This window comes from Microtus ochrogaster, unplaced genomic scaffold (assembly GCF_000317375.1).
Source record: "Microtus ochrogaster isolate Prairie Vole_2 unplaced genomic scaffold, MicOch1.0 UNK31, whole genome shotgun sequence".
Lineage (NCBI taxonomy): Eukaryota > Metazoa > Chordata > Mammalia > Rodentia > Cricetidae > Microtus > Microtus ochrogaster.
The window spans coordinates 3,983,996-4,045,767 of record NW_004949129.1 but is presented as its reverse complement, the minus strand read 5'-3'; the positions used below and the strand labels follow the sequence as shown (position 1 = coordinate 4,045,767).

Genomic DNA, 61,772 nt, shown 5'->3' with positions numbered 1-61,772 from the left:
TCTTTCTCCTCTCTCTCTCTCTCTCTCTCTCTCTCTCTCTCTCTCTCTCTCTCTCTCTCTCTCCTTCTCTCCTTTTCTGCTCTTTTTTTTTTCCCCAGAAGCCAGATCTAGGGCTGAATCTCCTCCCCCGTTTGCTAAGAAGAGCTGAACCTTTTTCTTTCCCTTTCTTATTCTTTTAATTTTTCTTCCTTTCATTAATTTTTTAAAAAGTCCTGGAAGGTGGCCTATCCTCTCTCCTGGGGTTTCTCCAGCTATTGTTAACCTTCCCGGCTCTCCCAGGATTGTGCCTGGAAAGGTGGTGTTCTGGAGGGAGGCTTGCCTCCCTTCTCTAGCGAGACTCTGAGGGGGAAGCCGGGAACCACTGTTTCCCTCCCACCCTTCCGAGGAGCCATATGGAGTCTGAATTTTTCCAACATGGAGGCAGGGGAAATAGACATGTTTGACTGGGTAGAGATGTTCCCCACCCCCTCTTCTGGATCCCAGCTCTCAGATCCCCGCGGTCCCTTCCCTTACTGTCCCGTCAGCCGGGCCTCTGCGCCTTCCAGGCAGGAGCCCTGTTGGGCAAAGTCCCGGAGCAGAGTTGCCAAGGCGCCTTTTAATTCGGTTACCTCCAGAGCCAAACTTGCCGCCGCCGGGCTCGGCCCGGGCCGGGCCCGGTGTGCTTGGAACCTGCCGCAGCCAACCAGTTCGGCGTCCCGATCGTTTCTTCTCGCTTCCTTGAGCCTGAGTAGGAGGCTGGTAGCTTCTCTCCAACCACCGAGGCAGCAAGGGCCAGACAGCCAGCCTGCCGCGGCAGCTGGAGGCTCTCGGAATCCACAAACCTTCCTGGCCCTGTCTCACCGGTGGCCAGCGGAGTCTCCATTCTTTTCTATCACTCACGTCTCTGGCTCCTTCGCTTCCCACACTTGCCTGGCCTCTGTCCTAAAATGGTTTGGGGCTTATTGCTGGGGGAGCGACCGAAATTTCAGCCCCAGGCGCCTAGTCAAATTGCTAGGTTTTTATTTATTATTATTATTATTATTACTACTATGACCATCATCATTATTGCTGTAACAATCACTTAGACTAAATAAAGCCAGGGCCCAGCCAGCAAACCCCCTCCAACGTTTTTATTTCATTCTCTTTTCTATCTATTAATAACAAACTCAACGGATGCCGGTTAATTAATTCTCCCTTTCAGCCAGGGCTGCTCCGAAGCTAATTTTGGTTAAATCATCAGAGGCTAATGGTAATAATAATAAAGGGATTGGGTCAGCCTGGTCAATTGAACTCCAGTCCTCCCTGGAAGGACCTGCTGCTTAGCAGACCCATGTGTATTTCCAGAATCAGAAATTTCTCGGAAACCAATGGGAACTCAGGGCAGCATTAGCTCCCTTTTAAGTATGAATCTGCCATTAAGAGCAGCGTTGTGTAGGGAGGGACTCACTCTTCCTGCATTTCTCTCATTTATTTTTACTGATTTACCTTGGAGTTGACCAGCTGAGCTGAATGATATTTTAAGTTTTTCCAAAAGCACACAGCACAGAAAGGCTCAGTCTGAAGGGTTAAGGGACGTACCACCCACTGAGGGCTGGAGAAGATACAGAGAGGAAAGATACAGGCAGAAATCTGGGAAGAAATACAAAATCCCCTGACGAGCTTAAGCTTTATTTTTCCGGTGCACTTTTGAAAGGCTGTATTAAAATAGCGACAGTAATGTTATTATTATTTTTTGATGTTGGGAGCCTCAGTAAACAGCCCCCCTTTCAAACCCAGAGAAGAACAGTGTTCAAATTGTTTTGTGGGTCTTTTTCATCCTGAATAATTTCCCCCATCTCAGTAGAAAATTTCAGCAGTTGCGCAATCTTTCCTTTTTACTTTTTTTTTTTCCCTGAGAAAGAAAAGAAAACAGACTATTATGGAAAGGTTGGGGGAGAACCAAGCCAAATGGTCGTAGCACCAACCGGTCTTGCCTGGGAAATCTAAACAATCCTGGTCCATTTGGAGGCTCCACAGGGGCCGCTGGCTGCTAGATCCCTGGCTTGCCTGAGCCAAGACTGGAGGTGATGGTACCTGCAGATGGGACATGGATGGATGAAGCCTGGTTCCATGGCTCTGGGGGTTAAAAATCTTCAGGAATTTTCTACCTTAGGCTGTTATGATCTTCCTGGAGGAAAGGGTCCCAGATGAACTTGCTTTTCAGTCTGGCTTGGATCCAAGATCTGCAAGTTCCTTCCAGGCTAGACTTTGCTTAGGTGGAAGGATCTGGAGGGAGGGAGAGAGGGAGGGAGGGAGAGGAGACAGAGAAGTCTCTACACTGGACCGTGGGCCTCCAAGATGCTTTCATTTTGGAGTCTAATAGTGCCCCTCTCTGGCAGTGCCCTACTCCAGAGTTGGGAGGAGGTGAGCAGATATTGTAGGAGAGGCCAGGGCTGGCACACAAGCAGGAGAGAAGGAAGCAATGGTCCAAGAAGCAACGATACTCTATTCCCAAGCATCCCCCCAATGGAGTACAATTCTGATTTTTTTTTTTTAAAAATCGAAATGAAAGTCGGTGTTTTGTTTTGTTTCCTTTAAAATTAAAGTTGAAGCAAGAAGCATCCATGTCAGGTCAGATACTTGGTCCCAGCGTCTGCTGCAGAAAGACTGGCGAGGAGAGAAGAAAAAAAAAACCCTATTGATGTCAGTTCCCTTTTTAGTTCCTAAGATGGATTCGAGGCCCAGTCCTCTTCTCCCCCTGTGTCTCTTCTCTCGCCCCGCAGGTCAGCCGCTTGGAACAGACCCGGGAGGAGGGGGGCAGAAAGGGGAGGGGGGTCCGGCGTGTCACGTGACCCCCAGGGGTGCCAATGTCCGGTCGTGAGGGTATCAGGCCCTTGCAAGTTGCCACCCACTGCCCGGGCCTCGCCCAGCGATGCAGAAAGCCACCTACTACGACAACACAGCAGCTGCGCTCTTCGGAGGCTACTCCTCGTACCCTGGCAGCAATGGTTTCGGCTACGACGGGCCTCCCCAGCCCCCCTTCCAGGCCGCTACGCACCTGGAGGGTGACTACCAGCGCTCAGCGTGTTCCCTGCAGTCCCTGGGCAATGCCGCCCCACATGCCAAGAGCAAGGAGCTCAACGGCAGCTGCATGAGGCCCGGCCTGGCCCCAGAGCCCCTGCCCGCCCCGCCGGGCTCACCCCCACCCAGCTCAGCACCTACCAGTACCACTAGCAACAGCAATAACGGGGGAGGGCCCCCCAAAAGCGGCCCCCCCAAGTGCGGTCCCGGCTCCAACTCCACCCTCACCAAACAGATATTCCCTTGGATGAAAGAGTCGAGGCAAACGTCCAAGCTGAAAAACAGCTCCCCCGGCACAGGTACCAGCTCTCTGCCTTCATCGTCAGCTTTTGTCCAGTTCAGGAATGTCACTGTTATTCTAGCACCGACCCCTAGGCGCCCACAAGGCGCCTGGGAACAATATTAGGTGCTGCCTGGTGGTCCCCCCTCCTCCCGTACCTCCTCTCACCACCTGATGACCTCTGACCCTGCCAACACCCAGTCCCTCCAGCCATCCTCCTCTTGGGTTTCCAAGAATTTCCAGGAGGTGGGAAGGTTGGCCTCAGAGCCCTTCCCAAGGCCGCATCGCCTGGAGGGCACAGAGTCATCAAGGACAGATTATTATTAAGTATGATTGCTGTGGGTATTAATCACCATCGCTCAGGCGGCTTGGGGTCCTGGCCTTCAGCCACTGCAGTCTTTAGTGCCACACTTCCAGGGCCTGCTCACCAGTGTCCAGTCCTCACAAGGTGTTCTCAGTCACCCATCCTGTAAAGAGGACGGACAGAAGGGGATCATCTCAGACTTGTATTTGGATATATACAGGGGAGGGGTGCGCACACGCAAAAATCTAACCCTAAATAAATGGCCACGCAGCTCTGTCTGTGTGACATGATCAAATTTTCATAAGCTGGGGCAGTGAAAGGAGAACAGGTCTCTTAATAAATGCCACTATTATAGAGTGTCCGCTAATGCGACGGGAGGTGGGAGGGGGGTGTTGAGGAGGAGGCGGGGACGGGAAGGGGAGGGTGGCGGGGCCTTCGGAGTCCAGACCTGGATTTATTAAGAAACGATGCATTCAATTTCTGCGTGTTCAGTAATTATCTTTTATTTCATTTTCTCCCCTTCCCGCCCCTCCCCCTCGGGTCCAGCAGAAGGTTGTGGTGGCGGCGGCGGCGGCGGTGGCAGCGGCGGCGGTAGCAGCGGCGGGGGCGGCAGTGGCGGCGGGGGAGGGGACAAGAGCCCCCCGGGGTCAGCGGCGTCCAAGCGGGCGCGGACGGCGTACACAAGCGCGCAGCTGGTTGAGCTGGAGAAAGAGTTCCACTTCAACCGCTATTTGTGCCGGCCGCGCCGCGTGGAGATGGCCAATCTGCTGAATCTCAGCGAGCGCCAGATCAAGATCTGGTTCCAGAACCGCCGCATGAAATACAAGAAAGACCAGAAGGCCAAAGGGCTGGCCTCTTCGTCCGGGGGTCCCTCTCCGGCCGGCAGCCCCCCGCAACCCATGCAGTCCACGGCCGGCTTCATGAACGCCTTACATTCTATGACTCCCAGCTATGACAGCCCGTCCCCACCAGCCTTCGGTAAAGGCCACCAGAATGCCTACGCGCTGCCCTCCAACTACCAGCCCCCTCTCAAGGGTTGCGGTGCCCCACAGAAGTACCCCCCGACCCCGGCGCCCGAGTACGAGCCCCACGTCCTCCAAGCCAACGGGGGCGCCTACGGGACGCCCACCATGCAGGGCAGCCCGGTGTATGTGGGCGGGGGTGGCTACGCGGATCCGTTGCCGCCCCCTGCCGGCCCCTCCCTCTATGGCCTCAATCACCTTTCCCACCACCCCTCGGGGAACCTGGACTACAACGGGACGCCCCCTATGGCCCCCAGCCAGCATCACGGACCCTGTGATCCTCACCCCACCTACACAGACCTCTCCTCTCACCACGCGCCTCAGGGTAGAATTCAAGAAGCACCCAAATTGACACACCTGTGATGTGAGGGGCAGGTGGGGGGGGATCAAGGGCCAGAGAGGTTGTGGAGCTGGTTGTGGGGGCGGTTTGGAGGCCTGTGTGTGTTGGGGTTGTTGCAGGTTTCCAGAGACAAGGCAGGCCTTGGGCGCCTCCCCCCCTTCCCTTGGCCTGAGGCTGTTTTTAAGGCCTCCAAGCCTGGTTCCATCTGCCAGCCCACACCCTTGGAAAGGAATCCACAGCAGGTTGGAGGCGACCACATCTATCCCAGGGCTCCAGCACTACCAAGTTGGAATTTCAGATTGGAGAGGGAGTCGGGTAGAGGGAACCCGGATAGAAAAGCAGGGCAGAGAAGCACATTCAAAATTGATGACTTGGCGTTCATCAACCAACCGACTTACCTTCCATCTCTGTGAGCAATTCCCCCAAATCTTGACTTACTTTTTTTTTGGTCTTCCCTTTCATTCTCCTTATGAAAAATAAGAAAACACATTTCAATCTAAGGGCACAAAATGTTTTCCTCCCACTCCCCCAAGCCTCAATTTGCCCCCATCTATTCGAGGCTTCCTGCCATGCCCACCATGCCTAGCCCCACGATTTTCTGCTCTAAGGACATTCATATCTATACCCCCACCCCTACTGATTACAAGTTCCAGAGGGCTCAGGGATGGTGAGAGATCCTGAAAGTTAGAGCTGCCTATAATATAAATATATATATATTTTTTTTCTTTTAAGAAAAAGTTAAGAGACTAAGGCAGGCAAGTTGTCAGGACTGGAGGTTTGCCACTCTGCTTCTTCTCAGCTCCCACCCCATCCCACTCTCTCCCTGGAAAGCAATCCACTCGAAGCTCTCCACTTTCCTTTTTCTTCTGTTACTCTCTTGACTTAACGTGAAAACAGGGTATATTTGAACAAACTGTTTGTCCTAGGCAGGGGCTGCAGCTGGGCCTGTGGACCTTGCTCCAGTTCCTGACAGGGCACTCTCTTGTTGCACTTGGAGTTTACATTTTAATGGATATAAAAAAAAAAAAAAACAACTGTGAGAGATGTCTGGGCCTGCAGAAGTTCAGCTTCCCTCAAAAAGCGTGTGTTCTAGTGAACATTTTCATATATATTTATTGGTTATAGCCTGTTGAAATATTTTCTTTTTTTGTATTATTTATCCCCCTACATTATGTATTTATATGAGGAACAAAAAAGGAAAAAAATGTACTTTTTTAGTATTTACTTGTTATAAAGGATGTTGTGTTTCCTGTCATGTAAAACCAGCTATTTTAGTTTTTATTATATTCTAGACGAGAGCTGTAGATTTATGTTAAACTTGTACTATTGAGCAATTGTAATTAGTTCTAAAAGGCATGAACTCAGCTCCTAATGGTCACTGTACAGTCCTGAATTTGTAGAGTTAGAGTTAATTCTCTCTTGGAACTTTCTTTATTCTTCTGTAGTTACTTTTTTCCCCCCTTAGTTAAAAGGGTTGTCTGTCAAAACAATTCTTGAATAAACTTTCTGTTATCAATTTTATATTGTCCTGGTGGTCCAATTTAGATCACAAAAGAGAAAAGGTTCCAATTGCCAATATCCCCTAAGAGGGAGGGCATTTTTGTCCACTACTCCGGCCCCTGTCTCCTCTCCAGCTTTTTCTCCTGGTTTAAATTCTGGGTTTTTGACATTCCTAGCAGTCTAGACTATTCTGCCAAGTTCTTCAGCTAAGGTTTAAGTAACAAGTTGGGGGAGGGAAGGGAATCTTGGGCTGTCTGCTAGCCTCTTTGCCTCTCTATTTTTGTTTTCGGCCTTTCTTTTCCCTTAGACCATCACCTCGATGCACCCCTCTGCCCACAGCAAACCAAAGCAAAATCTAGCTTATTGCTGCTTCTTCCAGGCAACCTAAACTTCAGGGTTCTCTTCCGGAGCTACAGGGAGGCTGTCACGTGACCAGAAGCCCAACCACCATTGGGTCTAAAATGAAAACAAAGGAAAATGATTAATCTGGGGGAAAAAAACAACAACAAACCGAGGCCTAGACTTCTCAGGTCAAGCCTTAGAACTAAGGTGAAATTAAATCATTAAATGAAGCCCGGGGCAGAGGAAGAGGAGGCCGGTTTGATTTCTCCTGCCAGGGAAAGAGGGAGGAGCGAGGGAAGCTGTTGAAACCAAGCTTAAATAAAATGGTCCCCAGGCTGATGTGAGGCTCTGTTTCCACGATCCTTGGGAAAACTTCATTTCTTAGTCCTGGTTCCATAAAAGTTTTATCACATTGGAGCGAGGCTAGAGAGGGTCTGTCAGAGATGAAATGTCACCACCGCATCGCAGTCTCCGATAAAGAGCGAGGAGACAGGGAGGCTGAAATATGGGACTAATTCGCTGAAAGAGAGGCGACGGCTGCTTGCTGAAGAGTTGCATAATTCTAATTGTGAGCCTTGCGCCCGCATCGCTTAATTGGGAGCATATATTTGGTGATACTGGTGATATGGGGAGGAGGTGAGAGGCGGTCCAGACCCTCCGCCTTAAAGCCAGGGCTGGTTTTCATTTTTATGTGGCTTCCTGGCAGTCCAAGGTTAGTAATTACAGTCTTTATGCAACAATAAATAACAATAAAAAACAACCTGAACAATACACCCCCTCCCCACCAAGCAGATTTAAAAAAAAAAAACTGGACGTGGCTCATCCAGGCAGCAAGCAATTTAGCATTGGGTCAGGCTATAAATTAAAGGCAGAGGAGCGTGCAAAGTTTGATTGGGATCAAATGACGCTCAAGGGTCTGTCTTTCCTTTCCTTTTTCTCGTCCCTGAGTAACTTTTTCTGAATGATGTAACTACCTGAAGGGTCCTGTTTGGCTCTGAGGGTGGAGGGAGAGGTGGATTGCTTATTTATCTAGCTGGAGAGGACAGGATTAAGAGAGACTTTAGCTAGCTAGATAAAAAGCAGTGCTTTGGCTTGAAGCTGGGGCTATAAACAAAACTAGAACCTTCCCTTCTGTCTTCAAGACTCCAGGTACTTAGCAAAAGCTGTTAAGAACTGGCTAAAAATCTGCGCTGCAAGATTCCTAGAGGAGGGGCGGGAGGGGGGGCAGGGAGGATGTCTCTGGGAAGCAGGGTTCTCTTGCCACTCCTTTCCACCCCCTTTAACACCCAAGTTTTCTGCTCTTGACTAATCTGGCCATAAAATCTGTCATCAATGGTTAGAGAGCTATATTTTCTACAGGACAGTCTGGGCCCTGATTGCCTTAGAAGAACTCTGGATACTGCAGCCAACTGGTTTGTTACAAAACTTGTAGAGGTGTCCAAGGGCACAGCCAGGGAGAAAACCCTTCCCAGGCCCCACAGCACAACTTGCAGACAGCTGCTATCTGGCTTTCCCCCTGCTAACCACCGCCCAAATGGAATGCATATTACATATAATATATATTATATACATGTAGCTTTTTTTTAAGCGGTTACACACCACCCTCTCTGACCCTCTGGCCCAGTTAAGAGCAGTTCCTCAAGAGCCTGCCCCTGCCTCTTTCTGTCCTCGCTGTGGCTGCATCCAGGTCCTCCACCACCCCCCCCCTTCTAGTCAGACTACACTTTTTATTTTCTTTCCTTTCTTTTTTCTATAAATACTCACCACCACCCACGCGGACGTTACACTGACAGAAAGTTTTTAGTTCCAGTTTTCCGCTGAGTTGCCATTTCTCTGCTAGCCAGCCTTCTCCTTTAGGCTGGGCGGCAGAGAGAGAAGGGGGGAGGGGAGGCCAGAGCCGTGGGAGTTCTCCGGGGCAAACTTTCCACCCAAGTTAGCGCCTTCCCTCTGTCCCCATTTCCCATCTGTTTCCTGGCCCTCCCAGAATTACCTTTCTTTTTTGCTACCCCCTCCCTCAGGCCTTTTTTTAAGGGACGTGGAATTTAGGCTGTTCCCTCTGCTTTCCCAAAGAGCCAAATTCTTTGATGCAATCGGAGGGAGCTGTCAGGGGGCTAAGATTGATCGCCTCATCTCCTCCTGGTCCCTCTGACCCACTTATTTAAAAATCGTCCCCCAGATCGACTTTTCATTTTCAGCTTTGAGGCCTAGTTTCCCACCAAATTGCTTGAGGCTCTGAGTTTTGTGTCTCCTCCCTCTGGTAAATCGCAACATTCTAAAGTTGAGCCTCTCATAGTCTCTTCACAATAGAATATATTAGTTTTTCCCCCTCTGGGGGCCATAAACAGACTATAATCTCAGTGGTGGTCGTTATTTCTTCTCCTTCCATTTTTTAGGATTTTTTAAAAAAAAAAACAGGGATTAAAAAAATTGCATAAAAGCATATGTGAGAGGGGAAAGTCCCTTTGTCCTGAGGGACAGTGCCTCCCCCATGCATTGACTTTAGCTTTGAAAGTTGGAAGTGGATGGTTACCTTGGCGCCCTGGATATAGACATGGATACGACCTGAGGGCTATGAATGTATCTGCCATCTTTGGCCTTCTTAGACCCTCCTATTGTCAGTGCTGGGGTGTCACAGAGCGTGAGTGTAGAAGACCCCGCCAGGAAGGCAGGTGGACATCAGGAATGGCCTGTAAATGCTGGGCAGAGAATAGGATCCAGGGCGCATAGCTGTGGAGGAAGACCAGAGACCCAAAGTGCTCCTGGTGTTTCCCTGTGTTGTGCCAGCGTGTTCATTTCTTAAGTTCGAACCGCCGCTTCTTGTGGGCGGGTGGGTGGGACGCTGCCGCTGGTGGGTACCGCTGCCTTTCATCTGTCTCCCTTCTGATTTTCACTTTAATACTGACCTTTCCCCCAAAGAGTGGAAGCCTTCTTCTACCCCCACTTCCTCCCAAATGGGCTTTTCTCTTTTAGGGGGTGTGAGGGACGGTGGGTGGGAGGACACTGCTGGCCACATAAAGAAAGCATATTAATTGGCTCAATTAAAATCCTTAGACAAGAAGGCCATTTCTCCCTTCAATGTGCTTGTTTGCGCAGGCTCCCACCTCCACACAGTCTCTGACGGCGAGGAAGCGGGTCTTCTGGCTTTTCTGGGAAAGAAGAGCAATTGGGGAGAGTGTGGGGTGCTGGAGTTGGGATGGGGGTACAGGAGGAAGGTTTATGGTATCCAGGTCGTAGTCCTCTGGAGTTTTTGAATCAATTAAAGCAAATAATGCCTGTGTTTTCCACCAGGCCCAGACGAGCGATTGGCGGAGACCGGTCCCGTGACCATGAATTCCCTGCAATTTCGTCGGAGTCCTGGGTTTAATAGAGAGAGTCCCCATACGCTTGTATTTATCAGCAATATACAATTATAAAGGCCTAAATTTGAAAAAAAGAGCGAGAAATTCCCCTCCCCCGCGAAATCGCTTCAGTGCATAAACCTGGGGGGGGGCGGGAGAGGGGGTCCCTTCCGATCCTGCCTCCTGACGCCCCCCCCAGCAGGCCCCCTCCCCCACCATTGAAAAGCCATGAATTTTGAATTTGAGAGGGAGATTGGGTTTATAAACAGCCAGCCATCGCTCGCCGAGTGTCTGACTTCCTTCCCCGCTGTCTTGGAGACATTTCAAACTTCATCAATCAAGGAGTCGACATTAATTCCTCCTCCTCCTCTGGAGCAAACCTTCCCCAGCCTCCAGCCCGGCGCCTCCACCCTTCAGAGACCCGGGAGCCAAAAGCAAGCTGAAGATGGGCCTGCTCTGCGGCCACCGCCGCCAGTCCCCGCCGCCCCCCCAGCCCCCGAGTTCCCCTGGATGAAAGAGAAGAAATCCGCTAAGAAACCCAGCCAAACAGCCGCTTCTCCTTCTCCAGTCGCTTCCTCGGTTCGGGCCTCCGGGGTCGGATCACCTTCAGGTGGGTAAGCGTAGTGGGGGCGGGGTGAGGGGCAGCTGGAAGAGAGGGGAGAAAGTGAAATGATGGGGAGTCTGGTGGGGCTCCCTGGGTCGATGGATTGTGGGATTAGGGAAGTAGAGTATCCCGCTGAAGTCCAGGCCTAGCCACTACCAGCACCACCACCGCTACCCACCAGCAGATTTTGGAAGCTGACTGGGGGTGGGATGGGGGGAGAGGGTTTTTTTTTTATATGTGCTAAAAGAAAATGATTCGATTGAAGTGTTTCCCCTTTATCTGTGTAGAGGAATGAAGTGTTGTGCCTGAGATTGAATCTGGAGCCAGGAAAAGATGCTATCTTTCCATTTCTCTCAAGCCTAGGAGAGAAGGGGAAATTCAAAAAGCTAGGAAGAAAAGGGGTGAAGATCCCTCTCTCCAGGTTGAGGTGGAAAGTTCCGAATTGAGGGGTCCATTGGGAAGACTGGGGGAGGGAGGCTCTGAGGTTCTGGGAGCGAAAAGGAATTGCTCCCCGCCCCCTACGTGGCCCGTGGGCGGCTCTGAATGCACCGACCTGACCCGGGCCAGGTCTTCCTGCGTGGGAGAGCGGGAAAAAAAAAAAAAAGAAAACAACCAAAAACAAAAAACCAAAGCCACAGAAAGGAAACCGCTTTGGGGGGTGGGGTGGGAGCCTGGGTAGGGCTGCTGATCGTCTTTTTAGAGGACTGGGTGCTCCCGATCTCAGCTAAAGTGAGGCTGGGTTGAGACCTCTCTGATGCGCAGGGTGCTTTCCTCGCAGATGGCCCGGGACTGCCGGAGAGCGGCGGCGGCGGCGGCTCGCGCAGGCTGCGCACGGCCTACACCAACACGCAACTGCTGGAGCTGGAGAAGGAGTTCCACTTCAACAAGTATTTGTGCCGGCCGCGACGCGTGGAGATCGCTGCCTTGCTGGACCTCACCGAAAGGCAGGTCAAAGTATGGTTCCAGAACCGACGCATGAAACACAAGCGGCAGACGCAGCATCGGGAACCGCCGGATGGGGAGCCAGGCGGGCCGAGCGCCCCGGACGACTCGGGAGACCCAGCCGAGGAACCCGTAGTGAGCCCTGGTGGCGCCTCTGCCTCTCACCGGCTGCGAGAAGCTTGTTTCCTCCCGGCCGAGGCTGCGCAGGGTCCCCGGGACGCGCCGCTGCCCGCGCCTCCTGCCACTTCCCTGGAGAGTGTGGGCGCGCTGAACCCCGGCTGCACGATGCTCAGAGCCCCAGGCCTGCAGCCAGAGCCCCTGCCTGAAGATACCTGCCCTGAGCTGCCGGATTCGCCTTTCCTGCCCGACCTCAACTTCTTCGCAGCAGACTCTTGTCTCCCAATGTCTGGAGGCCTTTCTCCCAGCCTGCAGGGCTCGCTGGACAGCCCGGTCCCTTTTTCCGAGGAAGAGCTGGAATTTTTCACCAGCACCCTCTGTGCCATCGACTTGCAATTTCCCTAACTTTTTTCTTTTTTTGATCCTTTCTACCTGGTCCTCTTTGGCTATTGGGGAAAAAAAATTCGAGCCTTCTCCACCTCTAGTTATATGTATGTGTTTTGCTAAAATTCAGGTATTAATGAATTAGCGCTTAATCCACTCCCTTTCACTTTTTAAAAACCATACAGAAAAAAATCCATTTGGTAAAACTCCTTCCAACGAAATCTCAGGAATAATTAAACTCTAGTGGGGGAGGGTTTTCTTAAAAAGAACTAGAGGGACCTATTTTCCTCTTTTTTAAGTTTTAGATCGTAGATTATTTATTAAAATTGTTTAATAATAGGAAAAGGGGAAAGTATTTATTGTACATTATTTTCATAGATTAAATAAATGTCTTTATAATACGAAAACGAGTGCTTGTGTTGGGATTCAGCTCTATTCCGAGGTCCAGGCCCCGTTTGAGGTTGGTCTGGCTCAGGTGACCAAGCGGTACCATGGTCCCATCTCCCTAGCTGGCAAAGTCCGGATGGTACAAAAGTGGCCCTGCTTGGTGGCTACTTCTCTGTTCAGGACACCAAGAAGAATTGGTAGTTTTCTGGAAGCTTGGTCTCCTACTCGTCCTCCCAGCAGCCGGCCTCTAGCTCTGTTTGACTGTTCCCCGGCTCCTTGTTGGAAATACAGGTGGGGTGGGTGGAAAAAAGAGAGCGTGGAACACAAGCCGGTGCAAGAAAATGTCTCAGGGGCCCGCAGCTTCGAGCCAGCGTCGGGGCTTCAGGTTCAGGAGCCAGGCGGCGATTCTGCCAGCTCGGGCCGAGGCTTGCGCCTGGTGCTGCTGGGGTGCAGGTCGCTTAGGACTGGAATCCGGGTTAGGAGTTTTGTCCCGAAGCCTAAGCGGAGGCTGCCTGGGTGGCGTTTGGTCAACAAGGCGGGAAGGTTTAGCGAGGCCAGCGACGGGGAAAGCAGGAAGCAGGGAAGATGTTCAAAATGGCGCTGGGCTGGGCAGCTAGGAGCGCCAGGGAAGCAACTGTGGCCGCCATGACAGCGGCTGCTGGACGCTCGGGGTCCGGATCCCGGCCCGTCCCCATCCCCCGCTTTCTTGAGGCCAGACCTTTCACACCGAAGAGAAGACAGTCTGGGAGCCTCCCCCAATTGTGGGGTTCCATTTTATTTTACTTACAAAATAGAAAGAAAGCGCCTCAGGGATGGGGAGGACAGGGAACGCAGGGAGGAGGGCGTCCCTGTGGTGTGTGTGTGGGGGGGAGGCGAGCCTTGGGGCCCGGGACCCCTTCACCCAGTGTGGCTTTTGATCCTCTGCTCTGGGCTTTGAAACTGTGCCAGAGCGTTTCCCAAAAGCAGGCCCACCTGTCTTGACCAACAACTTCATTTTCCATTTCAACACGGCCCCCCTGCCCCCCCCCCCCAGCACCCTTCCCGGCTTTGAAAACCCAGTAAAGGCGAAGCAGGATCGCTCTTCCCCATCTGCCTCTGGGATTGTTCTCCAGAACCAGGAGATTTAAGGGACCCTGGAAAGCCATTCATCCTCCTCAGGTTTATTTAATATTTCTCCGGGCTCAGAAACAGACACCTACCTCCCTGGCAGATGGAGCCTTCTCTCTCTCTCTCTCTCTCTCTCTCTCTCTCTCTCTCTCTCTCTCCCTCCCTCCCTTCCTTCCTCTCTTTCTCCCTCCCTCCCTCCCTCCCTCCCTCCCTTCCTTCCTTCCTTTCTTTTTTTTTTTTTTAAAGCAGTTTATTTTCAGGCCTCCTAGACTTTTCTCTTGGACCAGCAGAAACCAGCATAGGTGGTGACATGGAAGGCTAGGAAAACCCACTGCATTTTTTCCCAATGGATCCCTCAGTGAGGGAAGTACACACATTTTATTTAGTTGGAATTTAATCCCTTAAACTGTCTTAATATAGAATTTACCTCATGCATTAAATAAGCTTATGTCATGTTAAATTGCACTTATTTCTCTCATAAATAAATTAATATAGAACAATTAGATGTGTTATTATAATAATATCGTGTATCTTATTAGTTTATTTTCCCTCATAAAATATATAGGTATGAAATAAATTCAATATATTAAAGTAATAATACACAGCTTATTGGCTTGTGTGCTTATTTTCCCCATAAATAAGTGAATATATAATATATTAAAAACCACACTATACATCTCATTGGGCTGTGTGTTTATTTCTCTATAAAATATGTCCACAGGCAGTGTTCAACATCTTAAAAATCACAGCACATAAGCCCTCTCTATGCCAGCGAAACAAGAAAGACATATCAGATGGGGCTTTGGTTTCTGTGGATAGCCAAACTAGATAATGTAGTCTAATTAAAAATGTTCGTGCAGCCATGCTAGGCTGTTACAAAGACCAAGGATACCAGAAGGAGCTCACTAATTACCCACCTTCCAGCTTTCTTTGGTCAAAAGGAGAACACCCTCCATCAATGCCAAAAGGCAGGAGCTGCAGAGAAACCCCATTCAGGGATGCTGGCCTGCAATACCCAGGGATCCTTGCTGCAGCTTCAGTTCTGTAGGTGATGGGTTGTTCCATGGCCCAGCAGCACCAACATTACCTGAGCTAGTCAGAAATGCAGAATCGTAGGCCCTGCTCCGGACTCACAGAACCTGATCTGCACTATGGCGATTTCTAAGTGATTTGTAGGCACATGACAGTCTGAGAAGACTGCTGGATGACACTGCCACCTGTTTTCTGCCTTCCTCCACGCTTAAGGACTTTGGAGAGCTGGGCACGGTGGAGCACACACACCTATCATCCTAGCAAGCAGGTGGTTGAGGCAGGAGGACCGTGGGTTTTGGGCTAGCCTAGACTACATAGTGAAGCCCTGTCTCAGAAAAGGAAAGGTGGGTGTGGTGGCTCACTCCTGTAAACCCAGACCTCAGAAGTTTGAGGCTAGCCTGATTTCTAGGCCAACCTAGGCTACAGAGTAAGAGTCTTCCTCAGAAAACAAAAAAACAACAAAACAAAACAGAAAAAAAACCCTCAAAAAATAATATAGAAGTGTCTGGAGAGTTAGTTGGCTCATCAGTTAAGAGCACTGGCTGCTCTTGCAGATGACCTGATTCAGTCCCCAGCACCCACATAGTGGCTCACAACTATCTGTAGCTCCAGTTCCAGAGGATCTGATTCTCCATTTCTGATCTCCATGGTCACCAGGCACACACATAGTACACAGACATATATGCAGGCAAACATACATACACTTAAAAATAAGATAAATGAATCTATAAGATACACATACACACGCACACACACGCACACACACACACACACACACACACACACAGAGAGAGAGAGAGAGAGAGAGAGAGAGAGAGAGAGAGAGAGAGACTTTTGATCCATTTTACTTGGCTAGGACCTTTCAATTTGTTCAGAGGACAGAGAATCTCAGCTATACCAGTCTTGCTTGCTCATGTTAAAATAAAAGGTCCGGCAAAGGTCAATCTACCTGTTTAGATTCATGTATTTTCTTTTTTTCCTCTTTTTTTCTTTTTTTGGTTTTCAAGACAGGTTTCTCTATAGCTTTGGAGCCTGTCCTGGAACTAGCTCTTGTAGACCAGGCTGGCCTTGAACTCACAGAGATCCACCTGCCTCTGCCTCCGGAGTGCTGGGATTAAAGGCATGTGCCACAACAGCCCAGCCTGATTCATGTATTTTCTGTGTGATAGGGAAAGTCATTTCCAATCTAGGAACTCAGGGCATCCATCTTTCCCCTTGGTGATTATTAGAGAAGAGTAGAAATTCTGTTTCCAAGAAACACACAGCCTTACTGTCTCTGTCCTTCCCCAGATTCCCAAACTCCCCGTCCTTAGTGATATCCCAGAAGAATGAAAGAAGCAATGCATTTCCAGGAGGGAGAGACACCCATCTTTAATTTCCCCTTTCAATTTTAAAATCAGGGGCTCCTTGTCAATATGGAGTCCACCCTGGTGAGCTCCTTTTCTTTTCTTCCTCTCTAGGGTCATTCTCCCTTCTTTATCCTGAGATGCTGCAGTTGAACCTAGAGAAAAGGGAGAGCAGAGTGGTTGGTTCCTTGGTAGGGAAGTTGACTGCCCCAGTGGTGGCTGTTGACCCCCTCCAATCATGCTAGGCTTATTCCATCCTGACTGGGACACGATTCCTCTTGGGTCAGGACCACCTATGAGTACCTTGTAGCACAGAGAGGTTAGAAATTGTCTTTTGCTGGAGCAGGAAGGCTTCAGCGCAGGCCTAAAAGCGGCTGGTGAGCCTGCCTTGCTCTTTAGTGAATCCTTCTTGCAAGAAAAATGGCTCATTAATACTACAGTGAAAGCAAAAGACCATTAAACTGAGGAATTACTTGCAATCATGATAACCCAGAGTCATTTTTTTTAAAAAAAGTTAACGTATGCCTGGGCAAATCCCTTCCGCTTTGTGGACTTCAGTTTCTCTCTGTGTAAAATAAATGGAATAACTAAATGTTCCTAATGTAGTCTACAATAGTTTGTGCTCAAAGTATATTTATTGATTCTCACAAGTGATGTTGTGAAATTTTCTTATGGCTGGGGCTGCACTCTAAAATGGCTCTTGATGTTTGACAGGAGCCTACCCCCACATTTCTGGTGGGACCATTTTAACAAGATGTAATATGTATATTTATAGCTACAACCATACCCACAATCACTTACATCTTTTCAGTGAGCATGCCATTGGATACAGTGTGACAGGCCAGGAGCCGTATAGTCCTTAAATACAAGTATTCCGAAGTTTCCTAATCAAGTCTTTCTGTGGCTTTCATCCTTTGCCATCTTTCTCAACATCTAACTATGTTTATTATTATTTAAAAACACAAGGCCATTTCATTTTAAAAGAACCACTGGAATTCTTTTTTGACACATGGTATAATAGACTTCTGTCTGATTACTGGGTATCAGAACATAGACACAAATTATGAGTTTCCCTAAACAGCCCTGCAGAATTCCAATGCCCACCATTCTTCCAGACCTCTGATAAACATCATGGGCTCCACTGCAGAGCTTCCTGAACCATGCTGTCAATCAAACACATGTCACGCTTTGCAGAAGGTGGCCTCTAGGGTCTACTTTATGCTTTCTGCCTTCTGTAGCCATTATAGCCCAGACCCTCTAGTGACCTCCCACTGGCCACTTCTGGTTCCTCATTCTCCATAGTGAGGTAGGGAGTTCAATACTCCTTCCTCAGACACTGAGGGAATAGGCGAAGGAGTCAGTTTCTACTGCAACCTAAGTCAATTTGGATAGTCATTCAGTTCTAAATGTAGCTTGCTCAAGTTTTAAAAGATTTATTATTATTATTATTATTATTATTATTATTATTATTATTATATAAGTGTGTGTGTGGTCATATGTGTAGAGGTCAGAGACAACTTTGTAGAACTGGTTCTTCCCAGCTACCTCTCTATGGGTTCTGGGAATTGAACTTGGGTCATTGGGCTTGCACAGAAAGTGATTTAACCCACTGTGCCATTTCTCCAACCACTAATCAATGTTTAAAGAATATTTATGTTTTATGTGCACCTGTGTGTGCAGAAACCTGCAGAAGTCAGAAGAGGAGGTGCTGGAACCCCTGAAAACTGGGGTTACAGATAGTTGTGAGCCGACATGTGGGCACTGGGAACTGAGCCTGGTCCTCTGCAAGAACAAGTGCTCTTAACTACTGGGCCATCTCTCTACCCTTGATCCTTTCTTAAAAAATAAAAGAAGGCTGGGCGGTGGTGGCACACACCTTTAATCCCAGCACTCGGGAGGCAGAGGCAGGCGGATCTCTGGGAGTTCGAGGTCAGCCTGGTCTACAAGAGCTAGTTCCAGGACAGGCACCAAAGCAACAGAGAAACCCTGTCTCAAAAAACAAACAAATAAAATAAAATATTACATGTATTTATTTATGTGTGTGCATGTGCATGTGTGCACATGTGCAAGGAGCAAATGTGAAGGTCAAAAGACAGCTTGTGAGTGACAAGAACTCAGAAGGTCAAGGTCAGCAGCAAAGTGCTTTACTCACTGAGCTATCTTGCCAGACAGTCCCTTGATCAAGTTTTGATGAGTTTTCCAAAGTATATTTTTTGCTCAAAATATTACATTTGCCTAGGCACTGTGGCTCATGCCTTTAATCTCAGCTCTTAGGAGGCAGAAGCAGGAGAATTTCTAAGTTTGAGGACAGCCTGGTCTACAGATGAGTTGCAGGACAGTCAGTGCTACACAGAGAAACAAAAAAAAATCACATTTGACTAAACGTGATTACTATTCTTTTCTTTCTTTTTTTTCCTAATTTTTTAGACAGGGTCTAATTATGTTACTCTGGTTGTCCTGGAACTCACTATGTAGACCAGGATGGCCTTGACCTCACAGAGATCTGCCTGCCTCTGCCAGTCGAGTTCTGGCATTAAAAGGCATGGTCCATCATGCCTGGTCATTTTCTTATTTCATTTTATTTGTATGTGTGTTTTGCTTACATCCACATCTATGCGCCATGTATGTGCCTAATGCCTTCCAGAGGCCAGCAGAGGGCGTTGGATCCCCTGGAAATGAAGTTACAGACCTTCGTGAGCTGGTCTATGGGTTCTGGGGATTAAATTCAGGCTCTCTGGAAGAGCAGCCAGTGCTCATAACCAACGAGCCGTGTCTTCAGCCAATTTCTTTTACTATTATTACTAGTTTTGGTATGTGTGTGTGTGTGTTGAGACAGGGTTTCACTACATAGCCTTGGCTGTTCTGGAACTAGCTGGTCTCAAATTCACAGAGATCTGCCTGCCTCTGCCTTCTGAGTGCTGGATTAAAGACTTGGGCCACCATCGCAGCCTGGGTTCTTTTATTATTGTTGTTATTATTTTTTCATAGTACTGTGAATTGAACCCAGGGCCTCATGCATACCAGACAAATGCTTTGCCATTACACTATATTCTCAGCTGTGGATAAGCTAATCAAGTAGAAAATCACTTTACTTCTTCACAACATGCTAAGTTTTTCTTTCAGAACATTCTCAATTGTTACTTGAGTCACTCACTCCAGACACATGTTCAGCCTACATCCTTCTAAATTCTCTAAGTCCACCCCTCAAAAGGACAGTATCTAAGCCAAGTACCACTAAGGAACACCACCACCCTCCCTAGAAACTTTTCACTAAATATTTGGAAAATCGGAAATTTATTTTCTAATTTGCAAACTCAAACCTTTCTGTGGCAGCTTCTATCACCCGAGTTCTTTGTGAAGTGTTAGACTTTAATTTTAAAGCAAAACCTAAAACAATACAAAGCAAAAAAATTGCTATAGTTGAGAAGAAAGTCATCTTTCTAAATAGGACCAACCCTCTCCTTTTTCAATGAAATTTATGTCTGATACCATGCATATTGTGCAATATACTGTGATATGTCATATAAAAGGGTAGCACGCATGCTGTTCCACATTTTAATATGCTAGTCATATTAAAAAGCAGAAGACTGACTCATACTATTTCAGAGTGTGCGTGCGATGTGATCACACTTCTACGGAACTCTCTGTGGTTGATATTTTCCTGTTTGCTTTAGTCCTACTAACACTGCAGCAGGGGAAGTCATATTAAACCCATTCTTCTTCTCTGAGGCTGAGACTTAGAGAAGTCAAGGAACTTGTCCAGAGTTCTAATACTTAAAATGGCCAAGCAAGGATTTGAACCCAAGAATTCCAGATCAGAGTCTAGGATTCATCTCACCATAGCATTGTAGTACCAACAACCTAAAGTTTCAGCTGGATTCGTGACACTTGAATTAGCTTACATTCTAAGAAACGACCGCGGATCCATACTGCACCCCTTCTCCTGCAGCAGCAAGATGCGATTTCCTCCAGCGGGAAAATGGTAACCCGATTACATATTCTTCTTACTCTAAAGTGCCAGCCTTTGATCTTGGGTTTTTACCTCCCAAAATTGGGGCTGGCATGAGCACACGGACGTGTTTGGGGTCTAATGATAGTACTTTTTTTTTTTTTTTTTTTTTTTGGTTTTTCGAGACAGGGTTTCTCTGTGGCTTTGGAGCCTGTCCTGGAACTAGCTCTGTAGACCAGGCTGGTCTCAAACTCACAGAGATCCGCCTGCCTCTGCCTCCCGAGTGCTGGCTAATGATAGTACTTTTAGGCTGATGTTTCCAGCTCTGCCTGCTTCTTACCTAAACAACTTCAACAACAAGGACCTGAATCTGATATGGGAACTTTTAACACATTCCTCTCCTGTTAGACTGACTCTCATGTCTATATTCTCAGCATTAGGACCAGACTCCTCAAAGAATTCTAGGCCAGGCAGAAAGATCAGGAGTTCAAGGCCATCCTCAGCTACAAAGGAAGCTCAAAGCCACCTTGGGCTACAGAAGAATCTGTCTTTTTTTTTAAAAAAGATTTATTTATTTATTTATTTATTTATTTATTAAGCATACAATGTACTGCTGCAAGGAAGGCACCAGGTCTCATTACAGACAGTTGTGAGCCACCATGAGGTTGCTGGGAATTGAACTTGGGATCTCTTACCCTCTGAGCCACCTCTCCAGCCCCAGAATATGTCTTAAAAAAACAAAACAACAACAAAAGATAATTTCAGATCTAAACATGCCTAAGTTCCATGTATGTCTAAGCATGTCATACATCATAGGAAATCAACTTTACTTCATTTTAGGGGTTGGATCCACTCAGGCTCTCAGGTGAATTTCAGTAGACCAGGTCAAAAACTCTATACTCCACAGGTTACTCCAGCCCTTGAAGCTATGAAGAATTGGAGCTAGGGGGATTATTGAGCCTACTTAGGTTTCCCATCTCTGCTGCCAGAATTTCAAGAGCCAGCAGGAATTTTGGGATGGTGAGGGCTTTCTCTGCTCTTGGGTTTCTTTGCTTGAGACAGGCCCTCAGGTAACCTTGGCTGGTCAGGAACTTGCTTTGTAGACCAGGCTGTCCTTGAACTCACAGAGATCTATCTTCCTCTGTCTGCAAATGTTAGGAGTAAAAGCCTGGGCCCCAAGCCTAGCAATTTTGGAAAGCTGTAATGTATTTGCCCTCAGAAAGAAGAGTGGCAAGGGAGGCTGAACTAGACAGCATAAAAACTGAGACCCCGACACCAAACAATCACTGCCACTGACTAGGCCCAGGCCTTTTTCTTTCTTTCTTTCTTTCTTTCTTTCTTTCTTTCTTTCTTTCTTTCTTTCTTTCTTTCTTTCTTTCTGTCATTAATAACTGACTATAGGCGACATTGAGTTTAACGATTAGAGGGGAACTATCTTCCCCAACACCCAAACAGATACATGCAGTTTATTAAGTATCTTTGGAGTTTACTTCTCCCTTTAGGTCTCAAATTGGTTCCTAAACTAGGATTGGGAGAGAAAGCTCTCCCTGGGATGAGGGAAAGGTAAGGAGGGATGCAGGACAATCATGTCACACATGGGCCTAACTCAGGGTAAGGTTCGGGAATAATACCTAGTCCTTAGACTCAAGGGTCCCATCTTCTGTGGAGAACATTTTAAAACAAGAAGAAAAGTTGGAAGGAAACTCTAGTTCTCCCCACTCTCCACCCCCAAGTGTGCATGAAGTAGGAAGAAACCTGCTCCCTCCCACCTCAACAATCCTTTTTCAAGTCTCAATCCTCCGCAGTCTACCCTGTCCTTCTCCGGTCTCCTTTCCTTTGTCTGCGCACATCCCTTGGCAAGTGAACATTCCCTCCTTTCCCCACCTAACCACAGCATCTTTCTTGAAGAAGTCACCAGATGGTCCCTACCCTGCCCAACCTGTCTGGGTCTAAAACAGAGCACGTGAAACGGGAATGGGATGAGAAGGGGCTAAGCAAGACTCACAGCTGCTGGGAAAAGACAGAATAGAAGGAGGAGGGGCGACTGGAGAGCCACACCAGGGCCAAGAGGGGGGATGGGAGCCAGCAAGGTGGAGGAACACAGAGGTGGAGACACGTTGGGGCCCTTGAAGAGAGGAATGCACGCCTGGTTTTTTTAGGCTAAGGAAACCTGAGAGGTTTCAAGGACTGCTTGGGACTAGTCCCACCTGCGTCGGCTCTCCCCTGAGCGCCAGTGTTTACTGAGATCCCTCCCTGAACTCTTGCCCTCCCGGACTTGCCCTAGCTCAGGCCCCAGGCCTGTGGCCCGGCAGATACCCTGACAGGTTACAAATGAGAGTGGGTGTTGGGTTCTTGTCCTCAGAGTCCGGAGGAGGAGAATCAATGGGCTCTACCCAAGAGCTTCTCTTCTAATCCCAACCTGTGTCTGAGAGAGTGAGCAAGGCACTTCCTGTTTTCCCTCCCCACCAATTTAATCCCCCGGTGGAGGGGGAGGAGGGAGGTGAAGTTCCACTTCTAAGCCTCTGCACTGACTCTCCCTTTCTCCAAGCAAACTAAACTCCATCTAGTCTAGAACATGTGTGGAAAATTTGAGTCATCGTTAACACTTAACTAGTATTGGATTTATGAATTTGAGGCTTGAAATTGAAAAAAAATTTAAGGGAGACTAAAGATAACGGAGGTGTGTGTGTGTGTGTGTGTGTGTATGTGTGTGTGTGTATGTGTGTGTGTGTGTGTGTTGGGCGGAACCAGAGGAATGCAGGGTCTTGACTAGTTTTAAATACTTTTGAAAAGAGAATAAAAATCCCCTTCCTTCTCACCCCCCTGTAAGCATCACCTGGCTCTGCTCATCGCTGCTCTCTGGAGAGATATAGGGAGTTATTTAAGTCTGAGTGAGTGAGCCAGCTACAGCTATGGATGGCTAGAGAGAGGATAAATACATCTAGAGAGATGAGTTGATGGATAGGTAGGGAACGAATATAAATATGGAAAGAGATGGACGAACAGGAAGATGAATTGGGACAGAGGGAATGTAAAGAGAGGCTGAGGGAGAGAAATGGATGTGTGAATGAGGAGAGATGGCGGGAGTAATGGCGTTTCTCATCTTCCTCTCCACGTTTCTGTAGTCCTTGCTGGTCCCTTTGAAATGCCATTTTCCCACCCCTTTATTCCTAATGAATTCTTCTGGATTTTAGAGCCTGGCTCACACCCTGAGGTGTTTTTACAGCTTCCCTCCCTTCCTAGTCTTCCTTTTGTCCCAAGATAACATACCTCACCAGGCTGCCCTAGCCGGGCATACCCAAGACAAACTGGGAGAAAGACGCATGAGATGGGGGTTCTGGGCAAAGCATGGAGCCTGACTTGCCCATCTCTAGCTCTACTGCCTTGGGTGGGGGTGGGCTTTTTTGAGGGGAGAAGAGAGTGAGGAGCAGCTGGGTTGAATTTGTCCAAATCTAATAATCCAGGAACCTATTGAAGGCCTTGGGGGTTGGGAGGGGAGTAAAGTCTTGAATATTCTTCCAACTTCTCGCCCCCCCCCTCTGGTCCCTTCTTTCCAAAAAGTCTTTGAAGAAAGATGTTTTTGACGCTTCCACGTCGTCCTCAGATGGATGGGCTGAGAGTGATTGAAGTGTCTTTGTCATGCTAATGATTGGGGGGTGATGGATGGGCGCTGGGGCTGCCAAACTCTGGCCCGCTTAGCCCATTGGTCTGGGAGAGATCACATGTGCCCCCCCACCCCCACTCCCTATCCCCTTCCTAGGGGAACGCTGGCCGGGGCAAGCTGGTCCAGGCCATGGACTCAAGCTTCAGGGCTGTGACATACTGCCGAAAGGTTGTAGGGCAAGAGGGTGTCTCCCCAAAACTGCTGGACCCTCCTGCCTCTACATGGACTATAATAGGATGAATTCCTTTTTAGAGTACCCACTTTGTAATAGGGGACCCAGCGCCTACAGCGCCCCAACCTCCTTTGCCCCCAGCTCAGCTCCAGCCATTGACAGCTACGCCGGGGAGAGTCGCTATGGTGGAGGGCTGCCCAGCCCAGCGCTCCAACAAAACTCGGGGTATCCTATCCAGCAGCCGCCTTCCTCCCTGGGGGTGTCCTTTCCCAGCTCTGCTCCCTCGGGGTACGCCCCAGCCGCCTGCAACCCCAGCTATGGGCCTTCTCAGTATTATTCTGTGGGTCAGTCGGAAGGAGATGGAGGCTATTTTCATCCATCGAGCTACGGGACCCAGCTCGGGGGTTTGCCCGACAGCTACGGAGCGGGTGGAGTCGGCCCAGGGCCATATCCTCCGCCGCAGCCCCCTTACGGAACTGAACAGACGGCAGACTTTGCACCAGCCTATGACCTCCTCTCTGAGGACAAGGAGTCATCTTGCTCATCAGAAGCCAGCACCCTCACTCCGCGAACCTTCGACTGGATGAAGGTCAAGAGAAACCCACCTAAGACAGGTAGGGCTCAGAGTGGTCGCTTCCTCGCCATGGCCCAGACATGCACAGAGGGTCCTGGGCCGGGGCTTGGTTCATCCCTTCAGCTGTTTTGGTATTGGCAGGTAAGTACTTCCAGGTCTCAGGTCAGCTGAGACTTTCCCATCGGGTAAGTTTGGGGCCACCTCCTTAAGGAGGTCTCTGCGATCTACTTCCTTGTCTGTGAGCCCAGTTTGGAGCCAGTACCTCATAATTCTGTCTGACGGTGAGTATGGATGGGAGATGGGTTCTAGATTGGAAATTGGTAATGAAGGGTGTGCGTGGTGCTGTATAGAGACTTAAATTGGGTAGAATGATGAATGAGGACACAGAGTGTATTGGGAGGGGTGGGGAGGAGGGAGAAAGAGGTGAGAGAATTGACGTGTTTTTTTCTCTCTGCCCCGCCCCTAGCGAAGGTGTCGGAGCTGGGACTGGGCGCGGCCGGCGGCCTCCGCACAAACTTCACCACGCGCCAGCTGACCGAACTGGAGAAGGAATTTCATTTCAACAAATACTTGAGCCGTGCGCGGAGGGTGGAGATCGCCGCCACCCTGGAGCTCAACGAAACGCAGGTGAAGATATGGTTCCAGAACAGGCGCATGAAGCAGAAGAAGCGAGAGCGGGAGGGAGGCAGGGTGCCTACAGCCCCTTCAGGCTGCCCCAAGGATGCGACTGGAGATGCCTCCGACCAGTCCACGTGCACCTCCCCCGAAGCCTCACCCAGCTCCATCACCTCTTGAATTGAACTATCTGGCTTCCAGTGCTGAGCCTAGTCCTCTCTTAGACTCTCCCAAACTTCACAGCCCTGGTGATCTTCCTCAAGACCGAGGACCCAGTTCAGGGCTGCCTAGGAAACTGGGTAGAAGTGGGGAAACTTTTTTTATTTTCTCTCAGATTTGGGGATGGAGGGATGACTGATAGCTGGGGATCCTACAGGTCTTGGGATCTGGGGAGTACCCAACCATCAAAGGTAGAGGGAAGGCTTTTTGTCTTTGATCTAGAGATTGGCTCTGTGTCAACACCCTAGGAGCCAGCCGGTCCTCCTGGATTCTCCTTCCCCTTCCAACTGGAGTTCAGTGCCTTTGAGCTTGGAGAATTCTCTTTGAGCGCTCTTACCCTAATTCTCCTTTCTAGGCCTGGGATGGAGAGAGGCCTAGGGATTTTCCTGAAATGGATGGGTCTGAGCACGGGAGCATTTCCAGCCATCTTTAATCTTAAACCTTAATCCAGCCAAAATCACCCGAGACCTTACAATACAATAGCACCGACTGCCTTGTGACATACCCTCCCCCTCAAAAAAAAAAAAAGCCAACAAAACCATCCCAAACAATCCCACAAATCCCTTTCCAGCACACTTCTATTGCACTAATGCAGCCTTCTGGGCTGTTCCGTAAGGCCCGCCCCTTCCCACTGGCAACCCCATCGTTAAATCACCAAAGTGTTTTAGAACTTGGCACTACAGAGATTTCTGGAGACTGCCTCAAACAATCCTCAACCAAGAAAGGGTGGGCACTCCCCCTCCACTCCCCCTATTTATTGCCTCTGGAACACCCCCTCCCTCTGTTCTCTTTTTCATGAGCCTCCCTACTCCTGTGGCAGTCTGGGCAGGTCCAGGAATGGCGACTGAGTTCCCAGCAGATTTAAGCATTTCTCTGAACCTTGGAGACAGCGGTGAGGCCATTGGAGTTTCTGAAAAACTAAGCCCCAAGCAAGTCAGGTTATCTTTGTATCAGCAGCTACCTCATTTCAATAAAGTCTGTTTCTCCCTTTCTTCCTGCTTCTGCTTCTCCATCTTGGGCTGTGAACTGTACCAGTCCATTGACTGGTTGGGTAAGAAAAAGTTGAGATCATGAGCACCGACAGGGCCCCAACCAAGGCAGAAGTGGACCCCCAAAACCTAGTAGTCCACTGGTCTTTTGGGAGCAGCACACAGTGGAAGGTGGTCGAGCCAGGCGGTTCTGCGATGGGCTTGAGAAGTGGGAGGGAAAGGAGTAAAACATATTTGTTTGAGATGTGTGAAAGAGGGTGTAAGGAGATTGCAGGGTGGGGGATGGGGATGACAGAGGGCACTTTACCTGTCCCCTCTTTTTTTCCTACTCCTTGCCTTCACCTCCACCAGGGCTTGAACTGGCCCCTGGAAACTGTAAAGGGGGCAGGTTTGAGGCTGTGGGATGTCAGGCAGACATTCTTGCTCCCAGAGTGGGAAGATGGGGCCTTGGCAAAGTCCTTTCCAGCGCACACATTAAGCCCCAACGCCAGCTTTTCACGCAACAATATCAGATTGAGTCAATTATAATTGACCAGTCTGCCATTTGCCTAAGGCTCAAGGTACTGAACCACAGGAAGGAGGTGTCCTTGGAAGGGAAACGTGAGGGATGGGGGTAAGGAAGTGCCCAAGGGTGGATGGGGGAGGTGCTGGTGATTGGGTGGACAGTGGGGCTTGGGGGTGGACCGAGGCAGCCGAGGTACACCAGGACCCTGAGCTGACCTTTTTACCTCTGAGCGCCTCAGAGCTTTCCAAACAAGCCTGCGGTGCGCCCAGGGGGACAACCATTGTCTCCCAGCCAGTACCACAGGCAAACCTTTAGTAAGCGGAGGCAGGGGGCCGCGACTCTGGAAGCTCTGCAGAGGTGTCAAACTGTAGTCGCTCCAGGCTCCAGAGAGCCACCGGAATGACAGGGGGCTCCAGGCTTTGGGCCTAATCTATTGATTCTGGTGACCCAGAGATCTCCTAAACTCTAGGGCCAGGACCATACTGCTGGCTGGGGTGCAGTGATGATGAAGACAGGTCCTATCTGTCCCCCAATCTGTTTAATTTGTGACCTTTGAAAGGAAGACAGGCAGCGGAAAGGACCGAATGCTTGTAAGCAAGGCTAAGCGTTTGTTTCCTCGTGAAATCGGTGCCATTAGGCGAGAGGCGACGTTATCAATAACTGCACAGCTCAGCTGGAGAGGAAAGAGAAGATACAAGAGGAAGCGTGGCTTTCCCAGAGGTTGCTTTCTTGCCCTGTCTTAAAAGGAAAAAAAAAATCTATTAACTGCTTTTCTCCATTTAATTGAAATTGCCATCAAGCTTGGCTTCCCCAAAGGGGTCACCTTGACAAGAGAGGCCAGCGCAAGTGTCTTTGAAACAAATTTCCTCTTGTTTGAAGCCATTTAACTGGTTAGAGCCTCTTGGTTGTGGTATTTATGGAGCCTCCAGCTGTTAGCCCCTATGGACAAGTGAGCAGGAAGAGGAATGAGCAGTGGTTAGGACAAGACTGGACTACAAGGATGGTAAAGCTAAAGGAATCTCAGACTTGGGATGACAGGTCTGGGGGATGGATGATCGAAGGCCTGGGGAAATGCACAAGGCTGGAGTCTTTGATTTTTGGTCCTAGCAGAAGGAACCAACAGATTCCTCCAGGGAAGGTGTGTGTGTGTGTGTGTGTGTGTGTGTGTGTGTGTGTGTGTGCGTGCGCGCGCGCGCGCGATCAATTCTTCATTACAAACCCACAGTGGGTCAGAGTATCCCATTTCCTTAGATACAAACACCCAGACTCCGTCACACTCTCTTACTTGAATCCCACTTCCAACCCAAGGCCCTGGAATGAAGGGGTCTAGGGAAAGTGTTTATTTAGAGAAACAAACACACATCATGGCACAGTCTCCTTTCACAAATGTCAAAAGAGAGTCTGGTAGGCAGAGAAGCAAAAGTGCCTCCAATTACTCAGATGAGTGGTTTGCACTGTCAACACCCTCCCCCAATAGATGCCCAAATATTTCCCTCCTAGACTCCTCCACTCTTCTCAGGCACCGTTGTTCCCCTGTGCGCATAAGTTGAAATCATCTACTCCCACATCTTCACTTCTAGACCAAAACAAACAAACACAAAGTCCAGATTTGCAAATGAATCCCTCCCTATATAATCTTGGTTTTCCGTGGGAGGGAGAATTATTAGGGCTGGTTGGAAGCTTTTAGTATCTCTAAGATACCTAGCCCTTCTGATCTCTCTACTAGGCTTGTGGCAGTGATCTGGGGTCCCGCCCACTCTACACCATCTGTTCTCAGCTCAAGTGTGAACTTTCATCCCTTTCCTCAACATTTGCTCTCCCAATGTGAGGCCCTTTGATCTCTTGGGTAAAGGAGAGAGATTTTAAAAACCTTCAACCTCTTTTCTTTGACTTGTAACCCCAGGATGTCTTTGCTATGGGCATTCCTTGCAACAGTACCCTTGGGTGGTTGGTCAGAGTCAGGGCAGAGAAGAGGGAGAAGATGGAGAAGAGGCAATGAAGATGGAGAAGAGGCAATGGTCTAGAGAGAAGGACCATGGACTTGAGAAACTATCCAGGTTGTGGTGCTGAAATCTAAGCCCTCTTCTTGATTGTGGTGTGTTCTTGGGGAAGGGGCCAATTTTTTTCATCCAGTTTCATTGTCTACAGAGTAGGGATAAGGTTAGTACTAGTCTCTAGGACTGATGTTGCAATTAAATTAGTTAACACCTGTAAAATGTTTCATAGATAAAAATGAGTTAGAACAACTATTATCACTATGTAAAGCGATATGTTTGCTTCCCTTCCCATAGCCCTAGCTTATTGCATGGAGTGTCTCTGTTAGGGACCACTCACATGTACCCTTATTTGATCCCTGGCAGGAGTACAGGGCTAAAGGCAGGTAGAAGAGGCTCCCTTATCAGCAGCCGATAACACTTCATAACATCTGAGTTTTCTCCTCTTTTCTCCCTTTTCCTTATTTTATGACTGCCTATCAAGAAGGTGAACTCTCTCAGCCTCTTCTCCTCCCCACTTCTGCATTACAGGAAGATGGACAGAAAACCTTAGCAGCCCCTTGAATTGTTTTGAAGATGGATGCTGTAAATTCTTGATTCGGATGTGTGTATATGTGTATATGTGTGTGTCTTACTTCTCATATGAGAAGTAACTCAGGATGCTGTCTGGTAGAGAGTTAAGTGTGTAGAGAGATTTCTTGTTTTATGTGGCCACAGAAATACATTTTCTATTACTGTCTTCCACTGAGTTAGTTATGGCATAATTAGAAGCAGGCATCCTCTAGCCTTCATCTCGGCACACCCTGCACCAGCACACCCTGCACTGGCACACCCTGCACCGGCACACCCACTTGGCACTCAAGCCGCAGGACTTGCTGCCAGGGAATAAAACAATTGTGAACGAAAGGCTACAGAGGAGTCCCATAGAGAACTGTTTTTTTGTTTGTTTTTTTTGTTTTTGTTTTTGTTTTGTTTTTCGAGACAGGGTTTCTCTGTGGTTTTGGAGCCTGTCCTGGATCTAGCTCTTGTAGACCAGGCTGGTCTTGAACTCACAGAGATCTGCCTGCCTCTGCCTCCCGAGTGCTGGGATTAAAGGCGTGCGCCACCACCGCCCGGCTAGAGAACTGTTTTATAGTAAAGGCACAACCACAAGGAAGGATGCTCTTGGTAGGATGGCTTCACTACAAAACTCTAGCTTTCTCACTGTGGTGTGGTCCATGAGGCTGGGGCCCCCTGCAGTTGTGCCGGCTTTTCCCCTGGTGACTCAGTTCTGGCTCCAAGGAATTTTTTGCATTACTTCCCTTATTTGGCTTAACTCAGGTCTAGGCGTCTAGGCTTCTTTGACTTTAGCCATTTCCCCATCCCCCAAGATGTAATATCTGACCAGTATGTCCTGGGTACAACAGGAATTGGCAATGTCGGATCTTAATTCTTAGAAAACCAGAAAGGATCCAACAGCTCAAAGGCTGACCTCGGGCTTTCATTCTTTGTCATTGCCATTGTCTTGGTTGGAAAAGGAATGGCTCAGCTCTTCTTAGACGAAAGAATTTCAGAGGGGGTCGGGAGACCCGAGTTCACTCCACTGAGGGCAACATTGGAAAAGTCCCCCAGTATCTTTATCCCTACTCTCCTAGTATTTAATGTAAGTGGAAATATTCTTCTGCCCCTCAACCCATAGATAGAGATGAGTGTGAGAAAGAATGGAAATTTGGGGGTGGGGATAGAAGAAGAGGGATAACTTGGGTAGGAGGCATCCTGCTGAACCTATCCTACTGGCTTAGTCAGAGCCAGTTAAGATCATTTTCTGCATTTCCTTCAAGTTCTCAGGATCACTGGCCTGGGTCTGGAGTGTTGCATGCCTGCAGCCTTTTCTGCCTGGAAGGAAGCTGAGGAGGGAGGCCGCCCAGCAAAGCATGCTCCCTTTGCTCCTCAGAGGCCAGATGCCCCCTTCAGTTTACCCTGGCTTGACAGCTCCATTTCAACCCCCACCTTGGAGATGAGGCGGCTCAATATTTACTCAGTCAGGAGAGTTGCTCCGAAGACAGCCCCTCCAGCCTGTGCTGGCTGGCTCTCCTTAGATTCCTTTTGGGTATGGGAGACTGGAAAAAAATTCAGAGCAAGTCTCCCCTTACCTTTTATTACTTCTTTCTTCAAGCCCTCTTAAATGTAAATTTCTAGACAAAAACAGGGTCCTCCGTTTGAATTTTACTCTGGCTGAGTGTTTGTTTCCTCTGCCGTGGGCAGGTCTTAGCTGCTTTCAGTAACAAATTGCTCTCTGAGGAAAGAAGAGAGTACACGGTCCTCTCTTTTAACTCCTTCCTCAGGACCTTCACGTTGACGTCTCAATATTATTTTGGATGACAAGGGCAGATGTTTACCTGGCCACTGAGAAATAGCTCGGACTCTTGTTGCAGGTCACAGGAAAGTCTTGAGGAACTCTCCTTTCAACTGAGGCAAGGTTTTTGGACCCAGGTGATCTTCCTAAGATCACAAGGATCTAGATTCAGTTCCCCAGGAGTTGCTTTCCTCTTCCCACTCCACCCTGCAGTGGTGAGTTTGCTGAAGCGTGCAGTCCAGTCTAGCCAGCTCTGAAGCTGTCTGGTTGGTGGGAGAGCCAGGAGAAAAGCTCACAGGTCCTGTGGGCCTGAAAATCGGGTTTTTCTACATAGGTGTGCCTGGTATAAAAGAATATTTCCTTAAACACACACACACACACGCGCGCGCGCACGCGCGCACACACACACACACACACACATACACACACGCACACACACACACAGGCACACTCGAACACACATCTCTACCCCCGCCACCCCTCACACATACCTTGCTGTTCCCAGCTTCATAGATAAACTTGTTTTTGAGGGGGGGCTGGAGAGATGGCTCAGAGGTTAAGAGCATTGCCTGCTCTTCCAAAGGTCCTGAGTTCAATTCCCAGCAACCACATGGTGGCTCACAACCATCTGTAATAAGGTCTGGTGCCCTCTTCTGGCCTGCAGGCACACACAGACAGAAGATTGTATACATAATAAATAAATAAATATTTAAAAAAAAAACAAAAACTTGTTTTTGAGGAAATGGACACAGAAGAATGGTGAATTACTTGAAAATTTGCTTCTGGCAACAGGGAAATGTATTTTTTTTCATGATCTTTGGCAGGCATGGAGAAAAATTCCTGCGCTAGAAAAAGATGTTGATCCTAAACCATGATTGCCTTTGGTCATCCCCCGCAACGATCTCATGCATCCTAGGCTGGTTTTGAACTTACATTGTGGTTGAGAAGCCCTTGAGCTGCTTTCACCTCCTGACTGCTAGTATTACGTGGATTTGTCATCATATCTGGTTTTTGCCTTTTGCAAAAAAATATCTTGATGATCATCTGGGGGCAGGGAGAAGAGAGGGAGAGAAGGAGGGATCTTTGTAGACATGTGCTTTCTTAGGGCTTGTACTCATTGACCTGACTTTTTCCTCTTCTTCATTTTTTCAGACAGGGTTTCTTTGTGTAGCCCTGGCTATTCTGGAACCAGGCTGGCCTCGAACTCGGAGTTCTGTCTGCCTCTGCCTCCTGAGTGCTGGGAATAAAGACGTGCGCCTTCTAACTTTTTGAAGTCTTCTTGAGCTAAGCAATTTGTACCTCTTTTCCTACAAGTCGTTCTTCCAACACTTGACAGTATTTTCCTTGTTGGTCCCCGGGGCTTTCTTTTTTACTTTTAAAAATTAATTTATCATTTTGTGTATTTGAGTATTTTGCTTACATGTATGTTTGTGCACCACATGCATGCCTGGTACCTGAAGAAGCCAGAAGAAGGTACTGGATTCCCTGCAACTGGAGTTGCATAAGGTTGTGAGCTGGGAATTGAACCCTGGTCCTATAGAAGAGCAGCCTGTGCTCTTAAACACGGAGCCATCTCTCTACCCCTATCCCAAAGCTATTTCTTTTTTTCTTTATTTCTTCTTTTTCTCTCTTTTTGAGAGAAGGTCTCTTTTTTATTTTCAATTTTTTATATCTATTTTTTTAAAAAAGAAAACAATTTTTCATTATACATACAATCCAAGTTCCGACTCCCTCCCCTCCTCCCATTCCCAAGAGAGGATCTCTTTATGTAATCTTGGCTGGCCCAGAACTCACAGAGATCCACCAACTCAGTCTCCTGAACGCTGGAACTAAAAGTGTGTACCGCCATGCCAGCTTCTAAAGTTTTCTTTCTCAAGAGTAATACACATTTCCAGTACCTTCATTTGTTCATTCTGAGACCTAACTAACTCCTGGCCCTTCCCCATCTCCCCCTCCCTCCCTTAGTTAATATTTCCCACTCAACGAAATGTCTAGAAGTGAACAGAAAATAAAAAGTGTGATAAACACAGCTGGAAGTTGAGTGGGAATATATACATCTCCTTTGATCTGGGTACTGTATTTCTATTGACGGGAGTAAGACAGCCTAGGCAGGGAAGGGCTAAGGGGCAGGCTGGTGACGAGAAATGGGAGGACTTCTCCTGCAAATCATGTCCATCTACTTGACCTCTAGGGCTACATCACTCACTGATACCATCCTTAATCCACACAAATCCCCAAGCTCAGGATGAGAGCTGCCACATCAGCAGCCATCTGCGGGGGGACAGGGGGAGGCAAACATTTGCTGTGCAGTCTCTGTAAACCATGAGAAGGAAAAGGTGGGCAGGTGCCAGGAGACAATGCAGAGGGCCGGGAAGAAGCAGCCTTGTTATCTCCCGGGATAGCAGCACAGGTGACCCAGCTGGGGCAGCCCTTCAGTTTCATTCTCCTTCATCACTGCTGGCCAGGTAATTCCACTTCTCTCCTGACGCTTTGCCCTGACCTCCCTTTTTGGTGGTAGCTGGTATTATTTTTGTTATCATTGTTGACGCTATTGACATTTATGGAGCACTTTGCTCTGAGCTCTTATTCCTCGCTGCATCTCGGGGAGGTCAGTGGGATCATTACTCTCACTCTGCACATGAAGAGCCCGAGGCACAGAGAAAATAAGTAACGTGCCCAAGATCACATATATCTGAAAAACAACATATCATTTTCTTTGTCTGCCTCTGGTTCTCAAGTGTTTACATAAATTCACACATGTGGAATACACAATGTGTTCAGGATGAAGGTCTCTTTTCCCACCTTGCCCTGTTCTCAACTACACCCACGGCTATCAGGCCATTGTGTGTCTCAGGGTCTTAGGTCACTGCCTCCTCCTGTTCCTTTCCAAGTAGATTTCCCCAAAAGCCAAGAGCTTCAGCTTCATCAAGGGCCTGGCCCTTCCTAGATCACCCGTAGAGGCTGAGAATTTCTACAAATTGAATCCAAGTCGTATATTTGTTGATGGCCAGATTTTGTGAAACTGCTGTTTGGGTGTGGTGGGGGTCTTGTTGTTGGGAGGTCTTCTCCAAGTTAGGAAGGATGCAGGCACTTTGAACCTAATTGATCGTGACTGTCTCATATTTGTACATACACTGAGCCAGAGAAAATGGTATCCGAGAGTTTAGAGTGCACGCGGGGCTCAGGGATAGAGTAGTTGCTTAACACGTGTGAGACATGCCCTAGGTGTGATCCTGAGAGACAGAGCAAGAGAGACAGAGACAGAGACAGGGAATATAAAAAAAAAGTGGAAAGCCTCCTTAAGGTACCAGATTTTTTTGTTTGTTTGTTTGTTTTGTTTTTCAAGACAGGGTTTCTCTATAGCTTTGGAGCCTGTCCTGGAACTAGCTCTTGTAGACCAGGCTGGCCTTGAACTCACAGAGATCTGCCTGCCTCTGCCTCCCGAGTGCTGGGACTAAAGGCGTGTGTCACCACTGCCTGGCTCAGAATTATTTTTTACTTGTATATTTGTTTTCTTTATTGAAGCCGGATCTTACGTGCCCCGGCTGACCATGACCTCTATATAACCAAGGATGACTCTGAATCCCTGACCTTTCTGCCTCTACTTTCCAAGGGCTGGGGTTGCCGGTGTTGCCACTCCTGGTTTAGTGTGGTTCAGGGATCAAAATGAGGGCCTTGTGCATGTGGAGCAAGGAGCAGTCTGTCTCCTGAATCTCAGCATCTTTTAAGTCTGACTGCCTAAAATCCTGCACAACTCGCCCACTCTATCCTTGAATGAGCTTGCATTGCTCCCGCTTCTCTTCCCAGAGTCTCCCTATGAGCAAGGGGGTGATATGATTTCCCAGGAAGTGGCAGTCATGATATAGACATGGATATGAAGTAGAGGGGTTTTTGTTTTTCCTGAGACGGGGTTTCTCTGGGTAACAGTCCCGACTGCCCTAGAACTCACTCTGTAGACCAGGCTGGCCTCCAAACCACTGAAATCTGCATGCCTCTACCTTCCAAGTACTGGGGTTAAAGCCATACACCACCACCCCCCTGCAAGGTAGAGGTTTTCATTCCCAGACTAGAGCCCAGAGCACTGACCAGTTGCCCGCTCTCAAAGGAACCGGTCTTCCCTTTTAGCTCTGGCTTTTTTCCTCACATTGCTGGAGATCCATGTCCTGGTAGACAGACAGCTCAGTGCTTTGAAGACTTTGGAGCATAAGCAAATCAAAAGCCCGACTCTCTAACTTCCACCTGTGGTCTGCAGAGCCAGGCGCAAGGCAGATGGAAGGCAGAAACCCGGGGACCACAGCAGCTTCCCTTGGCGTGACTTAACACAGGTCCTCAGGCCAACTACAGCAGTCCTGACAGCAAAATTAACATGTGGGGGTGGGTGTCTGGGGAAGATCCGAAGAGGGGAGGGAGAGATGCGGAGCCAGATAGCGGCAGTAGATCACTTGGGTCTGGCATCTGTTCCCCTACTTTATGCAAATGTTGCTTTCGCCCCAAAGAAGCCACATTTGGGGCCCAGCTTGCTGTTTATTTAAAAATACGCCAACTTTGCAATCCGTCTGGAAAGCTCTGAAGGGGCTCTTGATAAGGGCATCTCGGCAGAGCCCAACAGCTGGGCAGTAAATCCAGAACATGCAGAAACATAAAAAAAAGCCCTTCCTTGATCAGATGTTGGAAAGAATCTTGTTGTCTGTAGTTAAGTAGATGACCATAGAGAAAGCCTGAGCAAGGCCCTCAGAGAAAGCCTTTTGTTTTTTCTTTTTTTTTTTGCTATTATCTTCTACTCTCTAGATGAGCTAAGCTCACACTCAAGAGGGGGATAAGAGGGGGCAGGCCCTGGTTGTGAGCCCACCCAGTCGACCATGGCAGCGTGGCCTCTCTGCACCCACCAGTCCACGACTACGTGCTCTGAACGAGCATCATGGAAATCTCTTTCCTTATCATTTTAGAAGTAGAAGGCAGAGAGACGCAGTGTCTGTCAAGGTAACAGGCTCTCATGGAGTAAACACCTGAACGAGAGAGACGCATTTGAGAAAGAGCAGACGACATTTTCAACATAGCTAGAGATTCCAGCCTTCAGCCGAGTTCAGTTGTTCCCTCTCGAGGCTTGTGCGGGCTCTGGTAAGAAGTGTCTAACAGATTAGATAGTTTATAGGAAGGCAAGAGCCAGGCGTCTCACCAAACTTGTATTTATTTTTTCATATACTGGAGCCTGCCTGGAGACAGCCCATGCTGGCATAATGGGTCTTGATAAGTTTCCCAAGCAAAGAGGCTCCAAGTCCTCCGTCATTCACTTATTTTGCCGATAGTCACTCAGCCTCTGGACCAAAGAGAATATAAATTTGTGCAGAGAATCAGTAAAAGTCACTACAGGCTACCGAGTGTGTGAAGGGGTGGGATTTGAAGTGACTTTCCCCAAGGCCAAGTTAAAACTTCAGAGGTCTCCTCGGCCCTCAGGCTCAACTCTTCCGTCACCAGCCCTAACTGTGGGCTAAGGAAACAAAAGGCCAGCTAACTGGAAGGAGATTTGGGATGAAGCCGAGAGAGGCAGGCAAGCATAGGGAATACTGTAGTGACCTGGGACTGGGTTTGGATCAGGGAAGTGTCCTCTGCTAATAATCTACTTAGCGGTCCAGCTTCTTCGCCTGTGCACGCATCTCTGAACTGGGCAGTTCCAGACCCCACCTGCACTGGACTACACAGACATCACTTTCTGAATGGTGGGTTAAGTTTCTTTTCCCTTCAACAATTCTTTTTTTCTTCTTCTTTTTTTTTTTTTGAGACAGGGTAGCTCTGGTTGTTCTAGAACTTGTTCTGTATACCAGACTGACCTTGCACTCACAGAGATCTGTCTGCCTCTACCTCCAGAGTGTTGGGATTTAAAGGCATGTATCACCACTGTCCAGCTCCCTTCAACAATTTTTAAACTTAGATTTTATTCAGTCATATAAGCCTTATTTTATTGTTGACAGAGGCCACTTGTTTGTTCCTGGCTGCCAGACCACGAAACAATCACACAGAAACTGTATTATTTGCAATACTGTTTGTCCAATAGCTTAAGAGTATTTCTGGTTTACTATTAACCCATTTCTATTAATCTGTGTATCTCCACGTGGCTGTGGCTTACTGGGTAAAATGGGTAAAGTTCTGTCCAGCAACTGTCTCTGGTGGAGCTACATGACTTTTCCTTGACTCTGCCTTCTTTCTCCCAGCATTCAGCTTAGTTTCCCCCACCTACCTCCATTCTGCCCTATCACAGGCCAGAGCAGCTTCTTTGTTCATTAACCAATAAATGCAATACATATACAGATGGACTTCCCACATTACCTTATATCCAGAAATGAGACCAGAAAGGCAGATCCAGCTTGAACCAGCTTTGGGTGTACTGCCATATAAACATAGGCAAACTCTGTCCTCAAAGCAAAATTTTGGAAGAATCCTCTATTTACCACCTTTAAAAATTATCTTCTTCTTATTTTATGTGTATGAATGCTTTACCTGCATGTATGTCTGCATCACATACATACTCTGTGTCTACAAAGGGCTAAAGAAAGTGGCCGACTCCCTTAGACTGAAGTTACAGATGGTTGTGAGCCACCATATAGGTGGGATGCTCTTCCTCTGGAAGAGCAGACAGTGCTATTGACTACTAAGCCACTGTTCCAGCCCCCATTTACCATCTTGTGACTATGTATATATTTAACATATGCATGCATCTGCTAAAATCAGGTGCATTAGGGGCAGGGATGTGCACAGTATAAAAGTGATTATATGACTTAATCCATCAATCAAAACAGGGAACCACCCAGACCACACCCTTTAGTAACCAGTTCCTTCTTCCTCCAGACTCCACGTAAAGAGACGCCAGGCAGTAACCTGGAGGAAGCCCTTGAGTATTCCACTCGTGTGAACCCAAGAGCTGTCCACGTGTCATACACACTTGAGAAATGTCACAGTGAAACAGATAAACCTTTTAAAGACACAGCAGCGCAGGTTGGATGAATTTAAAGTGGTCCAGAAGTCTGAAAACGGGCTGGACATGGCGGTACGAGACTTTAACCTCAGCACTCGGGAGGCAGAGGCAGGTGGGTCTCTGTGAGTATGAGGCCAGCCTGGTCTATAGAGTGAGTTCCAGGCCAGTGAGTTCCAGGCTGTGTAGAGAGATCCTGTCTCACCCCCCTACAAAGCCCCTGAAAGGAAGGGGGTAATATGTCTGCAAGTTCTCTTAAATTGTGTCTGGAAGGACAAAACCTGTAAATACTTAGCCCTTTAGGGAGATCAGGCCCTCAGAGTCGAAGACACTGGATTTCAGACATATTCTGACATGTAAAGAAGAAAAGACTGTGTTTGCCCCTCTCTTCCTCCCCCTCAACTCTTGCCTCCCGCTTCCTCCCCCTTTCCCCTCACAACTCCCGGTTTTTTGAGTTTCCTTGAGATCCACTCTTACTGGACACTTGTTCTTCTGAAGCCTATCATTCTCTCTTTGACTTTTAATAAGCTGTTCCTCTTGCCCGAATGATTTTCTATCCAGTCTGTGTCTAGAAAAATCTTTATTTATCTTCGGAGTTGCAGTTCAAGTGTTCCTCCCTTAAGGAGCCCTCCCTACCGTCCCCAGCAGGAACACAACCATAGTCTGCCCCACTGACTTCTTCCCCCCCCTGCTGGCTCTTACCATATCATCTTTATCACTTATTTATCCATCTATTTGTTTTTGTATCTTTAGTACCTAGGAAAATATATATCCTCTAAATATTTATGAAGTATTGAAAAGATAAATGAATGGATACGAGAGCAAAGATCGGGCCGAGCCAACACTTGGCGACGATAGCGTGATATTTATAGCTGACAGACACAGCAAATCTATTCGATTTTTGCTTTTCTCACCTTCTTCATATAAAATAAAGATCTTCAAGATTTAAATAACAGTGCTAAGTATATTAAGGGAGGCATTCGTCTCACTAACGTTAATCTATAGCACCGCGTCTGCATATTTTAACAGCATCTTAGGGAGTACTAACGGACCGCAGAAACCATCGGGCCCCGTCTTCTATTCACGACTCAGACAATGTTTCCATCCAGGGGTTGTCCAGCTTCTGACTCTAACCCACCCGTCACCAGAGATAGGAGGTTCAGGGCTTCCTGAGACAGTCAGTTTTCTCTTTAAGCCATTCTTGCTGTTCTTTCTTACTTAACGTGAAATTTATCCTACAGGAACATTTACCCTTTCTCCCACTGCTATTGGTTCAACTGCTGAAAGGCAGTCCCGATGACTTCCCCCTCTCCAGTCTTTGACACCGCAAGTGAAATACCCTCATCCCTCAGCAGCTCATCATATACCAGGACTGTGAGGGTCACCCAGGACCCAAAGCTTTGGCCTCTGGGAACACCGGGAATATAATCCAGGAGCCACTGCAGTACTTTTCTTATTCTTCCAGCCCTATCAGCTACTTGTGGAATACTTATTGCCCAATTTAATTTTTAATTTTTAAAAACTTTTATTTTTTACTTTTCTTTTTCTTCCTTCCTTTCCCTTCTTTCTTCCTTTCCTTTTCTTTTCTTTTTTTTTTTTTGGTTTTCAAGACAGGGTTTCTACATATGTCTGATGTGGGATGTCCTTCTGTATATGTGTTGCTTTTATTGGTTAATGAATAAAAGCTGCTTTGGCCTATAGCAGGGTAGAATATAGCCAGGCAGGAAATCTAAACAGAGATGGAGAGAGAAAGAAGGCAGAGTCAGAGAGACACCGTGTAGCTGCCAAAGGATACAGATGCCCTGGAACCTTGCCTGTAAACCACAAGCCTTGTGGTAATACACAGAATATAGAAATGGGTTAATTTAAGATGTAAGAGCTGGCTAGAAATACACTTAAGCTATTGGCCAAACAGTATTGTAATTAATATAGTTTCTGCGTGATTATTTCCAGTCTGGGCAGCCGGAAAATGAACAAGAAGTCTCTGCCTACATGTGTCTATGCACCATATGTGCCTCTGGTGTCTGTGGACAGCACTCGATCCCTTGGAACTCGAGTTACTGATGACTGTGAATTGCCGTGTTGGTCTGGGAAGTCAGTACAAGTCCTCTGCAAGAGCAGCTGGTGGCCTTAACCATTCAGTCATTTCTCTCCATCCTCAGTTTTGCATATTTTCACCTCTTCTTTGTTTGGGTAGCTCTTGTGTATCCTCTGAGACTCAGTCCGGTTGTTGCTTCCCTGGACTCCATATGAGTTAAGAGCCCTTGCCCTGTACTTATAGAGTTCAGGTGCACATACATGTAACCATAACCTTTATTCTGTAGTGCCCTGAGTGTTGGGGGTAGAGTGGTGATAGCTGCCTTCTAAAGTGCTCTGATTATCTCATGCCAGGCCACTTTGTTAGTCTTTATTATCCTAGTGCTTGGTACAATGTTTATCTCACAGATTCCTATTGAGTGTATTGATGGTTATAGATATCAAATGTTATATGTAGCTTCACATTCTTAACAACAATGATCCATAGGAGATTGTAGGCAGAGACTACTTGTTTGTTTCCTGGTGGCTCAGACCCAAATAATCACACAGAAACTGTATTAATTGCAATATTATTTGGCCAATAGCTTAAGCATATTTCTGGCTAGCTCTTACATCTTAATTAATAGAAATAGCCCGTTTCTATTAATCTGTGTATCACAACGTGGTCATGGCCTACTGGCAAAGTTTTGGTAGGCTCTGGTGGAGGCATCTGTCTCCCGTGGTGGCTACATGGCTTCTCTTTGACTCTGCCTACTCTCTCTCTACATCTCTGTTCTGATTTCCCACTTGACTTTACTCTGTTAAGCCATTGGCTGAAAGCAGCTTCTTTATTCATTAATCAATAAAAGCAACACATAGATAGAAGGACTTCCCACACCATTTCCCCTTTTCTGTTCAAATAAACAAGAAAGTTTTAACTTTAACATAGTAAATTACATATAACAAAACAGGTATCAAGCAGGAATTATAGTTACAATATTTATATCTACTTTATTTTTTATCATGACTAAGGAAAACTATATCTATAACTAGCTATTCTTCAACTCCATCAAAGACTCCAGAAGGATATTATATTACTTAAGTTAACAGGAAGTGCATTGTAAGCTGGCAAAGTTAGCTGAGTGTGGTGTTACGTGCTTGTAATCCCAGTACACTGGAGGTACAGGTGGGGAGTTCTATTTAAGGTTTGGCTATATAGCAAATCCCATGGCAGCCTGGGCTACATGAAAGTCTGTCTTAAAAAACCCAAACCAAACAAACAGCTAGTCAGTGGTGGCGCATGCCTTTAAACCCAGCACTCTAGAGGTAGAGGCAGGCACATCTCTGTGAGTTCAAGGCTAGCCTGGTCAACAAGATGAGTTCTAGGACAGGCTCCAAAGTTACACAGAGAAACCTTGTCTCTAAAAATCAAACCAAACCAAACCTAACCTAAACCAAACCCAAACCAAACAAAACCAAAGAGTATGTAAATAATCTCCATACTAAGGAGGAAGAAAGTACATTCAGGGAGGTGAAATGACTTTCCCAAGGTAACTCAGCTAGGCAACTATTGTTAGAAATTTAACTCAGGGTTTTTCACTGCTCATTCCTTGCTTTTTCTCTGTATGGGCTAATGTTTGAAATAACCAGAGATAACTTGGAGTAAGCATATTCAGAGTAGACACTATATGTTTTCAAAAGTCTGAAGGAATTTGTTGAATGTGATTCTGGAAAGGACTCCGTTCATCCTGTTCGGCTGAGAAAGGAATTAGGAAGTTAATAGGAATGGCTACTTTTCAACAATCAAGGCCTCTTCTAGGCACAGTTGAGCTTCCGAATGAGTTCCTTATTATTTGAGTTAAAACATCCGTGTTTGATGCCAGAAATATAGCAGAAAGATTTTTGGGTGAAATTATGGCTTAGAATTGTGTCTCCCAAAGGTTCATGTGTTCAGGAGCTGGCCCCAAAGGGTGTTAACAGGAGACAGTGGAATGTAGGAGGTGGGGCTTAGTGGAATGGGCCCTCTGAAAGGGATTGTGGGACTACAGCCTCATCTTGGTTCCCTTCACTTCCTGGCTGAAAGGCCAAGCCGTTTGTTCTGCCACATATTCCTGTAACAAACTTAAACTGAGACCTCCAGAGAGTGAGTCAAAATAAGCCTCTGTCTTTGTCAGTTAAGTATCGCAGTTCGGTGTGGCAGCTCACTTTCTACAAATTCAGAGGCTGAGAGGCAGAGGTGTAAAATAAGGTAATAAAGATAAGCCCTGCTGGGTGCTGTACACCTCTAATCCCAGCACTCAGAAGGCAGAGGCAAGCAGATCTCTGTGAGTTCAAGGCTGGTCTGATTTACACAGCAAATTCCAGGCCAGTCGTGTCTACAAAGTGAGACCCTTGTTTCAAAAAAAAAAAAAAAAAAAAAATGAATGCAAACAAAGTTTATTTTCTCAAGTTTTTCTTTTTTGTTTGTTTTGGTTTTGGTTCTTTCATTTGTTTGTTTGTTAGTTTGGAGTCGTGAGAACTTACATACCAGGTCATCCTGAGAGATGATAAGATTCATTTTATTGACTAAATGGGGGGGGTCCCCCTCCCCCAGTGCTGGGGCTTAAACTCAGGCCTTGCACTTGCTAGACCAGCTCTCTCCTGCTGAGCTATACCTCCACCTTCCTAAGAGCCCTTTGGAATGTTCCCCGTACCTCATCACGTGAACCTTTGCACAGTGAACAGCAGAACCTCCATCCACCAAAGACGGGCATCGGTTCCTAGTGGAGCAGTGGGTAGTGTTTGCTCCTAGAGAGGCAACTAAAGGAAATAACCAGAGTACAAGAGAAAAGACTGGAGTGGAGTCTACCAGAAACCACCTTCCTTCCAGTGATGCTTAGAATTACCACGCTAAGTAAGAAGGCCCTCATTCTAACTGGAAGCGGAACATCAAGGTCCCCAGCACTCAAAAGTGTCCCCACGGGAATAAGGAACATACTGGCATGATGGCATGAGAGGCAGGCCAGGCAGCGTCGCTGAGTGGGACTTCCCTCTCTACACATCTACAGCCTGTATCCTCCTTGAGACCCTGCGGAAACCTGGCCTTTGGCTGTTGGGTGAAAGGGAAAGCTAAGGATCTGAAGTGCCAGAGTAGGAACCAGATTCTTAGGACATAACCTGAGTGCCAAATGTTCTTTCTATTCGTCTGACAGCGTGAAGTCAGAAACGTCCAGGAGATAGGGATTCCTGACGGCTGAGAGCTCTGCAGAGCCCCTGAGAGGAATGGATATTAAGGAACACTGATGTGTGCTCGGTGAGGATTTAATAATCCTGACACATATTGTGCCAGCCCTCCTGTGAACCTTGACCTTGTTTTCAAGTCCCTAGCCTCCATGTTCATTAAAAAATCGGATCACCTGACCTGAGCCCTAGAGCAGCTGACACGGCCTCGGTCCTTTCATTTCTGCTCACACTCTGATGTATTCCAGGGATACAAAACAGCCAGGGCCCCTGGGAGAGCAAATCACTGCCCGGAGAAATCCTTCTGCAGCAGGGACCTCTGCGTGGAGCTAAGACACGGGGAAGGACAGATGGAAATGGGAAGTTTTGCCCTGCTGAGCAAGAAAATATTGTTTTCACGGGCCACCAGGAGGCAGAGGTTGGGGTAAGGATGTAATTCTGCAATTCTCTTTTCTCTAAGGGATGAAAAACAAGGAAGAAATAGCATCCCTGCTGCTGCAGACGGAGACAGCGTGGAGGTTAGCCTGTGGGGCACGTGTTGCCCCTGCATTCCCCTTGCTCAGTGTCGGAGTCTGTATCTAATGCTTACTTTCAAATGCTTTTTGAAAAGGTGACTTGGGTTATGTTCGCGACAGATTCTTTTTCAAAATTCAATTTTGAGGTCTTGCCTTGCTGGCTCTGTAACTCTCGCTCGGATCCTTAATGGAGACACAGGCCTGGAGACTCTTGACACGATACGACATTTTCTGGACCTTGACATTGAACAAGGATAGGTGAGGTGAGAAGTGGTTTTCTCCGTCCAACAGGATGTGTCGATTGAGGGCCCGGGGCTCGCTCACTTACAGGCTGCATCATTCTCTGGTCTCGCTGTCTCACTGACCGCAGTGGTAAACTGACGGGTCTAAGATTGAAAGGCAGTTGTATTTTGCATTATTTAGTACCTAGCAGCTACAGTTCATGCTCCTTGAACACATGCTTGGTGCCACACACACTGGGAGATGGAGCCTAGGCTGACGTTTACACCGTACTTCCTTTTTGAATTCCCAAGCTGACGTCTCATTTTCTTTAGAGCCTGTAAGTCTATGTATCATTAGTCTCACAATGATCATCTTCAGTCTAGAGGTGAAGGAACTGAGAATCTAAATTAGAGTTAAATGACTGGGTGTGGTGGGCAGGGTCTCATTGTGTAGCTCTAGTTGGTCTGAACTAGCTGTCTTGACCAGGCTGGCCTTGAACTCACCAGAGATCCACCAGCCTCTGCCTCCCAAGTGCTGGGATTCAAAATGTGTACTCCCCAGCTGGGCTTATTCTTATGCTCTTATTTATGTATACGCAGGTGCCCGTGGAGGCCCAGAAGAGTGTGTTGGACCCACTGGAGCTGGAGTTACAGGCATTAGGGAGCCACCCTACGTAGGCCCTGAGAACAGAACTCTGAAGCACTCCGGACAGCTGAGTCATCTCTCCAACCTTAAGTCATCTCCAGACTGAAATCCCACATTCTTTCCCTTAAAATAATACTGGCACTTGTCAAGATAAGCATCTTACAACAGATTATACCTGTGTAGGGGTTAAGGATGATATGCAGTTTGCCTTGAATGGCAATTATGGAGCTGGAGAAGCTTAGATACATATATGATTTCATTTGTTCTTTTACTCATGTATTAATTTGAAATTAAAAAAATATAGTGAGGGAGGAGGCGGAAACTTGTTTTTTTTCTTTTCTCAATAAAAAAAAACTGAAAAAAAAAATAAAAAATAAAAAAATAAAATTAAAAAAAATATAGTGAAAACTTAAAAAATTAATGTGTGTCTGTATATTGTCTATATATACACAATCACTTGTGTGCATTCTTGGAGGCCAGAAGAGGCACTGGTGTCCCTTGAACTAGAATTACAGATAATTTTTAGTTATGATGTGGGTGCTGGAACTGAACCTGGGTTCTCTGCAAGAGCAGTAAGTGTTCTTAACTACTGAGCCGTCTCTCTAGCCCTTAATCTAAAAACTTTTAATGTAAAAGGTTAAAAATAATTCAGCCTGTGTTCTGAGCTGACACCGTAACCCTTTGAAAGGTTCTTTTTTAAAAAATAAAATTTTATTACATTTTAATTATTTTGTTTGTATGCATGCACACACGTGGAGTTGGTGTTTTTACTTCCATTATGTGGGTTCTCAGGTTCTCAGGTTTGGCAGCGGGCACCAATCTGCTGAGCTCTTTTGTCAGCCTTGAAAGCTCCTTAGATAAAGCCTGTGTTCAAGATTTGGTATTGGGAGTTGAATCCAGGGCTTCACATATGCTTGGTAAGGACTCCACCAACTGAGACACACTCCTGACTGGTCTACAAGCTTTATCTATCTGTCTGTCTATCTATCTATCTATCTATCTATCTATCTATCTATCTATCTATCTACTTATCTCTCTCTCTACCTACTTCTCTCTCTGTGTGTCTCTCGTCCCCCCCCCCCCGTACATCTACCTAACTATATCTCTCTATCTCTATATCTATCTCTCTATCTACTTAACTCTCCCTACCTCTCTCTCTCCCCTCCCCGTACATCTACCTATCTATATCTCTCTATTTATCTCTCTCTCTTTATCTATCTATTTATCTCTCTCTCTACCTGTACATCTACCTATCTATCATCTATCTTATTTATTTTATATGTGAATATTTTGCCTGCATGCATGTATGTGTACCATGTGCAGCTTTTGATGCCAGTAGGAGTCTAAAAAGGGCATCAGATCCCCTGTAACTGGAATTATGGGAGATTGTGAACTACTATGTAGGTGCTGGGAACCGAACCTGGATCCTCTGCAAGAGCAACAAGTGCTCTTAACTGTTGAACCATCCCTTCAGCCCTCTACACTTTATTTTAATGGTTAAGACCTTATACTCTCTCATTTAAAAAATTGTTTATTTTTTTATGTGTATGCATGTTTTGCCTGAATGTATCTGCACACATTCATGCAGTGTCCTTGAAGGTCAGAAAATAGCATTGGATCCCCTGGAACTGGAGTCACAGGTGGTTGTGAGTTACCACATAGGTGCTGGGAACTGAACCTCAAGCCCTGTCCATTTTAAGCCAAGTCCAGGGATGGCTAGTCCTCTTGCTTCTCTAGGAGCAGTTTTTTCAAGTCAGTAGGAAGAGCCTTGAGCTGTTATCCGATGTGGAACCATAGTTACAGATAGTTGTGAGCCGCTTTGCTGGTGGTGGGAACTGAACCCAGGTCCTCTGGAAGAGTAAGTAGTCAGTGCTCTTAACCTCTGAGTCATCTCTCTAGCCCCGAGGCAATATTAGTTTGAAATAATATTTCAAATGAGTTCATTTTTCCCCCCTTATCTCCAGGAGAACTCCAAACTTGGAACTGGAGACTTAGTGCCCTCATTGCTGGAAAACTAAGATTTGTAAACAGAAAGTCCTTTCACTGAGTAAGACCTGCCTGCTCCCACTCCCCGAGGGTACTCCAGCACTTAGCTCCGCTTTGTGACTTCAGATTGATGGAATTGTCATCTGTCTACCATCTGAGCGCAGGGGTCACGGCTATTTTTCTTTTTTAGTTCTTTTAAGAGTAACTTCTGTTACAGAAAAGGGTCGGAATGGAAGCAGGTGTAGTCGGGAGGGGGAGGTGCCTTGAAAGGCACTTAGCCTCGTTTCTCTTCAAGGATTTACAGCGGGCCTTGTCTCTGTCGCTAACTGGGCAAGGGTGTGCCTACCTCCAGCCCTGCCGATTTTAAGCCAAGTCCAGGTGCGTCTAGGCCTCTCTCCCTCTCCAGGGGCAGTTTTTTTTTTTTTTTTTCAAGTCAGTAGGAAGAGCCTTGGTCTGTTATCTGATGTGGAATCAAATATTTAACAGGAGAACTTTCAGAGCGCTTCGGAGACACAGGGAACTGTTTAGATATCAGATTCTCTCCTGCCAGGTCAAGCGAACCCCCTGTTGACAAATGGCTGTGTTTCCTCAAGCCTCTTTCCCAGCAGCAAGCTATCTCCGGAGCGCCCTTTAACTCTCTGTCCAGCTGAGAGGCCCCAGGCCTGCAGAAGCCCTTCCTCTAATCCCCATCTCAACCTCAAGCTGCTGCAGTGGGCGGTGGAAGATTGTTTACAGACGATGAAGGCGCACTGCCTTGCACCTGGTTTCTGTCTGGCCCACGCTGATGGGGATGAAGGATACTTCATTTATCTCAGCCTCTCTTCTCAGGCAGCTCCTGCTGTCACGGCAAGCTCGGGCCAGTGTTTCATTCCCTGATAAGCAGCTTTTTGAGGAGATGGGGAGAGCCACTTACAGGCCTTACATACCTTTCTCCAGACCTTTCTTGGAGCTGCCAGCCCCCTATCCCAGTTGCCAGGGCAGTAGGTGTGGGAGGGGCAGGGGCGGCAGGGCTGTGAGGGGCAGGGGCGGCAGGGCTGTGAGGGGCAGGGGAAGCAAAGGTGGGAAAAACAGGGACAGAAGAGGTGGGAGGGGCAAGAGGCTGCTGAGGGTTGACAGAAGAGGCCAAGGGAACCTTGCATTCCAGGTATTTGTCTGGCTAGGCTCTTTGCCTGTTTATAAAGTTTTGGAAGTTAGTGGCCAAAATAACCCATCTGCCCTCTTCTCCAGGGAACTAAGAAAGAAAGTTTTCCAGGTAGAGGACGTCAGAGCTAATCTCATTCTATAGTGGAGAGGACAGATAGACAAAGGAGAAAGAAGTCCTTGTGGGCAGCACATAGCCTTCTGAAAGGATGGAGTCTGGGAGCGGGAAGGAAGGAGGCCCTCCCCTAAGAGTCCGGAAAGGGAACTAAGCGCTAATAGCTAGCTTTTATGAGGTGCTTACGGTGTACCCAAGCCCTGTGCTGAGCACTTGATCTCATTTAATCCCAAGAGGTAAATACTCTCATTACATCCATTTAACATACAAGGAAGTGGAGGCTTAGGGAGATTAGGTAAACAGCTAGTAACAAGAAGAGCCGAGATTTAAACAGAGATAGCTTGGCTCCAGAGTCCCAAGTCCGCCACAGCCTGCAGTTGCAGAGACACGCCACAGGGGGCAGAGTCTGAGGGTGGACATGAGTGCGTTGCTCAGAAAACCCGGGGTGCTGACTCCACACCAGATCCTGTGTCTGGTAGAGATCCAGCATCCTGGCTCCCGCACTTTCTCCTCTCTAGCCTCAAGAGGCAAACAACTATGTTTTTGATGTAAGGTTTCTGAGTAGGGCTTCCTCAGTTGCTTCTAGAATTCCTTAATCCAAGTTGAGTTAGCACCCGTAAGCATTTTCACTGTAGACAGCCAACAAGCTCCCAAATGGTACAGCACCCTCGTTGACAGCCTCACCCTTTCAAGGTCTTTGCCATTGAGCCTTTTGAGCCTGGCTGTCTCCTGGACAAATTAGTAATTCTCCCTGCCTTAAGTCTACTTCCCATTCTGGGTGCACACTAGGTTTAGTTTCTCTCTTATGGAGGTTTATAGCATCTCAGATACCAGTGTGAAATATCTCAGGGATATTGGTGCCTCCTTTTACTTGACACTTGAGCCTGGAGGCAGCGACTCTACGTTAGTTGGGAGGGGAGGTAGATAGCAAAGAGCAAGCAGGATACCCCCTCCTCAGCCCACCCATGCTCCAGGGAAGATGAACTTGGCATCCACTGGGCCCTGGCAGATCTGGAGGGTTTTAAAGAGCCAGACTACCATTAAAGGAACTATTTCCTTTACTTGAATAAATGCAGTTACTGCCTTTTACCTCCCTGGGAAAACGTCATAGTCCCTTGGAAGCAAATTTCAACAGCAGACATGTCAATGGTATCCTTTGGCTAGAGTAGGAAGTTGATCATCTCAGTTTTTAGGATCTATACCAAATAGTTGAGAGCGAGGGTGTAGCTTAACGGCGGAGAGCTTTCTTGTCACGTGCAAGGCTCCGAGCCAATCCCTAATACTGATAAAATTCCAAGCAGACCAGCAACACACTGAGAAATCTTTCCTGGGAGGGATGTTTTGAGTCACTTAGACAAGTCCCTGCCCTTTCTTCCCAGGCGGAACATTGGAGCTGTCCAGGGGACACCTATCCATGCTCACAGGCTGATTGAAGCTCAGGCTGACAGACCTGCTGGAGGATGATTCTGATGAGCCAGGCTAGAGGGTGCAGTGGTATAGGGTGGTACATCCCTGCTCTCAACCTCACCTGCTGGGGGCTTAGAAGCAACTGTGGGAAGGACTGAACCCTTACTAGCTCAGGAAGGGCAAGTCTAGGACTCAGAAGGTTTGTGTTCCTTTCTTGATTTTTCTACCAAGCTCCTGGGAGAATATTAAGAAAGGCTTTGAGTTGGGTATGGTGGTACAGGCTTGAAATCCCAGAACTGAGGAGGTGGAGATGGAGGCTCAGGAGTTCAAGGTTAGCTTCAGCTATAGAGTGAATTTGTAGAATATTCCTTTACGCTGTGTGAATATATATCATCCTGATTGATTAAATAAAGAAGCTGACTGGGCAATAGCTGAACAGGATAAGGTTAGGTGGGAGAGCCAAACAGAATGCTGGGAGAAAAAAGGGCGGAGCTGAGGAGTCTAGGTAGATGCCAAGAGGAGCAAGATGGGCATGTTGTGCTGAGAAAATGTACCAAGCCACATGGCAAAGCATAAATAAGAAATATGGGTTAGTTTAAATGTAAGAGCTAGCTGGTAATAAGCCTAAGCTATTGTTCGAGCATTTATAATTAGTATTAAGCCTCTGTGTGGTTACTTGGTAGCAGCTTATGGGACAGAAACTTCTGCCTATATGGGTTTGAGACCAGTCTGACTGCTTCTTTAAGTCCAACAAACAGAAGCAGCTTTGCATTCTGCCTTTTTATAAACTATAGAAGTTTACCCCATAACCCATCATGAGAATGTGCCATGGACAAAGGCAAATGGGACAATTTAATACCAGTGGCGCTTGTACTAAAGGTAAGACAACTTACAAAGGTAAGAAGATTTTCTTTGTCCTCTACCTCCCTCCACCAAGCCCCTCTTTTGTTGGTTTCAGGAGGACTCATCGTCCCCAAGAACACAGGGCCTCAAACATCTTCCCTGAAATCGCAGCTCTTATCTGACCCCTTGAGGACAGGCGGTTAGAGACCAGAAGAGACTGAAGTGGGGGAAGGGAGGGGAGGGGGGGTTTCACACCCTTCCAACCTGACGCCGCCAGGACTGGGTTGGTGACAGGGCCTGACTCAGCATTCAGAGCAGCTGGCTCTGTGGACAAGAAGCAGATAAACCACACCAGGCCTCTTAATGAACCCAGAGCCAGCTTCAGATAAACTGTCGCCACTTCCTCCTCCTGGCCCTCCCTCCTCTAGGGCAGACTCCGCTCTGCTTCAAGGGAGTTGGCATAGAGCTGGAGCCCCCTTCCCAGCTGCTCTCCAGAGGAGTTCTACAGGGAACTGGACTCTAAGATTGGTTTTAACTTCCTTGGTTTTCTTTAATTCTCGTTGAATCCAACCGTGTAGGTTAAGAGAAGCCAGAAACTAAGACCTTTAAAAAAATGTAGGTTAAAAACTCCGGGGACGATGTCAGCCTAAGAACAAGTTTTCCATGCCTTCTTTGGTTTTGAGTCAGGGTCTCATTATATAGTCCTGGCTGGCCTGGAACTCACCATGTAGACCAGGCTAATCTCAAATTTACAGAGATCCACCTGCCTCTGCCTTCAAATGCTGGGATGCAAGGCGTGCACCACCGTGCCCTGCTGTTTTGCTTTTTATTCTTCTTCTTCCTTTCATGTTGCCTTTGGCCCATGCATCCATTTTATCCACTAGAGAGGGATGTGCAATACAAGGGGGTAGGTAGATTCTGTTTATGAGGGAGGCAAGGCCAACATCTGGGAGCTCTGACTGCCGTCCCGGGATATTTCACTGTGACATTTTCCATGTAACTCAGTAATGGCCTCAGTTGTATCCTGTTTTGTCCCTGGGAAGCCCAGGCCTGCAGGGGTTGAGAACAGCATCATCTCGTTGTAAGGAACTGGGCTGAGCAGACATAAGCTTATTCCTTTCCAGACAGCACACTGCTAGGAAAGCCCCAGAGTTTTACAAATATTAACTAGTTAATATTCCTGAGGGTGTGAGCAAGCAAGTCCCGAGGGAAGTAAAGAAATGCTTTCTGAAGGTGTCTGAGAGAGAAGAGAAGATGTTTCTCATCTGGCGTGAATGTCAGTGTCCAGGGAAGGGCTGAAATGTTCTGAGAGGCAACTTTGAAGACTTGGGTGAAGTCCGGGCAGGGGAGGTCTGTACAGTTCAGCTCATCTGGTCCAGTCTGAAGATTCCATGGGACAGGTATTGTGGCGCACACCTTTAGTCCCAACATTTGGGAAGCAGAGGCAGGCAGATCTCAAGAGTTCAAGACCAGCCTGGTGAGTTAGTTCTAGGATAGCCAGAGCTATGTAGAGACTTGGTCTCAAAAGAAAAAAAATTCACGAGACTGTGTCCAGGCATAGTTCTAATGTATAAGATATGGTCTAGCTGTATCAAGTATCTTCATTTCTTAAATTTATTATTGTTGTTATTGTGTATGTGGAGGCCTGAGATTGATAGCAAGTGTCTTCCTTGCTTGCCCTCCAGTCTGTATGTTGGGCCTACTCTTTCTGAACTAGAGTTTGTCATTAAGCTTACCTGGCTGGCCAGCTAGCTGTGTGAGGATTCACTGCCTTTGCCTCATGTGGACTTGGATTACAAGTAGCTACCACGCACATCTGGATTTTATGTTGGTTCTGGGGAACTGAACTCCAGTTCTCATTCTTGGGTGACGGGTGAACTCCCTAAGTTATCTTCCTAGACCCTTCCTTTCTTCATCTGTTTCTGAGTCAGGGTCTCTTTCTAAACCTGGTGCTCCCGATTCAGCCAGGCTAGCTAGCTAGAGATCCAGGCATCCCCTGTTTCTACTTTCCTGACATTGGGATTACAGGGCCATGATGCTGTATGTGGCTTTTTAGAAAATGTATTTTTATTTTTATTATTTTATGTGCATGGGTGTTTTGACTGCATATATATCTGTGCACCACACGTATGCCTGGTGTCTGGAGACCAGAAGAGGACATCAGATCCATTGCAACTGGAGTTACAGATGGTTGTGCGCTGTTATGTATGGGATAGGAATTGAACCTGGGTCCTCTAGAAAAGCAGCCAATGCTCTTAATCATTGGATAAACTCTTTAGCCTCTAATCTAGATGTTGAAGATCTGAGATGATATCCCCATGTCCATTTAGTCTTCTCCTCCTTTTAGTTTATCCTTTGACCCAACTTCTGAACTTCTGTGTTTGGATGGATTGATTTCCTCTAAGGGCTTCACCAGTGTAGGAATGACCACGTCATCTGCTCATCGCTCTCATCACTTAGTGGGGCACTGTGGAATTCTGAATGCACTTTGAATATTTACATAGTTGACACTGTGCTAGTCAATCCTTTCTTCTTCCTTCCTTCATTTTTTCTTTTTTTTCTTTTCCTTTCTTTCTTTCTTTCTTTCTTTCTTTCTTTCTTTCTTTCTTTCTTTCTTTCTTTCTTCTTTCTTTCTATCTTTCTTTCTTGAGACAGGGTCTCTCTACATAGTATTTCGCTGTCCTCGAACTCACTTTGTAGACCAGGCTGACCCGAAACTCACAGAGATTCACCTGCCTCTGCCTCCCAAGTGCTAGGATTAAAGGAGTGCACCACCATGCCCTGCTAGTCCATCCTTTCCATTGCGATAACAAGCATTTTGTATCCTTCTACTCAAAGCACAGTTCAAGCCTGACCTCAGACCCATTGCCAGGAAACATGTTAGACACGTAGAATCTCGGGCCCGCCAGATGTACTGACTGGAAGCCTGCAGTCAAAGTCTCCAGATGGCTCACATGCACAGAGTCCTACTCCATATGATAGCACCTCACCTGCTCGGCAGAGGGAGTATCGTTTCTCATGTCAAGTCAACGGAGGCGGGACACTCAGTGGTCAGGTCCTTACCCATGTATGTGCTTCTAAGTGGAGTTGAACCTGGCTCTTTTGACTGGTGATCCCAAACTGTCTACTCTGCTCTGCTGCAGAAGGTGAGAGAAGCAGCCAAATCAATGCCAGTGAGTTAGTTATTCTGAGAGAGGATTCCTCTGTGCTTCTGCCTCTTTCTCACGGCGGGTTGCATGAGATGCTCTTTGAAAAGGGTTGTGATGACAGGTTTGGCTGTCCCCTGGTACCTAACAGCATTTCTAACTATGGCCAACCAGTTCTCAGGCACAGGCTGTTAGCAGCAATTACCGGGACCTGTCACAGTGCCTGGCATCCAGTGGACGCGCAACAAATGCTTGTTGAGCCAAACAGGATCACCCAGCATTCACACAGGCTCTTAGATGTTGCTTTCCAAGAGTGCGCTAATAAAGGGACATGAAGGGCTAAGAAAGTGTAGTAGAATCACCTTCCTGACCAAAGGTCAGATTTTCAAAGCAGATTCTACTGTCTGTGTCTCTCTGTTTCCTGAGCAGCTCTCAGGCGGGAGCTGCAGAAGCATGAGGATGGTGAGTATGGGGCTTCCATGCTCACCCTGGAAAACAGGCTTTACTAAATTTTCTCTGGCCGGAAGCACAGACTGTGGGAAAAGGCAAGAGCGTTGACTGACCCCAGTTTGCAGGCAGGGGTCAGCTGGAGGAGGCTGGTTGATGACAGTCACTTGGGTCTGTCTGTACACTCTGGCCAGAGTTTGAGGTCTTCTCTGAGGTTGTTGACAACGGGAAAAACCCCCAAAGAGAACCAGACAGGGATTTTTTAGGACATCTTAACGGGACACATGGATGCTGAACAGGAAATGCCTCGGTTTCTGCGCTTGCTTCCCCGAGAGCAGAAATGAGACGCAGCTCTGCAAGGAGGGTTGAATTATTACGCTGCATGAAGTTTTCTGAGGATCTGGGCTACGAAGATGGATCCCATTAGTAAATTTGACAGCTATTCCATGCCTCCCTGCATTTTAGCATCTCACACCAAAACATAAATGAAAGGGGTACACTATCTTTTAGAAGGAAACTATCAATCCTTATGCTCTCTGAGCAGCTGCGGATTTTTTCCCCTCCCCTACCTGGGCAGGGCTGGTTGTGTAGCCTGATCCCACAAATTCTCATCCAGCCTTTGTGTCTGGTGAAATCCTGTAGTTTTGTCGTCTCTGTGTGTGTCAGATCCTAAGCCACAGAGTTAGTCCCACGTGCAGCAAGATGCAGCGAGGCCTTTGATCATGTGAAGAGTGGAGAGGCTTGGTTCATCCTCATCCAACTTCTTTAGAAGCCACACACTGACTCACAATGACTGTTTCCGTTAATGATCTTGGGAGGCGGGACTCAGCTCTATAGCATGGGTGGAAGAAACCCCTCCATTTGTGCTTGCTCTGCTCCGTTTGTTTTAGAACAAGAATGGTTCCCCTACAGGAGTGGTAGATACAGCCTTGGGATGGTCTAAGGGCTGGATCCAAAGGAAAGGTAGTACCACTGTGTGTGTATATAGACACACACACACACACACACACACACACACACACACACACACACACACACACTTCTGGTTTCAAGGGGTTGTTTGCAAGAAAATACATCCCTTATTCCTAATTCCTTTCATTTAGATGGTGTGCCTCATAGTATTGCCGGGATTACACTTTTCTCCAGATCTTCCGTTCAGACTGTTTGCTGGTACATTTCTCCATCCATCATGTATGGAGCACTGCATCGTGGAAGTGTCCCAGCCACCTCCTCCATGACTCTCCAGTGGACCCCTTGCAGATTCCGTCCCTGAACTTTGAGCATTTTATTGCGTTTTTCCACTATGGTTTCACACATCTCTCTTTAAAAGACAATAAACCCCTCCAGGGAGAGATTCTTGACCAGTATTCACTCCCGTCTTAAGCATCTAAGCAGGGTATCTAGTGCATTCCGTACACACTGACTCAATGGAACGCTCAGAAGAAAGAAGAAAGAAGACAAAGATAAGTTGATCAGAGGGATCCAGGTCCAGCAAAACAAAAACAAAAGAAAGGCAAGCTCCACCTCCTACCACAGCAGAACCAAGTTCTTCAGCATACCCTGAGCCCGCAGTAGACATTCAAAATCATCCTGGGTTTGGCGATTTGACCTTGTCAGCCTTGACGTTGCTACCTCTCACTGTCACTGTTGTGCTGTTAATAATGTCACAAAGAAATCCGTCAGGGCTGAGGACAGCTGATAACATGCTGTCGTTTTGAGTATGACATAATTCATTTCTCAGTGATAGAGCATCGTTTAGGAAGGAGTGCAACAATGGATTTTCTAAATTCAATTTGTGAAATCGTTAACACACTGCCCGATGTTTACATTGCACATGCATTTATTTTCTTCTCATGTATGTATGTTGCATGTATGTGTTTGTGTGGGTGTGTATATGCACATGGGTGTACCTGGACATGTGTGCTTGTGTGTGCCACATGTGTGTTTGTGTGGGTGTGTGCATGTGTGTGTGCATCTGCACGTGTGTGCTTATGTGTGTATGTGTGTGTGTAAGTCAGAGGTTAGATTGGGTCTTTCTCTTCTCTTGGAGGTCATCAGTTTGATTAGACTGGCTGGCTAGTAAATCCAGGAACCCACCTGTCTCCACTCTCCAGTACTGGGGTTACAGACACTGGTTGATGTTTAGCTTTTATGTGGGTGCAGGGAGTCTGAGCTCAGGCCTTCGTGCTTGTACAGTGGACACGTTACTAAGCAAGCCCTCTCCCCAGCCTGTGCATGTATCCTAAAACAAACCGCCTTGTTGGGGGGTGTACTTGACATACAAAAAACTTTAGATGCTTCATGTACACAGTTGATGAGTCTGGGGACAGGTATGCAATTGTGAAACCATAACCACGATCAATGCCAGAAGCAGCCACATTTCCAAAAGTCTGTATGCCTTCTAGGGCAGAACCTGGTGCAGAAATGCCAGAAGTGAAATTATCCTCGGAAATGCCTCCTCTTCCTTGTCCTCGACCACAGCATCCCTTTTGGTAGCCCAGGCTGGGTTTGAACTCATAATTCTTTTGCTTCAGTTTCTCAGGGCTGGAATTACAGATCTAGATAGATCACTATGCCTGACATCTCCTTTTAGGAGAAGAGAAACCAAAGTCCATAGACAGAGAGAATATTCATTCCCGCTGTAAGAGGAGCTAAGATTTGAATGGAATCACAGCCAAACACTTAGAAACCATACCATTGCCCCTGCAGTCTAACTTGGACCCTGTTAGTCACAGCTAAGATTGGAAACATCTACCGGGAAAGTTGCCTGGTCTAGACAGGAATGTGTTCGCTGTCCTGCTAGGGGAGATGCCTCTGCAATCTGTCCGTTTTGCAAGCTTCAAGTCTAAACCCCACAGGCTCGTTTCCCTTCCTGCTAAGTGGCCCAGGTATGAGAGATGAGCTACCCTCAGGATCTTTGCTCTTTCAGACAGCCAAGGAGTCCCAAACCCCCGCTGGGAAGCACCATCTCAGAATGTGCTCTCCAATGGGAAAAGACGCGGGGCCCTTCCATCCCAGCCGCAGGAGATGCAGACAGGCATAGAAGGGGAAAGGACGGTTCCTTGTACTATAAATATTTCTTCAGCGTCTCCTGTAAATCTCCAGCTGCGTCAGAGAGGCAGTGGGAAGAGTTAGAGCCGATTAGAGACCATATTCTCCCAGAGGAGGGCAGGCCTGCCCGTCAACCCGTCCCCACTGGGCCTCGGGACCACCTCGGGAGGAAGCTTTTCCTCACAGCTTTCCAGGCAGCTGCTGGGCACTGATTCCGGGGCGCCGAGAGCTTAGAGAAGGACAGACACCACCTTCCCCTTTGCCTCCTGCCCTTTGTGGCGCGGGCTCCTGGGTCATCCAGGCTGTGCCCTCTTCCGAGGTGAATGGGGGGACCGGCAGGGCACGGAGCGAGAACTGAGACAAGACACAAGCAAACTGCCCGGGCTGGTGGGTGATTTATGAAGTGCTGAAAAGCATCTTCGAAGCTGTCATTTATCTTAGAGCTCTCAGCCTAAATAAACACAGAATCCGCCTAATTATAGTTACAGTAGAAACACAACACCGAGCCTCCTCGCCATCATTGCCAGCTCATCCCCTGCGCGGCTCCGCCCCTGGCGCGGACCCCACATCAGCTCACAGCTGCACCCTAGCGGCTGTCGCCGCCGCGCGCCAAAGGCTTCAGGTTCCCAGATGCTGGCTTTGGCTTTGATTCTCGCCAGTCTCTTCTCTAACCTCACACCACTTTCTCCTCGCCCCCTGTGACTGCACACCACGCAGCTGCAGGAGGGTGGTGGGACTCTAGGCCTGGATTCTCTTTCCCTGCACTCGGAGCTTTTCTGGGTTGTGGGAACCTAGCCCAGTCAGGTTCTGCAAGAACTGGTGCAAACTCTTCCTGGTTGATCTGGAGAGAAATTCCGGGTGTTACTTAGGACAGAGAGAAGACATCCTTTTGTTGCTTGGAGACTGTGTTCTCCCTGATGATGAACGGCTCCACCTCACTTAAGAGTTGGCCCTTCCTTTCTCTAGTCCTGTTCCTGGATTTGAACTTGGAATTCCTCTTTCTTTTTTGCATATTGGAGACTTCTTGCCTGGAGATTGTTCTACACTGGAATTCAAAACAGAGAGGAAAAACAAACGAAAAACAAAACAAAAATCCAGGACAGTGATGGCCCAGGGTGGCCCCGAATGAAGCGTTTATTCATTGAGTTACACCCTCCAATTCAGTTCTTGTCCTGAAAAGGTTGGCAAAGGGCCTGGACTGTGCATGACACAGTAAAAGAGCCCACTAATTCTTAACACCCCCCAAAAATCAGTCCCTACAACTCTGCAAAAACTGCTTCCTGAAAATTGAGAATTTCAGAGCCCAAGGCAATGCACTGGGACCTCTCGTTACTGTATCCTAGTGGCAGTAAGCACCACGTGCGCATGCACGTTAGCCTGGGTGGATAACTCACTCCTAATTTACTGCTGTCTTTCTGGGTGGCGGATCTTGTTCTTGTCGACAAATTTGGGGATCTAATAACAAAGTAAAGGAAAGATTCATAAGGGCAGGTGTAATTTGAGCTGGCCCCCTGGAGGATGTGGGCTGTGGAGGAGAAGGGTATAAATAATTGTCGTCCCCCACCTCTCGCCGCCGAAAGTTGAAAGTTGAGTGGGACCGCAGAGGAGGCCTGAGGAAAAAGAAACCAGGACCAGAAAACAGAGGAGGGGAGGAAGCTCAGTTCTTTACTGAGAGCCAAGGCTGGGAACTTGCTGGATATAGACTCTAGGGCGTTGTACGTTCCAGGAAAACCCTCTAAGATTGAGCCACAGCCTGAGATTCCCCGCCCCCACTCCATGCACACTTTTGCTTTCGAGACAGGGTTTCTCTGTGTAGCTTTGAAGCCTGTCCTGGAACTCACTACGTAGACCAGGCTGGCCTTGAACTCACAGAGATCCACCTGCCTCTGCCTCCGGCGTGCTGGGATTAAAGGTGTGCGCCAGCACCTCCTGGCTTGAAACTCATTTTTAATCCCTGTTTTGGTTCCTCCCTAATGAAAGGCTGGGACAAACCTTTGTTTGCTTTTGTTTGTTGTTCTTGAAAGAGCAAGGTTCCCCTTCCTCCAAATCTAGCCCCTTTCTCTGAATCCCACTCAAAGAACAGCCCAGACTTTCCTGGGGTTCTCAGAGGACAGCAGGGAAGAAGAGATCCATTTTTTTTTTTAAAACTAGTTCCGCTACTCCTTATCCATTAAAGTAAGATAAAAATACCTGTTCCCGGCCGGGTTCCCAGAACACCAATTCAAATGAATGAGGATGTAAAAGCTCCTGGTAAGAAAATCTCTCCCTAGGTAGTTCCAGATGAAAGAGCAGCTCTTTAGCACTTCCAGTGAGTTAGACAATGCGGCCTCTCCTCAGAGCCGGCTGCAGTAATATCTGCATTTTTTTTTCCCTTTAAATAAGAGGGAGGCTTCACTGCTCAGTATGGTTGAGTGACTTTCCTGAAGACACACAGTAAATCAGTCCTGAAGATTTGATTCTTTATCTAATCACAAATAAGTTTGAAGACTATTTGGTTTGCATGATTAGCTCTTTGGGAGGCTAAGATAAGAAAAGCACACTTGGTAATTAACATATCTGGGGCTGGAGAGTTGGAGCAGTGGGTAAAGCACTTGCCATGCAAGTGCAAGGACCTGAGTTCAAATCCCCGGAATTCAAGTAAAATAGGGTGAGGTATTTTAGGAGTCTACAACCCTGGTGCTCCCCCAGGGAGATGGGCAGGAGTAGGAGGAACAAATATTAGGCTAACGTGGCATACTCATTGGGAAAACAAAAATAAAGAGACCCTGTTTCAAGCACGGTAGATGTTGAGGACTGATATCCTCTGACTTCACTGGAGAAGGAAGATAAGCCTATATCTGCTGTGGATCTTTCTGTCTTTCCTGTTTTTCTCTCTCCAATTTTCTCCCTGCCTTGAGTCTTCCTTTTCTTCCTTCCTACTTCACAGCAGTTCTGTCAGCAGGTTTATCCCCGGGATGCTGGCCTTTTCTGTTTGGTTTTCTGCCAGCCTTTTCCTGATGGCCTCAGGCTCTCCCTGGCTCCCATTTCCTCAGCTGAACAAGTGCATAAGTTGATAACATATGGGTCCACAACAATGAGAAAGTGAGATAGTGGGCTAGGAAGCCTGCAACCCCAAAGCATCTTGGGAAATACTCTATGGCCAAGAAGAGTCTCCTTCATTTCACCCCAAGGAAAGGGTCACCCACAGACACTTCTTGCCTCTCTCTACTCTATCTGATTCTTGAGAAAGAGAGGACACTGGATTAGACCATGTACTTCCTTCCATCTTCCCTACGGTCAGGGCCAAGCTGGTTCAAGTCCTGGTTTCGTCTTTGATATGCTGTGTAATGTTAGAAAAGCCACTCGGTCTCTGGACTTCCCTTCCTAAGCCAGTCAGGATCCAACCAGAGGACCTTTTATGTACTTGACCCCAAGTTCAGAGTTCTAGCAGATCCTGTCTGAACAGTGGGAATTAATTGCTCTTTCCAGTAACTTCTCACGAGGCATGACCTCATCTTCCTTTCTATCACCCCGGCGATCTGGCAGGAAGAGTTTCTTCAAGGCAAGAATTCACTCATAGGAAATCATCCTTGTTTCCATTCAGCGAGACCCAAGGAGTACAGGCATGTTGCTCATCAACCCCGAATCTTCTGAGCATACAGACCCTCTCTGCTAGCAAAGTCGCTGCCGTTCCCACAAGGTGAGAAGAAGCAGAGGAGCTGCTTCTCCTCATGCGTCCGCCTCAGCCAGTGAATCTCAGCTTCCTCTGCCTTCTGCCCGTCCTGACTGCAGGGATAGCTAGTGTTGTCTGGAGGCATTTTAATCATCACAATCAGGTTGTCATAGGTAACTAGCGGTTTGAGGCCAGAAATGTTGCTGAAATCTCCTATGAACATCATAGGATGCACTGAATGGCCTTGGTACCAAAGGCTTTTCTGGCAGAGATCATCAAAACAATGCCATATCTGAGAAACTGTGATCTAAGACTTGTCATCGAGCAAGGTCCTTGATAAAAATTTTGAGCTCATAGAATAGGAGAGCACATGAATTTGTCCTCGCTTTGTAAATTCCCAAATATTAGGGAAAGGCAGGCCCTTGTTTGAAGACATCCTACCAAATAGAAGAGGTAGCTCTTAACCCATGCTGAAGATTTTAGGGTATAAAGAGAATCATACAGCAGTGATACATTAGATGGACATGGTGGTACCTGCTTATAAGCTCAGTATCTGGAAGCAGAGACGAGAGGATCAAGAGTTCAAGGCCATCCTCAGCTACACCATGAGCTTGAGACCAACCTGGGTTACATGAAGCCCTATCTTAAAATAAGTAGCCAGACATGGTAGTGTACACCTTTAATCTCAGCACCCAGGAGGCAGAGGCAAGTGGATCTCGGAGTTCAAGTTTTGCCTGGTCTACAAAACAAGTTCCAGGACAGCCAGGGTTACACAGAGAAACCCTGACTCAAAAGCAAACAAAATGATATGTAAGCAAACAAACCAATAAATAACACACTAAACCAATGTTTAGACATTCAATGTGCTTTTAAAATTAATTTAAAAAGTTTATGTGTGTGAATGCTTTGCCTGCAGGTATGTTTGTAGTCCTCACAGAGGCCAGGAGAGGGCTCTGAATCACCTGGAACCGGAATTACAGCCGGTGGTGAGCCGCAGTGTGGGTGCTGAGAACGGAACCATGATCCTTTGGAAGGGCAGTCTGGAGGAAGTTCTGATACACGCTGTTGCAACATGGATAAAACTAGAGGATACTCTTTTTTTTTTAAAAAAATGATTTATTATTTTTATTTTATGTGCATTGATATTTTGCCTGCATGCATGTCTGTGTGAGGGTGTCGGATCCCCCTGGAGATAGAGTTACAGGCAATTGGAAGCTGCCATGTGGGTGCTGGGAACTGAACCCAGGTCCTCTGGAAGAACAGTCAGTGCTCTTAACTGCTGAGCCATCTCTCCAGCCCGA

General features: G+C 47.4%; 3 protein-coding genes across 3 annotated transcripts; all 3 read left to right on the top strand.

Annotated features, from left to right (window-relative positions):
* The first annotated feature begins 2,890 nt into the window (after positions 1 to 2,890).
* Positions 2,891 to 5,008, top strand: Hoxb3 (homeobox B3). Its single transcript, XM_005368353.3, has 2 exons — positions 2,891 to 3,338; positions 4,170 to 5,008. The coding sequence occupies exons 1-2, from the start codon at positions 2,891 to 2,893 to the stop codon at positions 5,006 to 5,008; spliced, it is 1,287 nt and encodes a 428-aa protein (XP_005368410.1).
* Positions 5,009 to 10,393: 5,385 nt separating this feature from the next.
* Positions 10,394 to 12,511, top strand: Hoxb2 (homeobox B2). Its single transcript, XM_005368352.2, has 2 exons — positions 10,394 to 10,775; positions 11,548 to 12,511. Exons 1-2 carry the CDS (start codon positions 10,394 to 10,396, stop codon positions 12,231 to 12,233), a joined length of 1,068 nt encoding a protein of 355 aa, XP_005368409.1. The 3' UTR covers positions 12,234 to 12,511.
* An 11,407-nt stretch (positions 12,512 to 23,918) lies between these two features.
* Hoxb1 (homeobox B1) lies at positions 23,919 to 25,238 on the top strand. Its single transcript, XM_005368351.2, has 2 exons — positions 23,919 to 24,483; positions 24,910 to 25,238. Exons 1-2 carry the CDS (start codon positions 23,919 to 23,921, stop codon positions 25,236 to 25,238), a joined length of 894 nt encoding a protein of 297 aa, XP_005368408.1.
* The last annotated feature ends 36,534 nt before the right edge of the window (positions 25,239 to 61,772 follow it).

Excerpts from the sequence above, each read along its gene's own strand:
- Hoxb3 (XM_005368353.3), top strand. The coding sequence starts at position 2,891 with ATGCAGAAAGCCACCTACTACGACAACACAGCAGCTGCGCTCTTCGGA. Across the intron at positions 3,339-4,169 it reads AAACAGCTCCCCCGGCACAG|CAGAAGGTTGTGGTGGCGGC; the intron begins GTACCAGCTCTC and ends CCTCGGGTCCAG.
- Hoxb2 (XM_005368352.2), top strand. The coding sequence starts at position 10,394 with ATGAATTTTGAATTTGAGAGGGAGATTGGGTTTATAAACAGCCAGCCA. Across the intron at positions 10,776-11,547 it reads CGGGGTCGGATCACCTTCAG|ATGGCCCGGGACTGCCGGAG; the intron begins GTGGGTAAGCGT and ends CTTTCCTCGCAG.
- Hoxb1 (XM_005368351.2), top strand. The coding sequence starts at position 23,919 with ATGGACTATAATAGGATGAATTCCTTTTTAGAGTACCCACTTTGTAAT. Across the intron at positions 24,484-24,909 it reads GAGAAACCCACCTAAGACAG|CGAAGGTGTCGGAGCTGGGA; the intron begins GTAGGGCTCAGA and ends CCCCGCCCCTAG.